This window comes from Phyllopteryx taeniolatus, chromosome 21 (assembly GCF_024500385.1).
Source record: "Phyllopteryx taeniolatus isolate TA_2022b chromosome 21, UOR_Ptae_1.2, whole genome shotgun sequence".
In the NCBI taxonomy this organism is placed as follows: domain Eukaryota; kingdom Metazoa; phylum Chordata; class Actinopteri; order Syngnathiformes; family Syngnathidae; genus Phyllopteryx; species Phyllopteryx taeniolatus.
The window spans coordinates 16,261,187-16,333,275 of NC_084522.1; the positions used below are offsets into that span (position 1 = coordinate 16,261,187).

Below are 72,089 nucleotides of genomic sequence, written 5' to 3' on the forward strand. Positions count from 1 at the left end.
ACTCTGGAGACACTGTGGTAGTTTTCATGGAAAAGGCATATTTTGCGATAGGGGGAAAAAATCCTGTGCATCCAAAAATGGAATTAGCATTTTGAACTTGATTTCAGACACCTAACGGTAAAGACATTTTGGCATAAAAATCTTCCTTGAGTACATTTCCTTTTCTTAGAAACAATTAGCTAGCAACTGCCAATAATTCAAATGCGTCCGTTTTCTACACCGCCTATGATAATTAGGGTCACGGGTGAACTGAGCTGGCTTTGGCGAGAGGCCAGGTACGCCCTATACAGTTCGCCAGCCAATCGCAGGCCCTCGAGTGATGCGGGGGAGCCCATATGAGTTTTTTGACAGGGTCCCAAATCCCTGGTGGCGCGCCAGCCAGGTCCCTTGCCCAAGATAGCCTGTGACTACATAGTACCATCTGGTGGACTACCTTATTCTTACAAATGATTTCAAAATGCAAACTTTGCTACGTTCCACAGTACAAGCCGAGTCACGTTTTAGTCCGTATTGGTGTTCAATAATATATTTTGAAGGTCCCAAAAATCAGGTGGTGAAGGCACACACCGTTGCATAGAAACCTCAAGAAGATGCCTTCTTTTTTCTTGAATTGTGAGGTATCGTTGCATTCAGAATGATAGCAGTTTCAACTGAAGCACGATAAATAGAATCAATCATAATGGCTTTTATTTCCATACACGCAAATGCCTTGGAAACGCCGCACATTCTAACCGAAATCCCAACATGGAGAAATCCCATTTAGTTGACCGCGATGGAAAGTAAGGACGTCAACCCAGAGAAGGCTTCGGCTCTTACGCAATTTATATTCAGTTGAGGCTTCTCTGTTTATTACAGTTATGTAAAGAATTTGGGTCATTTTCATATCATTGGATCAATAAGAGTTTTTTATGCCGCCTTGGTTTTATATGGTATGTATATGTCTCCCACGCTGAAACAGCCAGGCTTCAAGCCCTATTTTAGTCTTTAGGCACATTTTTTTTATTGTTTAATGAGGACGTGGTGGTGAGGATATAGTTTCTCTTTCTTTGTTACTTTGTATTTTGCTTTTAGGAGTTTATCTATTTTTTTAATCCTGCTGAACCGTGCCTTTTGCATTCCTTTTTTCTTTTTTTTTGTAATAATTAGATTTGATTTCCCCTTGAGCCCTTGTTATTGATGGGCAGGCGAAGCCCTATGAAACGGAGGCTTTCCAGCCCATTGCTTCAGCAAAGGGTTCACGGCCGAAGGCCTCGTGGAGAAAAAAAAAGTCAATAGTGCCACCTCGTGTTCAGATGGACAGACGAGAGGCGACGCCATATTTGATGAGACTGTTGAGAATGATTGTCATTGTGACCAACACGAAAATTGAAAACGAAATCGAGTTGAACGTATCACCAGAAGTGGAAACCCCACGCAGGCGCAGGGAGAACATTCGAACTCCACACAGCAGAGACCAGATTTGAACCCCGGCCCTCAGATGTGATGAGTCACTCACCGTGGCGCCAAGTTATCAAACATACCTTATAAAAATTCTTTCAACGCTCGCTCATGTGCAATTTCGGGAAATACGAAGCACATATCGGACGCACGAGTGAATCCGTATTCCACTATTTTGCAATGCAGCCCTTCGTCTGGGAAGAAGCAGAAACAACCACACATTAATACATAATTCATTCATTAACCATTCTTATATTGATATTCAACTACCAAACTAATTCACTTTTCTGAACATTTAGAACTATAGTTGTCAACTCTATTGTTACATACAAATATTAAATATCTAAATGTTAAATCTATATTTAAATGTTGAATGTAAATGTTAAATATATAGCCAAATGTTATATAAATACACGTTTAATGTACATCTAAATATTAAATATAAATGTTAAAGTTATAGAAAAATGATAAATATATATCTAAATATAAATGTTAAAGCTAAATGTTTCGGGCGGAACTAAATATCTAGCTAAAATGCAAATCCAAACTGCTGACAGGCTGAAGTACCAAAATAAAAGCTCAACGTCAGACTGTGTCTCTAGCCCCCCAAAAATAACATATAAAAAGCATCATATCTGGGGAAATTGAATCTTGGACAGAGATTATAGTTATAAGAACGCCATGAAATAACAAACACGTTTAGAGAAACTTTATTTGACGTGTAGTGTTTAGCCGTCACTTTTAAGAATGGCTGGAGGATTTAGGACCCGTGGGAGCCTTGCCCGTCCACTTCCACCAGGTGGCAGGTGCACGCCACTGTTGGCCAATAGCCATGCAGCTCATTCTGAAAACTTTTCGGGAAGAGGAGAGACAGGCTCTCGGTGGACAGGAGGAGCTTCCAGAAGACTGGACCACTGCAGCCAAGGTGATCAGAGAGGCAGGCAGCAGAGTGCTTGGTGTATCTTCTGTCAGGAAAGGAGAGGAGGAGACTTGGTGGTGGAACCTCAAAGTACAGGAAATCATGCAAGGAAAAGGGAGAGTCGAAAGGAATACATTGAGATGCGACACAGGGCAAAGGTAGAGTTGGCAAAGGCCAAACAAGAGGCATATGATGACATGTATGGCAGGTTGGACACTAAAGAAGGAGAAAAGGATCTACACAGGCTTGCCAGACAGAAGGATAGAGGTGGGAAGGATGAGCAGCAGGTTTAGGTGATTAAGGATAGAGATGGAAATATGTTGACTGGTGCCAGCAGTGTGCTAGCTAGATGGAAAGAATACTTCGAGGAGTTGATGAATGAGGAAAATGAGAGAGAAGGGAGAGTAGAAGAGGCAAGTGTGGTGGACCAGGAAGTGGCAATGATTAGTAAGGGGGAAGTTAGAAAGGCATTAAAGAGGATGAAAAATGGAAAGGCAGTTGGTCCTGATGACATTCCTGTGGAGGTATGGAAGCATCTAGGATCTAGGAGAGGTGGCTGTGGAGTTTTTGACCAGCTTGTTCAATAGAATTCTAGCGTGTGAGAAGATGCCTGAGGAATGGAGGAAAGGTATACTGGTGGCCATTTTTAAGAACAAGGGTCATGTGCAGAGCTGTCGGAACTATAGAGGAATAAAGTTGATGAACATGGACTTTCTGCTCGTGGATTCTACTCACAAATATCTGATGATGAACTTGATCGTGTTGTCAGGTCCATAAAAACAAGAATGCTCCATGCTGGGTATAGACTGGTAAAAGGTGAGCTGTTAGCCGGAGGCTACCGTATTTAGTGGCATAGGGTGAAGGCGACTATCCAGCGGGTGGATGGAGCAGGAGTTTTGGCAAGGATGGTACAACTTGGATTTGTAGCTCGCAGAACCTACTGTGTTCCTGCACCATTGTCCTTGGTTCATGTAGACACCAACCATAAGTTAATCAGGTGAGTGTTTCAATGTTCTGCTTACTCTGACATGCTCACCCATATTTTTATTCTTTGCCAATCACATCTGAAAATGTATATTATCTCCTGCTCAGATTTAATATTGTGATATTTGGTGGGATCGGCGGTTTCTCAAGAAGGGTGGGTGAAAGATTGGCGTTGAAAAAAAGATATACTCAAAATTGTGATGCCTTTATTTTTTTCCTCCCCCCTTTTCACCCAACGTGACGGTATTCATATCCAGACCGACCTTCTCTTTTTATTAGCCCTTGTTGAAACTTCATGATAGTGAAATCCATCTCCCCGTTCCTTCTACATAGATTCTATATCTTGATGCTGCCATCAACAACATTCTCCTCCTTCATGGATGGTGTCCACAAACATGGATGGCCCTCAAGGTAGGAAGTACATCAACGGATCATTATTCTTTGTTGTAAGCTGTCACTTGTAAGTACTATGATGTACTTCATACACTGGAAGAAAGGGGACCTTTGTTTGACCTCTCGGACGAGATGCGCCTCTATTGTGTGCATTGCGTCTTTCTCCCACGGCTCCAGTCTGATCTGAAGTGCTTTATGAGGAGTTGGAACTGAAGGAAACGTTTCTCCGGAACAGCTGTGGTACGTTGGAATTCTCCAAACACCTGTTGCTGGACCAGATATAGAAGGTACAGAGAAGTCCTGCCTCTAAAAATACTTTGCTCTCTCGAGGGACCACCAAAATGATCAATATTAAAATGAAGTAGTGTAGTAGTAAGTGTTCAACTAAAATGAGGCGGTTAGCATACAAGCTTAATGGTGATATTGTCTTTCCACTGCAAGGAAAGCCATCTAAATTGCTGGTGACTGGAAGTTGTGACATTTGCTGGTACCATATAGCAGCGGTGGAATGCCTAGCTCCCTTTCTTTTTTTTTGCTTTTATCTAACAGGTGGGAAAAAACAAAGGCTCTTATCTAAAACATTCTAAAATTTGTGCAACATCGGTACAAACTGACTGAAATTACAGACTCCATTTTTCGACCTCGTACTTCTATCCCCCATTTGAATTCATTTCAACCCTATGAAATCCATTTTATTGCTGTTATCATGTTGCCCTTGAACTCGTCATATTTTGTACAATGTGGTGTTGGAAACGTGACCGTTTGTGTGCATGCGCTTACAAGTGGATAACAAATTTTGTGATCCGGCATCCGCTCCAAACACGCATGATCAAAGAACACGCTGATCTTAACAGTGTGTCTGTGACTGTCTAGTTAACCGTTACATCACTCTTGGGACATTGAGTGCATCAATATCAACTGTGTATGTAACTTGGGTCAAATTATTTCAGAAGCGTGTATCACACTGGTAGTCCTTTGCATTAACCCAGTATCCCTCAGTTACAAAAAGGTTGGTGAACCCTGTTCGATACGAATATAAACCTAATTTTGAGATCAACCCTAAGATTACAGAAAGCAAAAGGTGTCCGCAATTTTATTTCGTACTACTTTTGCACCTCAGAAGTCATTTATTATATCTGGAATTATTTTTGGTGAACTCCTTGTCGATCTTGGAAGACAGGCGACTTTGAAAGCTCATGTCCCCAATGTGTCGTGTCACAGAGGAGCTCACACGCCTCTGGTGCAGGAGATCACGGGTGCTCACTTTATCAGTGTCGGCAGCCACAAAGAGGCCACGGCAAAGCTCTCTGTTCCTTTCCATCACATCTTTAGGCCATAAAGTTGAAGTTGTGTGAGCGTGACGCTTCGCCTTGAAGCAGAGTGCAGCACAATTGCTCTTCAAATGCAAATCGAAAAACAGATGTCAGGTACAAGGTTCCCACATGTACTTTATTTTTCAAGTATATCGGACAACATTTAGATCATTATTTGAAGTTGACAATTTGGAATGACTGAATTTCACGGGAATAGATTTGAATCTGTTTCTGCCTCGACTTTCAACGTCCGAAATCCTGAGCCGAGACCTGATCAGGCTCTATTTTTTCAGATGCACAAAAAAAACACAGCTTTTCAATTGCTGACAAAAAATATAAAATATGATAACACGGTAGGAGAACCGTTTCTCCACAGCTCTACGAGTCGAACTGAGCCTTTTTTCTTCCCACACTAACAATAATGAGATGCCCCCTACTGGACAAAATATGCAACAATATATATATATATATATATACATATATGAGACAGTTATTGAACACACTAAATGGGTATAGCATATTTATAGTACAGAAATTACACAAAACACATACCCAATTTCTTAACCCCTACATCGTAACTAAATCATAGTCAATTTGTGTGTGCATTTTCTACATTGCCAATTGGAAATTGTTTTTAATGAACTGATGGACATTAAAACGGTTTTTAAAAATACCATTCATGGATGAATCGAAAAAAATAATCGGCAGATTAATAGATGAATAAAATGATCGTTGGCTGCATCCCAGGTCACCAGGTCAAAGTACATGAGATTCTTCTTTTTTGAAAATGATCTTCAAGTGAACTGTCTGCAGTGCCGAAGCAAATGAATCAACAATATCCAATGAGACTGTCATTCCAAGGATCTAATTTGTTTTGCAACCTACCATCTTGATCAACGATGAGAACTCCAGGTCATGATCATCATCTTTGGCAATGTTTTCTCGGTTTCCAGTCAGAAGCTCTAGAATTATCTTTACTAATAAATATTTCAACAGTACGAGTAAGTGTGTGGATGCCGAGTCACGCAACCGAAAATTCAATTAATTTCTGCAACTCACTTGAACAAACCCTTATCAAGGTCATTTAAGGAGTATTTGGGCATTTTCCGCTGGCCATCCTCTCCATTAAACAGCCGAGTCTCCACGCCAGCAATCATCTCTGGTGAAATTATGGAACAAAACAAACAACAACACAGCATTCATGTTAATCAGATAACATCAGTCAGGAAAAAGATAAAGACCCTAACCTGTCAAAAAAAATTCTTTTGGCAAAGCACCAGTGTCGATCCCAGAATGGAAAGCTTCAGGCAGTGGAACGGGGAGCTTGTTCTTCTGGCCTTACCACAGCATTAGTCCACATTCCAGGAGGTTCATCCTCCGCACTCTTAATTACAATGCATTAGATAATTCAGGTAAGGAATTATTTTGCCCAAAAGAAAAACACAGAAACGTGCGCACGCACACACATACACGCAAGAACAAAAGGACAACAGAACAGCTATCACACTGCACGAGCGAGAATTAAAACAACCAAATCTTAAGTGGATGGCCGTGTTTGAACATGGCCTCAGCCAGGGGAACCTCGTGAATTGGGAAAGCTCCTTAATCTATCCAATTTGTGCCAAGTGTGCCGTTTCCAGAAAGCATCTCCTGGGAGATTTAGATGCTCTCTTCTCCCAGGTCGAAAGCAGAAAACCACCCAAGTACCCTGACATTTCCTCATTTTGCGGCTTGTGCAACCCAACAGGGCTGCAAACCAGACAGGAAGCAGGACTGCGGAAAGATAAAATTCCCCATTAATAGGAACGAAATATTTGCCATGACAGAGAAGTTCCAAATATATATATATATATATATATATATACGTTATTTTAACAAGTCCGATTTACATACACAGATATAAAAATCGAAATTATTATATATTGATGCTCAATTAATATGTGTATTAAAGAAACATGACATATTCAGATATCTATTAAAATACAGAACATGCAGGCCAATACAAGCCACCACATATAAATCACACATCGGTACAGTTGCTCTCCGATTAATAGCTGCACTAAACTGATACCAGACCTTTCCAAATGATTCTCCCAGCCCCCCGCAAACACGAGCACGTTGTACGAAATCCTCAGTTGGGTATTCCTCCTGGCAAATGGGGCCCTTTTCTTTTCTTGGCTAAAACAAAAAGTCATACAATTCATGGCAGAATATTGACAATTTTTCTTGAGCCCAGATGAGAGAAGCTACTTACTTTCTCCTCTGAAGATCCCACCGCTGTTATCGAAACATAAATATGGAAGTTGCATTTTGACGAAGTTACTGTCATCCCTGTTTCTCCAAAGACGTTAGCCATAATCGACTACTAATTGAGAACGTGAAGATGTTTGGCATTCTGTGTGGTTACATTGCTGTACACGTGGAGCAAGACGCTGCAAAGGCGACTCTTGCATTCAGCCTTTGGCAGGAGTCAAAATTCTGGGGCATCTCCCTGCAGAAGGGACAATGGAAAGGGTGTGCTTCCCTCCTCCAGTGGCTCTTCTGATCCTAGTCTCTGCTAGGATGAAGGGCAAAGTTTATAAGACATTGGTGAGGGCGGCCATGATGGACGGATTCGAGACAGTGGCACAGAAGAGACGACAGGAAGCAGAGCTGCCGGTGGCGGAAATGAAGATGTTGATGTCGACATTTTCCAGTCCTCGGTTGGTTGACTAGAGCAGAAGCTGCCCAAAATTGCCGAATGAACAGGAGGAGAAATTGATTTGGTGACGTACATTAAAAAAAAAAAAAAATATATATATATATATGTATTTTGGACATTGTGAGGATAGGCCGACCAACACCGTTGCTGGTTGTTTTGTTTTTACTCAGTAAAGGATTTCAGAGAGCACTACACAATGAGCTCGAGTATACAGCTAGTTTACAGGCCTAAGCAGAATATTGTTTACCTCTAAATTAGCATCTCTGGTGAGTACGATATACAGTTGGTACGTATTGCAGCCATTTGCTAAAATTCATTTTTTTTCTTCATTAATGTACACACAGCGCCCCATATTGACAGAAAAAAATGGAATTGTTGACATTTTTGCACATTTATTAAAATAGAATAACTGAAATGTCACACAGCCATAAGTATTCAGACCCTTTGCTGTGACACTCATATATTGAACTCGGGTGCTCTCCCATATATGGGGTGCTGTGTGTACAACAGCAATTCCAATGAAGACGGAACATTGCGTTAAACATAAATAAAAACGGAATACAATGATTTGCAAATCATGTTCAACCTATATTTAATTGAATACACTACAAAGACAAGATATGTCATGTTCAAACTGATCAACTTGATTGTTTTTAGCATATAATCATTAACTTAGAATTTTATGGCTGCAACACGTTGCAAAAAAGACTGCGAAAGTTGAGGAATGCTCATCCAACACCTGTTTGGAACATCCCACAAGTGAACAGGCTAATTGGGAACAGGTGGGTGCCATGATTGGCTAGAAAAGGAGCTTCCCTGTATTGCTCAGTCATTCACAAGCAAAGACGGGGCGAGGTTCACCTCTTTGTGAACAAGTGCGTGAGAAAATAGTCCAACGGTTTAAGGACAATGTTCCTCAACGTACAATTGCAAGGTATTGAGGGATTTCATCATCTACGGTCCATAATATCATCAAAAGGTTCGGAAAATCTGGAGAAATCACTGCATGTAAGCGCCAAGGCCGAAAACCAACATTGAATGCCCGTGACCTTCTAAGATGGACTGATGCAAAGTGGAAAAGTGTTCTGTGGTCCGACGAGTCCACATTTCAAATTGTTTTGGGAAATTGTGGACGTCGTGTCCTCCGGGCCAAAGAGGAAAAGAACCGTCCGGACTGTTATGGACGCAAAGTTCAAAAGCCAGCATCTGTGATGGTATGCAGCTGTGTTAGTGCCAATGGCATGGGTAACTTACACATCTGTGAAGGCCATTAATGCTGAAAGGTACATACAGGTTTAGGAGAAACATATGCTGCCATCCAAGCAACGTCTTTTTCATGGAACCCCCTGCTTATTTCAGCAAGACAATGCCAAACCACATTCTGCACGTGTTACAACAGCGTGACTTCAGAGTAAAAGAGTGCGGGTACGTGAATGGCCTGCCTGCAGTCCAGACCTGTCTCCCATTGAAAACGTGTGGCGCATTATGAAGGGTAAAATACGACAACGGAGACCCCGGACTGTTGAACAGCTGAAGCTGTACATCAAGCAAGAATGGGAAAGAATTCCACCGCCAAAGCTTCAACAATTAGTGTCCTCAGTTCCCAAACGTTTATTGAATGTTGTTAAAAGAAAAGGTGATGTAACACAGTGGTAAACATGACCCTGTCCCAGCTTTTTGGGAACGTGTTCCAGCCATAAAATTCATGATTATTTGCTAAAAACAATCAAGTTGATCAGTTTGAACATGAAATATCTTGTCTTTGTAGTGTATTCACTTAAATATAGGTTGAACACGATTTGCAAATCATTGTATTCTGTTTTTAATCATGTTTAAGACAACGTCCCAACTTTATTGGAATCGGGGTTGTACATTAATGAGGAAAAAAAGGAATTTAAATCATCTTAGCAAATGGCTGCAATATAACAAAGAGTGAAACCTTTAAGGGGGTCTGAATACTTTCCGTACCCACTGTACTTTATTTAAAGTTTTTGTCATGTTATGAGACAAATATAATATTGATTGTGAACTGCTCGGGCCGGCTATACTCTGGGGGAAGTCAAATCCGCTCCTTTTCCTCAATTCTCTCCTCAGCAGCCGCTTTGCGTCGGTGGCTGTCTGATCTCCTCTCGTTAGCCTTTAAGTGCTTTAAACTTGGCATTCATTTTGCATTTGCGTTTGTGCTGTGTTTGCTGCTTAAATATTGTCTTTACATCGTTTATAGCAATACAACAGAACAGAATGCCTTTTATTGTCACCATAAAAAGATTTGCTTTGTAAAGTGTACTTCTATTTAAAAAAAAAAACCACACAACTAAACATATACACGAAGAGAGGAATTGTATTCAAGGAGTCACACAAATTTTGAATTTGCAAGTATTTCCACAAGTGTTCATCTATGAAATGTTGGTGTCTTTAGCATTTTTTTGTTTGTTTGCTTCATCTTCTTCATTTGTGAATTATTTAGTGGTGGGCAAGTCAAGCCTCATGAAGCACTGAGGCTTTCCTAACTCTGGTGCCCAAAAAAGATTCCAAGCTCCAAGGCTTCAGTGACGGTGCCACCTGGTGGACAACTGAAGTCATAGCAACCTCTAAAGAGCACTGGCACTGTTTCATGACACAGCGTTTCGAATCGCGCCGCTTCAGGAAGAGTGACACAAGCTCCAAAGCCTCGCTATCATTTGCCCATCACGAGTATTATTGCCCATGTCTGCGTGGGTTTTCCACAGGTACTGCGGTTTTCTCCCACATTCCAAAAACATGCATGCTAGGTTGATTGAAGACTTGAAATTGCTCATAGGTGTGGCCGTTTGTTTATATGTGACCTGGGATTGGCTGGCGACCAGTTCAGGGTGTACCGCCCGAAGATAGCTGGGATTGGCTCTGGCACGCCCGCGACCCGCGTGAGGAGGAGGAGGATGGATGGATGTTATTTGAGCCGTCATGTGACTTGTGCACGGGTGGTAATGTCACAATGGTTGGTTGGAGGAGCAAAACTTGCATGCAGTTGCGAGAAGATAGCGTGTGCTTTAAAAACAATTAGCGACACAGAAGCAGACGTGTATAAGTGCCGTGTTAACAATAGCCAGCACCTGTGTTATTAGTTTCATTCAACATTAAACAGTGAAAGACGCCGTGTAGCAATTGCTAAGTTTGCAGCCAAATAAATAATGATAAATAATAAAATAAAATCTCGCTCTCTCTGTAATGCCACGTAATATTGCATTTTGGTATAGTTTGTAAAATTGTGACGTGATGGTGGTGGTATTAAGGGCTGAATTGGGTCACTTAAATCTCCACTGAGGGCCCGGGTCCCAAATGCACCGCCCCATACATTTTTCACCCTTTTTTATATTGCAGCCATTTGCTAAAATCATTGAAGTTTATTTGTTTTCCACATTAATGTACACAAAGCACCCCATATTGACAGAAAACAATTTAATTCTTGCAGATTTATTAAAAAAAGAAAAACTGAAATATCACACAGGCGACCGGTTCAGGGTGTACCCAGCCTCCCGCCCGAAGACAGCTGGGATAGGCTCCAGCAGCCCGAGACCCTAGTGAGGATAAGCGGTCAAGAAAATGGATGGATGGATGAAATATCACACAGCCATAAGTATTCAGACCCTCTGCTCAGTATTTAGTAGAAGGACCCTTTTGAGCTAAAACAGACATGAGTCTTTTTGGGAATGATGCGACACGTTTTTGATATCCGGATTTGGGGATCCTCTGCCATTCCTCCTTGCAGATCCTCTTCTGTTCTGTCAGGTTGGATGGTGAACGTTGGTGGACAGCCATTTTCAGCTCTCTCCAGAGATGCTCAATAGGGTTTAGGTCAGGGCTCTGGCTGGGCAGTTCAAGAACAGTCACGGAGTTGTTCTGAAGCCACTCCTTTGTTATTTTCGCTGTGTGCTTCGGGTCATTGTCTTGTTGGAAGGTGAACCTTCGGCCCAGTCTGAGGTCCTGAGCACTCTGGAGAAGGTTTTCGTCCAGGATATCCCTGTACTTGGCCGAATTAATCTTTTCCTTCGATTGCAACTAGTCGTCCAGTCCCTGCAGCTGAAAAACACCCCCACATCATGATGTTGCCACCACCATGCTTCACTGTTGGGACTGTATTGGACAGCTGATGAGCAGTGCATGGTGTTCTCCACACATACCGCTTAGAATTAAGGCCAAAAAGTTCTATCTTGTTCTCAACAGACCACAGAATCTTATTCCTCACCATCTTGGAGTCCTTCAGGTGTTTTTTAGCAAACTCATGCGGGCTTTCATGTCTTGCACTGAGGAGAGGCTTCCGTCGGGCCACTCTGCCATAAAGCCCCGACTGGTGGAGGGCTGCAGTGATGGTGGTTGACTTTCTAGAACTTTCTCCCACCTCCCGACTGCATCTCTGGAGCGCAGCCACAGTGATCTTTGGGTTCTTCTTTACCTCTCTCACAAAGGCTCTTCTCCCCCGATTGCTCAGTTTGGCCGGACGGCCAGCTCTAGGAAGGGTTCTGGTCGTCCCAAACATCTTCCATTCAAGGAGTATGGCGGCCACTGTGGTCTTAGGAACCTTAAGTGCAGCAGAATTTGTATTGTAACCTTGGCCAGATCTGTGCCTTGCCACAATTCTGTCTCTGAGCTCTTCAGGCAGTTCCTTTGACCTCACGATTCTCATTTGCTCTGACATGCACTGTGAGCTGTGAGGTCTTATATAGACAGGTGTGTGGCTTTCCTCATCAAGTCCAATCAGTATAATCAAACACAGCTGGACTCCAACGAATGTGTAGAACCATCTCAAGGATGATCAGAAGAAATGGACAGCACCCAAGTTAAATATGAGTGTCACAGCAAAGGGTCTGAATACTTATGGCTGTGTGATATTTCATTTTTTTTTTTTTTTTAATAAATCAGCAAAAATTTCAACAATTCCATTTTTTTCTGTCAATATGGGGGGCTGTGTGTACATTAATGAGGAACAAAATGAACTTAAATGATTTTAACAAATGGTTGCAATATAACAAAGAGTGAAAAATTTCAGGGGGTCTGAAAACTTTCTGTACCCACTGTACATACAGAACACACACAACCCTAACCCCCAAATTACAGGTTTTCGCTTTCAATGTGGGCCACAAGATCAACCAGCAAACACAAAAAAAAGAGCTCCTGTGGGCTACGGCGTTTGCGTTCTTCAGTGTGCGAGAAGAGGCAAGGGTTGTGGCAGCTGGGTGTGAGTTTCTTTCCCCCCCTGCCTCCCATCTCCTTCTTAAGCTCAAGGGGGTCATCAATGGAACCCGTTTTGAAGACATGGACGACATCAAGATAGCTGTGATGATGGAGCTGCGTAGGACCATGGAGGAATCCTTCCAGGAATGCGTAAAATGGCAGCGAAGGGTTTAAAGACTTACTTCAACGGGGGAAACTTTTAGTTTGGATATCAAATATATATCTACCAATCCTGGAAGATTTCTGACACACGTCATATATATATATATATATATATATATATATATACACACACAACCCCAATTCCAATGAAATTGTGGCGTTGTGTTAAACAAATAAAAACAGAATACAACGATTTGCAAATCGTGTTCAACTTATATTTAATTGAATACACTACAAAGGCAAGATATTTAATGTTCAAACTGAACAACTTGATTGTTTTTAGCAAATAATCATTAAATTAGAATTTTATGGCTGCAACACGTTCCAAGAAAAGCTGGGACAGGTGGCAAAAAAGACTGAGAAAGGTGAGGAATGCTCATCAAACACCTGTTTGGAACATCCCACAGGTGAACAGGCTCATTGGGAACAGGTGGGTGCCATGAATGTGTAAAGGATATCACCACATGGGCTCAGTAACACTTCAGAAAACCACTGTCAGTAAATACAGTTGGGCGCTACATTCGTAAGTGCAACTTGAAAGTCTATTGTGCAAAGCAAAAGCCATTTATCAACAACACCCGGAAACGCCGCCGGCTTCTCTGGGCCCGAGCTCATCTCAGATGGACCGATGCAAAGTGGAAAAGTGTTCTGTGGTCCGACGAGTCCACATTTCAAATTGTTTTTGGAAATGGTGGACGTCGTGTCCTCCAGGCCAAAGAGGAAAAGAACCATCCGAACTGTTTTGGACGCAAAGTTCAAAAGCCAGCATCTGTGATGGTATGGGGCTGTGTTAGTGCCAACGGCATGGGTAACTTACACATCTGTGAAGACACCATTAATGCTGAAAGCTACATACAGGTTTTGGAGAAACATATGCTGCCATCCAAGCAACGTCTTTTTCATGGACGCCCCTGCTTATTTCAGCAAGACAATGCTAAACCACATTCTGCACGTGTTACAACAGCGTGGCTTCGTAGTAAAAGAGTGCGGGTACTAGACTGGCCTGCCTGCAGTCCAGACCTGTCTCCCATTGAAAATGTGTGGCGCATTATGAAGCGTAAAATATGACAACGGAGACCCCGGACTGTTGAACAGCCGAAGCTGCACATCAAGCTAGAATGGGAAAGAATTCCACCTACAAAGCTTCAACAAACGTTTATTGAATGTCGTTAAAAGAAAAGGTGATGTAACACAGTGGTAAACATGACCCTGTCCCAGCTTTTATGGAATGTGTTGCAGCCATAACATTCTAAGTTAATGATTATTGCTAAAAACAATAGTTTATCAGTTTGAAGATTCAATATCTTGTCTCCGTAGTGTATTAAATTAAATATAGGTTGAACACGATTTGCAAATCATTGTGTTCTGTTTTTATGTTTAACACAACGTCCCATCTTCACTGGAATTGGGGTTGTATATATTTACACTCACATACACATGCATCTATTTAGAGAGCTTATTCATTGTGCAAATGTTTGAAACAATACAATACATAATTTAAGAACAAATATACTACCAGCTTAAAATGCATCTCCCTTCCATGGTGCTCCAACCTTCCCTATAATTCCTGCACATGATAAACTATTATTTTCCTTGCCAGAAGTAAGGGAATAATACAGGACAGAACATTGACGTGGCAGTCCTGGTGGTGAAAGTGGTTATTGGTGCTGGAGACAGTTTGTACATCATGCAGAAAGAGAACATGAGTTGGAGGGGTCAGCACAGAGATACCGATGCTCTCTTGGCAGAGCAGAAGGTGTTTTGGGAGAGTCACTGGTCATACTTCACAAAGGTAAAACCTAGAGCTAGAGACCAGCTCTGCTCAGGTCTAGCTGATGCCTGGACTGTCAGTCTGGTTATTTGGGGTCTCTGGGGGTAAGCTTGGCACCCCTGGAGGATCATCTGTGGCGCTGCTTGTAGAGGCTTGAGCAGAGACCCCATGGAATGTTGTCACCCCCTGAAGCTCCGTCTCGTCCTCATTCTCTTCGGACTGTACGGCTGACATGAGGTGTAAGGAGCCTGGGAGTTTAACGGGGCAGAATGCAGAGCCAGTCGGAATGAAGTTAACCTTGTTTTTGTCGGGACAGGAGAAAAGAGGAACTGATGCTGATGTGGACTGTCTGGAGCTGAAATACAGGAAGTGCAATGTCACTGGGGAACATATGCAGAGTTGAGATTCAACCATTTAGACAGTTTACCTAATCTCCTCAAAGGCTTTAATCTTCTCACAACCTTCGGGCGGCTCTCGCTTGAACATGTAGCTGTTGTTGGGTTTGGGTGAGGAGGCAAATTTGGGTAATGGCGAGCTACTCTCACTGTCTGTAAATATAAAGACACATTTAGACAGACTATCTGGACTACGAAAACACATTACATGCCGATTCAAATAGCTGAGCTCTTGAGTTGAATCAAATGTCATGTACAGTAGTATGATGGAGAATCCCTGCCTATTTGCGGTTCGCTAATCACGATTTTACCTCTTCAAATATAATAAAAATCATTTTTCCGTGGAACCTATCCCCAGATGTTTGCTGAAAATTCACCTATTCACAGTTTGTCTAAATGGTAAAGTAAAAATTGGTATAAAGGAAGGATGTTTAAGTTCTAAATCAAGCTATGTATATAAGCTAATTTTAGCCTGTGTTGTTCGTGAAAGTGATGAAGAGTCTTTACCACACGTGCATGTACTTGTACTTTTTTCTGAAATCAAGTCATCTGTAAGCCATTTGTTTTTAAGGGTAATTTTGTAAGCTGAGTCTGAAATGACAAACTGTTTTGGGTCATCAGTTTGTGGTGTGTGTGTGTGTGTACACATACAGTGGGGCAAAAAAGTATTTAGTCGGCCACCAATTGTGCAAGTTCTCCCACTTAAAAAGATAAGGGCCTGTCATTTTCATCATAGGTATACTTCACCTATGAGAGAAAAAATGAGGGAAATAAATAAATTGGGGAAAAAAAAAAAAAAATCCAGAAAAACACTGTCTGATTTTTAAAGAATTTATTAGCAAACTATGGTGGACAATAAGTGTTTGGTGAATAACAAAAGGTCATCTCAATACTTAGTTATATACCCTTTTGTAGGCAATGACAGAGGTCAAATGTTTTCTGCAAGTCTTCACAAGGTTTTCACACACAGTTGCTGGTATTTTGGCCCATTCCTCCATGCAGATCTCCTCTCGCGCAGTTCCGTTCTGGGGCTGTCGCTGTGCAACACAGACTTTCAACTCCCTGCAAAGATTTTCTATGGGCTTGAGATCTGGAGACTGGCTAGGCCACTCCAGGACCTAGAAATGCTTCTTACAAAGCCACTCCTTCGTTGCCCGGGCGGTGAGTTTGGGATCATTGTCATGCTGAAAGACCCAGCCACGTTTCATCTTCAATGCCCTTGCTGATGGAAGGAGGTTTTTTCACGATACATGGCCCCATTCATTCTGTCCTTTACACGGATCAGTCGTCCTGGTCCCTTTGCAGGATAAAAACAGCCCCAAAGCAGGATGGTTCCACCCCCATGCTTCACAGTAGCTATGGTGTTCTTTGGATGCAACTCAGCATTCTTTCTCCTCCAAACACAACAAGTTGAGTTTTTACCAAAAAGTTCTATTTTGCTTTCATCTGACCAGAAGACATTCTCCCAATCCTCTTCTGGTTCATCCAAATGCTCCCTAGCAAACTTCAAACGGGCCTGGAGATGTACTGGCTTAACAGGGGGACACGTCTGGCACTGCAGGACGGCGTGAGATCTTGCGTAGAGCCCCCGGTCGAGGGAGATTATCAGTGGTCTTGTATGTCTTCCATTTTCTAATAATTGCTCCCACAGTTGATTTCTTCACACCAAGTTGCTTACCTATTGCAGATTCAGTCTTCCCAGCCTGGTGCAGGTCTACAATTTTGTTTCTGGTGTCCTTTGATAGCTCTTTGGTCTTGGCCATAGTGGAGTTTGGAGTGGGACTGTTTGAGGTTGTAGACTGCTGTCTTTTCTACTGATAACGAATTCAAACAGGTGCCATTAACACAGGTAACGAGTGGAGGACAGAGGAGCCTGGACAGAAGAAGTTAGCGGTCTGTGTGAGCCAGAAATCTTTGTTGTTTGTAGGTGACCAAATACTTACTTTACACCTCAATTTACTTACAGGCCTCTCTCATCTTTTTAAGTGGGAGAACTAGCACAATTGGTGGCTATTCTCCTACGATGCTGACATCTGATCATTATTGGGCCGATATTGGAAAAAATGACATCACACTGCTAGGTCGGATATAAAAAACAGCATCTGCTGTTGCACTGGCTCTTGACAGTCATGCATTCTTAGATCAATAACTTTCACCTACGACACCAAACATTGTTAATATCCACAGTTAATTAGCATATGATCATCAGCACTTGCTGAAATTACGATCATCCAGTGACTTTGAGTTGGTAACTACAATGCTTGCGCCCGTTTACGTCCTTACGGAGGACAACTCCCGACAAGATCCAGCGGCCTACGATGTACTCGACGAAATATTTATAGAATAATGGCTTGAGTGAATGGTATACATACATTATTTCATTAGAATTTACACATACTATACATAAATGCATTTTTCAACTTTTTCTAAAAATTCAAACGAGTTTAAAACAAAATAAAAAGTATTATAAAGACAGTCATCAAGAATCTAGGCAGGCTGGTCCGAGGCAGACCAAACATGTAACAGACAAATTGACGCACACGACAGCATGCTGTCTGAGTCATGAAAGATGTTTTCAACCTTTATCAGGATCATCGAGTAAATCCTCTGTGGAATAAGGACTGCTGTCATGTGATCCTGATGGACAGGCGGGTGAGGGGCACGGTGACAGGCTGGAGCAACTGCTGGACCGCCCGGGAGCTGAGGGAATTTGGATGTCGGTGCCCCTGGAGCTGCTGCTGCGCTGCTGGGGAGGAAAAGGTGCCCGGCGGCCATCAGGAACCTCGAGGGACTGCATTTCATGTGAAGGATCAGACAGCAGAGACACAAATATTTGTTAAATCAAGTGATTTTTAACGTGTGACTTAGAACGTGACTTATAACGTGTGACCTATAACGTGTACAACTCAATTGAAAAAAAACCATATTTTAGCGAGGGGAAGTAAAAATACACAGCATCACTTGTTTCATATGTCAGGCTGGTCGATAATTGGTTTCAACACAAAGGATGCAAGCTAGGGGCAGCAACAACAAACCCAGTGACGGCATCCACTGATGATACTACACTACTCAGAAAAAGGTAGGGGATCTCAGCTTTCTGGTGAGATTTCAGGATGAACCGAAAATGTACTATAACCTTTACATCCATCCATCCATTTTCTTCCACTTATCCGAGGTCGGGTCGTGGGGGCGGTAGCTTTAGCAAGGAAGCCCAGACTTCCCTCTCTCCAGCCACCTCATCTAGCTCCTCTCGATGTGGAGGAGCAGCGGCTCGACTTTGAGCCCCCCTCCTGGATGACCGAGGGGTACCCGGACACCCTGCGGAGGATACTAATTTCGTCCGCTTGTATCAGGGATCTTGTTCTTTGGGTCACGACCCACAGCTCCTGACCATAGGTGAGGATAGAAACGTAGTTTGTCAGGTAAATCGAGAGCTTCACCTTTCGGCTTAGCTCCTTCTTTACCACAACGGATCGATACAAAGTCCGCATCACTGCAGACGCTGCACCGATCCGCCTGTCGATCTCCCGTTCCATTCTTCCCTCACTCGTGAACAAGACCCCAAGATACTTGAACTCCTCCACTCGGGGCAGGATCTCATCCCCGACCTGGAGAGGGCACGCCACCCTTTTCCGACTGAGGACCATGGTCTCAGATTTGGAGGTGCCGATTTTAATCCCAGCCGCTTCCCACTTGGCTGCGAACCGCTCCAGTGAGAGTTGGAATCACGGCTTGATGAAGCCAACAGAACCACATCATCTGCAATACTGAGGCCAACAAACTGGCGTCCAACCCTCAGACTAAGCATAGGGAAAACCTGAAATGTTGGGTCAACACTCTGAAAGAACCTCAACACTATACTAACAGCCTACTTGTAGTACTTAACTAGACAAATAACAGACAGATAACAGAGAAATGAAGGATAAGACTGAGCCTTACCTTTAACTCCTCCTTCTCTCCATTGTCTTTGATGAAGACCTTCTCTAGCTCATGGTTGATTCCCTCCATGCTGCTGGGGACCCGAGAGATTGAGGGCTTTGACACCGTTATGTTGGACAGTGGCATCTGGGCTGACTTAGACATGGAAATGCGCTGAAGCGCACAGAGACAGTGTCAGACTTTAAAACACCAGAATTAAATTACATTTATACCTACTTACTATTCTGTATTGACTAGGAATTTAGTGGATGAAAAGTTCAGAATTTTAAATTTGATAAGAGATGAGCAAATTCTGTGAAGAAGGCAAATGCCAATATTTTTTGTACTTACAGAAAGTATACAGTATATTATGTTACAAAAACCTGCACAACAGACTAAATTTGCAAAGTAGCAACCAATTAGTTGCTGTATAATTCAGAAAAATTGAAAAGTTTCATATACAGTATGCAATTCAATGGCTATTTGTGATACTTTAGAGAGGTGCACATGCGTAATGTGCCTGACAGTGGCCGCCTTGGCATTGTAGGCAGCACAAAGCATAACGGTGCTTGCTGCTGCTTTCTAGAATTCACTGCAGTGCTCTTTTTAACAACAGCTTGTAGAAAACCAAGCTTAATGTTGCTCTTGACTTGAATTTGTTCCATTCTTGTTGTTGTGAGTGTGTGCTTTAGCTATACTGTATGTCAGGCTAGGTTAGTATTTGTGCATTTATTTCATTTCACTCTCACTGTGGCTTGTGTGTTAAAACATTGGCATTCTGGTCACTTTCATTGCATTACTAAACAACTTAATGACTTACCAAATGTATGAGTTAAATTTGGTAGGTTATAAGGTTTCATTTCAGTAGGAGTCTTTGTCCTTATGTGAGTTACTGCTTCCGGACGGCTTCGAGGAAATTCTGGTCCACCATCCGGCTTCTCAGGAGGGGGAAGCAGTGCACCACCAACACGGTGTATAGCGGGGATGGGGCGCTGCTGACCTCGACTCGGGACGTTGTGAGCCGGTGGGGAGAATACTTCGAAGACCTCCTCAATTCCACCGACACGCCTTCCCATGAGGGAGCAGAGTCTGGGTTCTCTGAGGCGGGCTCTCCTATCTCTGGGGTTGAGGTCACAGAGTTGGGTAAAAAGCTCCTCGGTGGCAGGGCCCCGGGGGTGGATGAGATTCGCCCGGAGTTCCTCAAGGCTCTGGATGTTGTAGGGCTGTCCTGGTTGACACGCCTCTGCAACATTGCGTGGACATCGGGGACAGTGCCTCTGGATTGGCAGACTGGGGTGGTGGTTCCCCTTTTTAAGAAAGGGGACCAGAGGGTGTGTTCCAACTACAGGGGGATCACACTCCTCAGCCTCCCTGGTAAGGTCTATTCAGGGGTGCTGGAGAGGAGGGTCCGTCAGGAAGTCGAATCTCAGATTCAGGAGGAGCAGTGTGGTTTTCGTCCTGGCCGTGGAACAGTGGACCAGCTCTACACCCTCGGCAGGGTCCTCGAGGGTGCATGGGAGTTCGCTCAACCAGTCTACATGTGTTTTGTGGACTTGGAGAAGGCGTTCGACCGTGTCCCTCGGGGGGTTGACCGGAGTCAGAGTTTGGTCCGCATATCCGGCAGTAAGTCGGACTCGTTTCCGGTGAGGGTTGGACTCCGCCAAGGCTGCCCTTTGTCACCGATTCTGTTCATAACTTATATGGACAGAATTTCTCGGCACAGCCGAGGCATAGAGTGGGTCCGGTTTGGTGACCTCAGTATTGCATCTCTGCTTTTTGCAGATGATGTGGTTCTGTTGGCTTCATCAAGCCGTGACCTCCAACTCTCACTGGAGCAGTTTGCAGTTGACTGTGAAGCGGCTGGGATGAGAATCAGCACCTCCAAATCTGAGACCATGGTCCTCAGTCAGAAAAGGGTGGCGTGCCCTCTCCAGGTCGGGGATGAGATCCTGCCCCGAGTGGAGGAGTTCAAGTATCTTGGGGTCTTGTTCACGAGTGAGGGAAGAATGGAACGGGAGATCAACAGGCGGATCGGTGCAGCGTCTGTAGTGATGCAGACTTTGTATTGGTCCGTTGTGGTAAAGAAGGAGCTTCGCCGAAAGGCGAAGCTCTCGATTTACCGGTCGATCTACGTTCCTACCCTTACCTATGGTCACGAGCTGTGGGTGGTGACCGAAAGAACGAGATCCCGGATACAAGTGGCCGGAATGACTTTCCTCCGCGGGGGGTCCGGGCTCTCCCTTAGAGAGAGGGCGAGAAGCTCGGTCATCCGGGAGGAGACCCCGGGGACGACCCAGGACACGCTGGAGAGACTACATCCTTCGGCTGACCTGGGAACGCCTCGGGATCCCCCACGGAAGAGATGGATGAAGTGGCTGGGGAGAGGGAAGTCTGGGCGTCCCTGCTGAAGCCACTGCCCCCGCGACCCGACCTCGGATAATCGGTAGAAGATGGATGGACAATTCTGATGAATATGTGAATGCTTGTGTTTCAGTTGCCAAAATACAGTCACTTAACCCTAACCACTAGTACTAGATAACATCAATTAGAATATTTGTTGCTGTTTTTCAATTCCCTTGCAAGCCACATTTCGAGTTCAAATCATTTTTAAAGATGATTTCACAGAATTAAAGTGAACATACCTAATGTTTTTAAAGGAAAAATCAAAGAGGGGTTTCCATTCAGAATACTTAAGATTCAGTGACGTCAGTGTTTTATCAATTAAATATGCTTTCCCGTGATTATGACAGTAGGTTTATAAAGTCATAATTAACAGTGTGACAGTAAAACCAAAATGCTCAAACACTATTAACTTCAAAAGACCAAGTCAATTAATTACCTCGGTGTAGCTGGTTGTCGTGCAGAGTGTTATTCAGTGTGTTTTAAGTGATGTTAAGTGATGGTGTTGTTCCCTTCCACAGCTTTGCTTGCACTGGAGCTGTGTCCAGAGCTTTTCAGTCTTCTGGAATCACAGTCATCAGGGACGAATCCTGGAATTGAACTTCTGGGGTGCTGAGCCCCTATTCAGATGACTAATGAAAGAACACATTAAAGTTAGTTATATCTTTGACCACCACCCAAAGCAATCGTCATATTTATGGTTAAGCACACAAACATCCTTGGGTCCCTTGAAAGGCTCTCTATATATTTGTAATTGTGAAAAGCTTTCTCCTTCTATAATGGTGAAGCTCTTTATTGGAAACATTTTAAATGCAAAAATTACGATTGTTATCCATGCAATTTCAAATTAACTATTAAAAAAAACACCTTGAAAAAATAGGAAAACACATTATCATTTCTTGATTAATATGTCAAAATATAGATCATTACTTGCACTCCTGAAGAGGAAAAAAAAGGTTTCAGTTGTCAAATGTTGTGCTTAATTAATTTCTGATTTCCCAGAGAGACCCAGTGAGCTGGCTCAAATTTGAGTATAAAAAGGTGAATTCCTCATTCTTGTTCAAAATGTTACAATTTTAGCTCATTGATACTGAAGTTAAACAAGTTTTAGAAAAATTTCTAAAATATTGATGCACTCTCATTTTAAGACAGATGTTCAAATACATCTGTTTAACACATACAAGAAAAATCCAGTGATCACAGAAATCGAATCTGAAAAAAGTACAACCCCAATTCCAATGAAGTTGTTACGTTGTGTTAAACATAAATAAAAACAGAATACAATGATTTGCAAATCATGTTTAGCCTATATTTAATTGAATACACTACAAAGACAAGATATTTAATGTTCAAACTGATCAACTTTATTGTTTTCAGCAAATAATCATTAACTTGGAATTTTATGGCAGCAACATGTTCCAAAAAAGCTGGGACAGGTGGTAAAAAAGACTGAGAAAGTGGAGGAATGCTCATCAAACACCTGTTTGGAAGATCCCACAGGTGAACAGGCTCACTGGGAACAGGTGGGTGCCATGATTGGGTAGAAAAGGAGCTTCCCTGAATTGCTCAGTCATTCACAAGCAAAGATGGGGCGAGGTTCACCGCTTTGTGAACAAGTGCGTCAGAAAATAGTCCAACAGTTTAAGGACAATGTTCCTCAACGTACAATTGCAAGAAACTCAAGGATTTCATCATCTCCGGTCCATAATATCATCAAAAGGTTCAGAGAGCCTGGAGAAACAACTGCATGTAAGCGGCAAGGCCGAAAACCAACATTGAATGCCCGTGACCTTCGATGCCTCAGGCGGCACTGCATCAAAAACCGACATCAATGTGTAAAGGATATCACCGCATGGGCTCAGGAACACTTCAGAAAACCATTGTCAGTAAATACAGTTTGGCGCTACATCCGTAAGTGCAACTTGAAACTCTACTATGCAAAGCAAAAGCCATTTATCAACAACACCCAGAAACCCCGCCGGCTTCTCTGGGCCCGAGCTCATCTAAGATGGACCGATGCAAAGTGGAAAAGTGTTCTGTGGTCCGACGAGTTCCCATTTCAAATTGTTTTTTGGAAATTGTGGACGTCGTGTCCTCCAGGCCAAAGAGGAAAAGAACCGTCCGGACTGTTTTTGGACGCAAAGTTCAAAAGCCAGCATCTGTGATGGTATGGGGCTGTGTTAGTGCCAATGGCATGGGTAACTTACACATCTGTGAAGGCACCATTAATGCTGAAAGGTACATATAGGTTTTAGAGAAACATATGCTGCCATCCAAGCAATGTCTTTTTCATGGATGCCCCTGCTTATTTCAGCAAGACAATGCTAAACCACATTCTGCATGTGTTACAACAGCGTGGCTCGGTAGTAAAAGAGTGCGGGTACTAGACTGGCAGGCCTGCAGTCCAGACCTGTCGCCCATTGAAAATGTGTGGCGCATTATGAAGCGTAAAATACGACAACAGAGACCTCAGACTGTTGAACAGCTGAAGCTGTACATCAAGCAAGAATGTGAAAAAATTCCACCTACAAAGCTTCAACAATTAGTTTCCTCAGTTCCCAAACGTTTATTGAATGTCGTTAAAAGAAAAGGTGATGTAACACAGTGGTAAACATGACCCTGTCCCAGCTTATTAGGAACGTGTTGCAGCCATAAAAGTCTAAATTAATGATTATTTGCTAAAAACAATAAAGTTGATCAGTTTGAACATTAAATATCTCGTCTCTGTAGTGTATTCAATTAAATATAGTTTGAACAAACATGATTTGCAAATCATTGTGTTCTGTTTGCATTTATGTTTAACACAACGTCCCAACTTCATTGGAATTGGGGTTGTAAGAAGGTGAGGGAGGGTGTGTTCCAACGGGATCACACGCCTCAGCCTCCCTGGTAAGGTCTATTCAGGGTTGGTGGACAGGACGGTCCGTCGGGAAGTCGAATCTCATGTTCGGAAGGCGCAGTGTGCTTTTTGTCCTGGCCGTGGAACAATAGACCAGCTCTACACCCTCAACACGGTTTTGGAGGGTGCATGGAAGTTCACCCAACCAGTCTACATGTGCTTTGTGGACTTGGAGAAGGCTTTCGACCGTGTCCCTCGGAGAGTCCTGTGGGGGGTGCTCTGAGAGTTTGTGGTACCAGACCCCTTAATACAGGCCGTCCGTTCCCTGTACAACAGAACTCAGAGTTTGTTCCGCATTGCCTGCAATAAATTGTATTTGTTTCCAGGGAGTGTTGGACTCTGCCAAGACTGCCCTTTGTCAAAGATTCTGTTCATTACCTTTATCGACAGAATTTCCCGGCGCAGCGGAAGCATTGAGGCAGACCAGTTTGGTGACCTCAGTATTACATCTCTGCTTTTTTTGCAGATGATGTGGTTCTGATGGCTTCATCAAGCCGCATACTTCAACTTTCATTGGAGCGATTCACAGTTGAGTGTGATGCGGCTGGGATGAAAATCAACACCTCCAAATCTGAGGCCATGGTCCTCAGTCGGAAAAGGGTGGAATGTTCTCTCCGGGTCGAGGAAGAGGTCTTGCGCCAAGTGGAGGAGTTCAAGTATGTTGGGGTCTTGTTCAGGAGTGAGGGAAAAATAGAGCGGGAGATAGACAGGCAGATTAGTGCAGCACTTGCAGTCATGCAGACTCTGTATCAGTCTGTCGTGGTGAAGAAGGAGCTGAGCCGGAAGGCAAAGCGCTCAATTTACCGGTCGATCCTACCCTCACTTATGGTCATGAGCTAATCTCAGATACGAGTGGCCGAAATGAGTTTCCTCTGTAGGGTGTGCGGACTGTCCCTTAGAGATACGGTGAGAAGCTCGGTCATCTGAGAGGGCCTCAGAGGTGAGCCGCTACTCCTCCGCATAGAGGAGCCAGATGATGGCTCAGGCATCTTGTTAGTATGTCCCCTGGACGCCTCCCTGGTGAGATGTTCCGGGCACATTCCGCCGGGAGGGGGGCCAGAGGACGCCCTCAGACGCAACATTGATTACCTCCGTATGTGTGCAAGGGTCGAATTAAGCGGTCTTGCATCGCAGTTGGCGGGTCAAAATTAGCATTTTGCGCATCAAAAAAAAAAAACACACTGAAAAGCAAAACTGCAAATCAGGTTCACCGCGGAGACGGTCGACTTGTAGTAGTACAAAGTATATTTGTCTTATTCCGAGTCAGGTGGTCTAAGCTCATAAATGCACAGCCTTGAACCTAATGCATTAATATGCTAAAATGCTAGCTGTTTAAGTGAGGATGCACAAAGGCTGTTAATGCTTTAAAAAAAGAAAAATAATCCTTATCTTTTATGCACAATGTGAATTCAAAAAATAAAAACTGTTGGTTATATAAAAAAGGAAACCCATTAATCGTACCTTCTTACATGAAAGGTTTTATTTTCTCTTTTGTATTCAAAATTGCTCTTCTTCCAAGCAAAAATATACTTTGTCCAAATAATTGATGGTTTGATCGCATTTTCAGTAGGATACTCGAGTACTAAAATATTCATTAGTTGCAGCCCTACATTTAACTCCCCCAACATATTGTCATATTTGTATTGTTTCATAAAAGCCTTGCTTCGGGTCCCTGTGCAATTAAGCTGCAGAACATTGCTCCTCAAAATGAGAAAGTTGCTCCTCAAATGGAGAAATGATGAGCAAAACTGCTCCTTTAAGAAAAAAAATTATTTTGAGTCGTGTGTGTGTGTGTGTTGCTGAAGTGCTTCAGTGAATCATTATCCACTAAATGTACGAGTCCTATCTTGGTGCTAGCCAATCAGAAGAACAGTAGGGCGGGTTATCGTTTCATAACTACAATGGACAGGAGACTTTTTTTCCGGACCCGATAAATTTTCATTGTTGCGGTAACACCCGGTGCGCCGCTCACGATGCAGCGAGCCGCTGGCGGAGCGGCTTTGGCGCCGTAGATGCAAACAACTGAGACATTTTAGGGAAAGTTAGCTATTTATTACGTTCGCGAGCCTGCGAGTTAACTCGCTAGTGTGCTACGGAGCTAAATAGCTCATTCCCAATGGGAGCTCTTATTAAAAGTGCATATAATATGTGAAACGCCATTATGATCCAAAACAAAGGTTTTGAACAAACATATCCTCTCAAACGGTTAAGATTTGTTCAATTGAAATATGTAAAATTGTTTGAGACTTCACTGTTGTGTCACGATGCCAAACAGAAAAAGGGGAAACTCAAACTTTATTGAAGTGCAGCACTTTATTTGAACACGTGTAACTTTCTCTCTTTATTTACTTGCTCTTATTGTGAAATGCAGCCCTACTTTTATTTAGTAATCGAGAAAACATGACACAGATGTGCTCATATGTTTGATTACAAGGGCAGAATTTATATCATTATAGCGGTGGCATAAAAAAAGAACAATACTATCGTTTATCTTCAAAGTTTTTTGGAAAATATATTCTAAAAAAAAAAATTCTATCATGGCAGGCCTAAACATATATAATATATTGAGAGAGCGCAAGAGCAATGAATAACACAATATTGTACAACCCCAATTCCGGTGAAGTTGAGACGTTGTGTTAAACATAAATACAAACAGAATACAATGATTTGCAAATCATGCGCAACCTATATTTAATTAAATAGACTAAAAAGACAAGATATTTAATGTTCAAACCGATAAACTTTATTGTTTTTAGCAAATAATCATGAACTTAGACTTTTATGGCTGCAACTTGTTCCATAAAAGCTGGGACAGGGTCATGTTTACCACTGTGTTACATCACCTATTCTTTTAACAACATTCAATAAACGTTTGGGAACGGAGGACACTAATTGTTGAAGCTTTTGTAGGTGGAATTCTTTCCCATTCTTGCTTGATGTACAGCTTCAGCTGTTCAACAGTCCGGGGTCTCCGTTGTCGTATTTTACGCTTCATAATGCGCCACACATTTTTAATGGGAGACAGGTCTGGACTGCAGGCAGGCCAGTCCAGTACCCGCACTCTTTTACTACGAAGCCACGCTGTTGTAACACGTGCAGAATGTGGTTTGGCATTGACTTGCTGAAATAAGCAGGGGCGTGAAAAGACGTTGCTTGGATGGCAGCATATGTTTCTCCAAAACCTGTATGTGCCTTTCAGCATTAATGGTGCCTTCACAGATGTGTAAGTTACCCATGCCATTGGCACTAACACAGCCCCATACCATCACAGATGCTGGCTTTTGAACTTTGCGTCCAAAACAGTCCGGATGGTTCTTTTCCTCTTTGGCCCGGATCACACGATGTCCACAATTTCCAAAAACAATTTGAAATGTGGACTCGTCGACTTTTCCACTTTGCATCAGGCCATCTGAGATTAGCTCGGGCCCAGAGAAGCCGGCGGCGTTTCTGGGTGTTGTTGATAAATGGCTTTTGCATTGCATAGTAGAGTTTCAAGTTGCACTTACGGATGTAGCGCCGAACTGTATTTACTGACATTGGTTTTCTGAAGTCGGCACGGTGGACGACTGGTTAGAGCATCAGCCTCACAGTTCTGAGGACCCGGGTTCAATCCCCGGCCCCGCCTGTGTGGAGTTTGCATGTTCTCCCCGTGCCTGCGTGGGTTTTTTCCGGGCACTCTGGTTTCCTCCCACATCCCAAAAACATGCATTAATTGGAGACTCTAAATTGCCCGTAGGTGTGACTGTGAGTGCGAATGGTTGTTTGTTTGTATGTGCCCTGCGATTGGCTGGTAACCAGTTCAGGGTGTACCCAGTCTCCTGCCCGATGACAGCTGGGAGAGGCTCCAGCACGCCCGCGACCCTAGTGAGGAGAAGCTGCTCAGAAAATGGATGGATGGTTTTCTGAAGTGTTCCTGAGCCCATGCGGTGATATCCTTTACACATTGATGTCGGTTTTTGATGCAGTGCCGCCTGAGGGATCGAAGGTCACGGGCATTCAATGTTGGTTTTCGGCCTTGGCGCTTCCATGCAGTGATTTCTCCAGATTCTCGGAACCTTTTGATGATATTATGGACCGTAGATGATGAAATCCCTGAATTCCTTGCAATTGTACGTTGAGGAACATTGTCCTTAAACTGTTCGACTATCTTTGCTTGTGAATGACTGAGCAATTCGGGGAAGCTCCATTCATACTCAATCATGGCACCCACCTGTTCCCAATGAGCCTGTTCACCTGTGGGATGTTCCAAACAGGTGTTTGATGAGCATTCCTGAACTTTCTCCAACTTTTTTGCCACCTGTCCCAGCTTTTTTGGAACGTGGTGCAGCCATAAAATTCTAAGTTCATGATTATTTGCTAAAAACAATAAAGTTTATCAGTTTGGACATGAAATATCTTGTCTTTGTAGCGTATTCAATTAAATATAGGTTGAACACGATTTGCAAATCATTGTATTCTGTTTTTATTTATGTTTAACACAACGTCCCAACTTCATTGGAATTGGGGTTGTACAAACAGTACAAAAGATTAAAGAGTATCAACTGTAATAAAAATACGCAATATAGTGGGACCGTGAAGCAAGAACCGCGATGTAGCAGAGGATTACTGCTATTATCTGTATTCCGTGCTGATAAATTGCAGGGACTCCTTGTTCCACGGCTGAGACTCATTGTTTCCATGACATGTGCATCCAGGGACTCACATAGTCTCAAGTGTAAAATGATCCATTTGTTAGATAATGTAAAACGAGCTTTTAGATCACAGGTGTCAAACTGGTGGCCCGGGGGCAAGATCCGGCCTGCCACATCATTTAATGTGGCCCGCAAAAGCACATCAAAATTGCTCATTGTGTTCTGCTGTAATACCATTGACATATTTCCAAGCATCTTTTTGTTACCAATCCCCCTTTGAAAAGAAATGTAATAGTTAAAAACATGTTTTTATCGGCTTCTGATTTCAAAACTGGTTATTCAATGTGTTGTGTATACTCTATGTAATTAGAATATATGTGGTAATGTTTCATTTATATGGGTTCACAGTCGTAGCGGCCCTCCGAGGGAAGTCATAACTACGATGTGGCCCGTGACAAAAATGTGTTTGACACCCCTGTATTAGATAGACAGACCAGATTGGAGAGAGAATTACAAATGAGCTCATCAGAAGGACAGCCAAGGTTAGATGTTTTGGAGACAAAGTTCAAGAGAGCAGACCTCTGCCAGGACATTTCAATTTGCTCAAAGGAGGAGGGTCACGGATTAAGGGACAAAAGAGAGAGCTTATTAAATGTATAGGTAATATTGTACATTAATACAGATGTTGAGAAGACGATAAAAGTAAAATGTTCATTTCATTTCATAAACATACTTGCTAATCAAGTGTATATATTGTAATGTGTGTGCATTGTGCACAAAAGGGATATATTAGTAGAAAGTGGCGGGTGGTGCATTTGGGACCTGGGCCTTAAATGACCCAATCCAGCCCTTAATGCCACCACTGTCAACGTAGCAATTTTACAAAATATACAAAAATGCAATATAACAATGTGTGCCATTACAGAGAAAGAGAGAGATTTCATTTTAATATTATTATTATTATTATTATTATTATTTGGCCGCTAATTTAGCAATTGCTACATGGCATCTTTCACGATTTAATGTTGACTGAAACACTAATAACACACAGGTACTGGCTATTGCTAACAGGGCACTTATACATGCGTACTTCTGTGACACCACTTGTCATTAAAGCACACAGTTAAAAAAAAAACGCGATCCTGTACACAAACTATCTTCTAGCAACTGCACTGCAAGTTTCACCCCTCCAGCTACTGTGACATTACCACCCATACATACAGTAAATCACGTGACAGCTCAAATAACAGTAATACACAAATGAACATGAAACAAAAAAAATGCTTAAAATACCTCAATTTAGTAGCTCAACCCTTCACTCACGAAAGTACTTGCAAATTCCAAATTTGTGTGACTTCTTTACCTTTTTTTCCCTTGAATACAATTCCTGTCTCTTCGTGCATACGTTTAGTTGTGTGACTGTTATATTCTGTTCGAGTCTATCAAAACGATGTCAAGACAGCAACATTTAAGCCGCAAAAAAAACAGCACTTCCAGTTGACGCTCTTATTTTGAAACACAAAATTGCACTTCTGCTCAGTCGCGGACTCTAACTTGATGATCACCGGGCAGCTTCACTTTGTGCTCGAACGTCACATAGGCGCAAATCCCGTAAATTAAGACTCCTCGAACAACATTACACAAATGCATACAAAATGAATAAAAGTTTATCCTCAAAAGTATTCTATAGTCATGTCATGGATTCTAATCAGTCGGCTCAAATAAACATGACAACATGACAGAAATAAATGGTGACAGAACGCCGGCATGTTTACGTACAACCGTGAGTGCTAGCACGAGCTCGCTAGGCTACATAGCGTTTTGTTGCCTGCTTGCGAGCCGTATCGTATTAAAAGTAGGCGAACATACCGCAAGCAATCCTCGAATGAAAGTCCTCTCCCGAGCACAAGTGACCGCCACCACACGTTTTTCCCCATTTTGTTCTTACACTACACACGGCGCGATCCATTGTTGTTGTCGCCGCCATTGTAAAGAGTGTTTTCGGGGGTGCTTGATTTGACAAGATAAAGCCCAGCGTTCGTAAAAGACGGGATGTGGGGATATCGGAATACAAGATCGTGAAAGACAAAATTGCTCGTCGTCTGATCCATGCATTATGTGTTGTCCGTCTCAGACGTGTTTTGTTTCTTTTTTAATAACTTTATTGGCGGTCAGATATTTACAGTACTACGTCAAAAGACATGTGACAATGCTAAAATATATATATATTTTTTTTTTTTTCCATATCAGTCACCAAGTCAAATTCTCCCTGTTTCATCGGCCATTTTGGACAGCTCTGCTCTAATCAGCCAATCGAGAACGGGAAAATGCCGTCTAGGTAGCCCTGTTTATCGAATCTGAAATCTGATTGGTGGAAAAAATAAACAGCCATTACCATTGTGTGTATGTGGCGTGGGCCGGAAATAACGACGTTAAAGGTCCTGGGCAGATTGACCTGGCAACACACAAAAGCTGGAATCTGATTGGACCCTCCAAAAAGTTAACGCGACTGGAAACTGGGCAGCCAAGACACACTATGAAATGCAGACAAAATATATATATATATATATATATATATATATATATATATATATATTTAATTGAATTATATATGTATTTATATATAATAGATATAAACAATAATGAATAATGCAATCAGTAATCAATGTAGGTCAGTACTTTTGCTAGTTTTTAGCCAGCAAACAATTCGGGATGCTGTGCACAGCAGAAATCGAAACAAAATGCAATGATTTGCAAATCCCTTTCGACCTATATTCATTTGAACACAATCCAAAGGCAAGATATGTCATGCAACATTTTGTGGCTGCGTGCATGCGTGAATATGGTGGGCACATGTATACGTGTGAACAGTGTGTTATGCATTGAAATATACAAAAAGGTGGCTGTTCGGATGTAGGCTGGATGTGTGCGCGCATACATAAGTCGCAGAGTGCTAGCATGTGTTTAATTACACGCACGCACAATGCACAAGGCAATTAAGACAAGCTAGCCCGCATAACATATGAGCCAAAAAGCTTTTGTGAGTAAACAGGCCGGCTCCGACAACCGCCTCGTGTAAAACGTCAATTGTCGGTGCTCTTGTCTTCTTTACCAAGTCAAAAGGCGCGTCGTTAAAATTCGCGAACTTCAACCTCGCCGCGTATATTTGGCGTTACAAATCGGCGCACATCGAATTCCCCACAAATATTGGACCTACTTGCGTCCATCATTATTACCTTCGATGCTCCTCGCCAAAACAAAACGACACATTGGAGATTGGAATGAATTTACCGTTCGAATGCACTCGAAGGCTGCCATGCTCCATACGCGACAGGGTGTTGTTGTTTTCAAAGTGTCGTCCGCGGCGGCTTATGCTGCAATGACCTTATTTCCCCAATGGAGTCTTTCCGCTAGCTTCGCTCCGTTCGAGACTGAACGCGACTTAGCTTAGCACGATGACACGCGTGGCGAAACACGCCTCGACGTTACCTTCCAATTCCCCAAAATGCGTCACGTGCGTGCCGCCGCGATCACGATACTGTAGTCCACGGATGTGAAATGCATTTGAGTCGGGGGGGGGGCACATGTTAACGCCGGCAACAAAGGGGTGAAAATAATTCCGACAGCATTTGAAAAATAGGAATCATTATATATATTCTTACTCATCATATGAGCAATCTGCCATCAAGGCAAAAGCACTACACTCCTCGCGTGCCAATCACGAAAACATTTGAAGAAATATGTCCCAAGTAACAAACGTTCTTAACTGCACATTCGCACATGATATTGCTTATTGCTTAATATGGTGATACACGAGTCGTTTGTGCAAACGTAAAACGTTTCATGGATTCCAAGTGGTCTATGGTGCTTGTGTTAAATAAAAGCATGAGTTTCAAAATGAGCGTGAACTAAAACTTGCCCGACAGGCAGAACAATCCCCACGGGCCGGATCGGACCCCTCGATGGGCCCGTTCCGACCCACTGGCCGTACGGTTGACACCGTTGCTGTCGTCCTTTCTGATTGACTTTGGACCACTTCTGAAATGTTTTAAACGGAATGCTCATTGGCACACATGGCAAAGGTACTCACAATCACAGATACTACATTAAAAACCACTGATAAATATACAAGCACGGATTCAACTCCTATTCTTAAGTACCGACTCAAATGTACTGTAAATGTAAACATTATTTTTTACTGTGAATAGTTTTGTACCGCCATGTTGGAGATTGAAGCATTGGTTTGTCGTGATGGCTTATTGAGCGTTAGAACACATAATCCTCCTAATCTCGACGCCAGTGGGGTGGACAAACAAATACCAATCACTTGATCGGAAAAAAACCACTGCACACAAAATATTTCCTCTGTTTTATTAATTCACATCAGTGTTCATACCAAAAAAGACAACGTCACTTCATGTTTTAAGAGCCGTTCACGTTATAGCTTCGCTAACATTGTGAACGGAGTAACAGAGAAATGAAATCGGAAGTGAGTTGCAGCAGTTACTGCACTTGATTCCCAACTCCGAGGAGGGAGGTTTGACTAACAAGATTTTTTTTACAGCGGAGGCTGGCATCTCTGTCAACCCCAGTTGCCTTTAGCGCTCTCTATTTGCATCTTTTTTAGTACATACCAAGCTCAATGTGACAAAAGTAGAAGGGTAGAAAGTAAAGACATTTAACCGTAAATGCGGGGAGTAAATCCAAATCTGCAGTGGGTCGAGTACTTTATGGGGGTGCTTTTAACCTTTGAGAAAATAGGTAGAGTCACAATTATTTCATATCGTCAAAACTGCTAAGTTGTATTAGCCATTGCTGCTAAACGTCACTCACACAATGTGACCGAGAACCACATCAGCTGCACCTAATAAATCAGAGACGAGTTGGCCTCCAAATGACAATAAAATACAAGAATATATTAACTGTACGCACTAAGGCACGGTAGGTTAAGATGACATTGTTTCATTTGCAAAAATGCAGTACAAATGGTTGAGTTGGCAATTACCACACACTCGCTTTTGTAAGAGAGAATACCTGAAAACAAAAAGGACGGTGTGATAATATCACGGCGGCAATGGGTGGCGTGGGTTATTCATATTCTTAAGAGTAAAAACATACTGATGAGAAATGTAAATTACAGCTGCATGTTGTGCAGGATTCCTTATGGTAACCAAATCTTTTCATTTTCACTGCATGAAAAATGAAAATGTGGCACCAGTGTAAGAAAGCCAACCTAAGCTAGATGATTGATTCACATACATTTGTGGTGGAGAATAAAAGTTGTTAGGACAGAGCAATTTTTTTGATTTTTGTGCACCGTACTGTATGTGATTTCTAATGGGCTATGACTCTGCTTCATAAAAGTTGATTGTATTGCTTTGCAATTAAAGGTGAAACCAGAATCCACTGCTTGAATCCAGATACAATCGATTGATTACCTTTCAAAACGATTTTCAATCAATATATTTAAGTCCGGAAGGCTAACTTGCCGAGCACAGATCGATCGAGTTGGATCGTAGGAATATAAACCGATACATCGATATAATGAATGAATCGCTAGTGGCGGATGCAGTAAAGTCACAAAAATATTATTTTCAGTTGCTACGTTTAAAAAGTTTAAAAGTTATGTAGGACAGACTTTTCTAAAGTGAAGTCATATTGAAAATATGTTAGGTTAGAGTTCATGTCCATGGACAGCAATACATCAGGAATATAAGAGAACCCTCTCTGCATTGCCTGAACATGAGGTGCCAAAGTGAAGGGGATGTCACCAAGGAGATCAGGGCCAGGTGAGGCAGCCTCCACTATTGGGGACTTCTCTCCCAGGTTCGTGGGAGATGAAGATGTACATGAAGTTGTTTCCATTGGTCGAGCCGGAGCTTGACATGGTGACTGTAAAAAGCAGAAACAAGAATTCGTTTTAGTCAAATCCCCTTAAGTAGCGTGCATGTGCTGACGGAATCAGTTTCATTTATTTTTTTTAATCCCTGTGTCAGCATAGTCCACGCTTAATGTAAACAATCTTAACGTTTCTTAATATCACAAAACTGCGACCAATCGTCACCCACATTTTTGTGGACATCTCTGATTATACCCCTACCCTCTCTTAAAATTAGGAGTGTCCCGATCCAATCTTCGAGATGGGATATCGGTCCGATGTCAGCAAAAAAAAAAAAAAAAAAAAAGAAAAGATGGGGACTGGATCTGAAATCTCCGATTTTATAACTCTTATACAAGCAGCCCATTCCATGATCCGCTCCAGCACATCTATCCAACAGCGGCCCGACGGCATGCAGATCCCATGTTATCACAACAACCAGTTGCAAAGGGGTAAGAAAGTAGTTTATTGACACTCCAGTGGAGGTTCACTGTAAAACTAATCACACAAAGAATTACACCGATTATCACAGAATTTCTCGGTCTTCGTTTTTATTCACAAAAAGTCGTAGCTCAAAGCTAGCACACAATGAATGAAAAACACTATTGGCGACCTAACGAAAAGGAGCATCAAACCCGCGGCGGCACTTATATCTGTCAAAATAATGAACACTGGGACACAAACGCTGTATAAACATATAGAAACAGGCAATCTTAACAATGCTCCCAGGCATATATTGTTCAAACTTTGTGAAAAATGACTTACATTAACAACATTTGATCATGACTTATACTTCGTTACTACAAGTGTCTATCTCATTGCGAACAACACGCTGCCCCTCAGAGGTCAAGATGCGCACAGCAGGAAGAGCAAATCCCCCCGAAAGCACACACAAATGGGTAGTTCAAGGACCAAAAGCCTCACATGGTCCGACAGGAAGCCTTTTTAGGTGCTAGCCAAGCTGTGGTGGCCCAGTCAGAAACTGGACTGCCCCAGTACATTATTGGTACCATACATTTAGTTTTAGCGATTATGTCATCACTAGCATCTTTATACTGTACTATTTAAGCACCTTTAATAAATTATTAGTACAATTGTACTCATGGCTGCCACTGTGTACTAACCTCACTAAAATCAAGGCATCGCAAAAACAAAAGAAGCCAAAAAAACCATTTTGTATATTAGCTATTATATGTACATGTTGACAGGACCCCTTGAAATGAGATGATGCCTCCCAAGGGGCTAACCTTGAATGAAATACATAAATAATGCACAACAATTTTTCAGCGTTCCCTGACTTTTTAGTGCCTATGATTTACACACACCAGTAGTATGCCGTATTCCGTCAACTGCCGTAACGTCTCCTGGTGTTTTGGTCTTACTTCTATGACAAATAAAGTTCTTGTTAGCCTACAGTTGTTGTCGGCATATTATTGGACAACATAATCTTTGTCCGGGTCTTCCAGCTGATCATCAGAAAAAACATCAGCTAGCAGAGTGTTCTTTTATTGTGCTCCTTTCGTCTGGAATCAACTTCCGTCGAGTGTTAAAAATGCTTAAAACTAGACTCCAAATACATCTCTTCACAAAACATTGTGACTTCGAATTAGTGCTGGGCAATATGGCCTAAATTTGAATTCCAGATTCCCCCCCTAATGTTGATATTTGATATGTGGTGATATTTTTTGTATTAAAGTTTATAAATTTATAAAACCGGACCACACCAGTTTGATCAACATTATAAAGCAGAAGGTTTATTGAACAATTACAAACACCACAAATAAATACGTTACTTTTCCCTAAAGACATTTAAAAATATAATCATCTCAAAATTACCAATGCACCCGTGGTGCGGGTTTCCTTTGTGTTTTTGTGTATTTTCTCTTGGAAACGCAACTCCATATTGGGAAATGCTACACAGAGTCTTCAGGACCTTTTGAGTTTAGGAAAAGACTATTACGGCCAAAGCTGCACTCGCCGAGCACCGCGAGTCCCCCACCCACGTGTAACCTAACTCCATTTACTCCTCAATTATACAGTTTTAAAGTGATGATGATCTGTGTGAAATAAATAAGGATACATATGCAACTGTTAGTCTACCGCTTGTCCACCATTAATGAATATAAGACCTCATCAGCTCAGCGTCCTACTTCATACTGCCTGTAAACCTACAAGTTTACAAAAATTTGGGAAAGGTTCCAACAAAAGTATTTAGTTGTAATTTTATGTAAAGTACTGCATGTTTTGAAAACAACTACATTGTTACCGAGACTCAAGTTCTGCTCGTTTGTCAAATATTTTACATCCATCCATTTTCTGAGCCGCTTGTCCTCACTAGGGTCGCGGGCGTGCTGGAGCCTATCCCAGCTATCATCGGGCAGGAGGCGGGGTACACCCTCAACTGGTTGCCAGCCAATCGCAGGGCACATACAAACAAAGCATCTTTTCCTCCATGTTGGCAAAACTCTCTCAGAGAAGCGAAAAGTCTAGAAAATAAAATCGATGATCCCCTATTTCCATATCGAGCATTACTAAAATATGGAACAAATCGAGCTTCTCGATATATGGCCCAGCACTAGTTCGAAAGAGGGCCTCGGTAACTGGCCCAACCTCATTATCGCGGCTTCTGCCTTAAAGATCGTATTTTGGCTATTCAGACCTCCATAGTGACTCTCTAACATGGACTTACTATGAAAGTATACATTTCATTTTTTTTTAAAAACACCTTGGTTTTGTCATACAAGTTTCCAAAATAAAAACACCCTTCTGACAGCTATTTCTGTTTGACCCATTTTTTATTTTTTTGAGTCTATATTCGAATGACCTGATTTCAGGCCTCTCAGCAGCAAAACATATGGAACTCAGAAATGCGGACAATTTGAATTCATATTTCACGTTTACTGTGGAACCATAGAGTAGAGATATACAGTATTTTATATTTTTGTTGTTGTTGTTGTTGTTTTATTAAATCTGACGTGCCGCTATCAAGAAATGTATTTAAAACTGGGTTATTTCGGTTCAGATGCAGCCACGCCACTCCGTAACATTAGTTCCCTGGTCCGGCTCTAACCACGAGCAGGGATTTGAACCTGTTCTACCTACTGAGCCGAAGCCACCCAAAATAATCCCATTGGTATCGCAAGACAAGTCCAGATCTGTGTGACAGACCACCAAGGACTACACTAAAAGAGGTCTGATGAAGAGCTGATATTGTATTTCAAAATAAAAGTCTCTGAAAACTGCATATTTTGCTTTCATTACCCCTGACTGAAAACATCTGTTCAAAAAAATCTGAGACATCGCAGCACCGGTCCAGTACACCACCCCAGATCTCCAACAAGTGGTCCCACCCAAATCTGGTGTGGCATTTCAAAATAAAAGTCCCCTGAAATTGGTATATTTCACTGTCACTACCTCTGATTTAAAATAGGAATTTGAAAATCTAAGAAATATCGCGTGAAAGACAAAAACTCTAAATATCGCAACACCAGTCCAGTACTGGGGGGACACTACACAACCCCAGGTCTCCAACCAAAGAGGTCCCACCCAAATCTGATGTGGCATTTCAAAATAAAAGTCCCCTGAAATTGATATATTTCTCTGTCGTTACCATGGATTTCAAAAATTCATTTAAAACAAAAAAAAAAAAAAAAAAACTGAGATATCGCATCACCAGTCCAGTACTATGGTGGTGTACTGTCCCCCAGAACTGGTCTAATGTTGCAATATCTCATAGATTATTATTTTTTTAACAGATGTTTTCAGTCAGGGATATTGACAGCAAAATATGCAGTTTTCAGACTTTTATTTTGAAATAAAAAATTCAGACCTTCATCCAACCACAGATCTGGATTTGTCTCTCGATTATTTTGGGGTGGCTTCGGCTCAGTAGGTAGAACAGGTTCGAATCCCTGCTTACGACTGTCCGTCCGCATGTCGACGTGTCCTTGGGCAAGACACTGAACCCTAATTTGCTCCCATTGGGGCTGGCAGCGCCTCGCATGGCAGCAGTCACCCATTGGTTTACGAACGCATGTGTGAATGTGAGGCTTTATGTAGCTTTTGTCATATTAATCATTCATAATGTCGCAGCATACTTCTAAATGACAGGGTCTGTGTGTACTTGTTTTTAACATTGTTAAGTGCATTGGGATTACCAAATTTAACAGTGTGCATTATAATTCCACAAAAATGACTTTTTGATATGGCTTAAGGTTTCAAATGCATAAACGCTTACCTTAGATGGGAATACAATAACATTTGTTGAAGGTTGTGCAATGTTCATCAACTGCATCTTCCGCCTCTGCTCTTCAACCGTTTCTCCTGCAAAGAAACCAGCAATTTTTTCACATATTAAAGTAGAACCAAATGGGCCCAAAAAATGTCCTGTAAATTTGACTCACCACAGACAAATTTATAAAAAAAAAAAAAAAAAAGAATATAAAAAAAATAATAATAATCACCATGTTTTGTGGCTAAAATAAGTATTTAACATGTCACCATTTTTCTCACTAAATATACTTCCAAAGGTGCTATTGACCTGAAACTTTCACCAGATGTGGGGAACAACCAAAGTGATCCATACAGAGAAAGAAAAGAAAAAATAAGCTCAGAAATGTAGTTGTGCAAAAATATGAAATGACACAGGGACAAAGTATTGAACACATGAGGAAAGGGAGGTGCAAAAAGGCATGGAAAGCCAAGACGACACCAAAAATCTATCAATAATCAAACAGCAATCCAGCCCCTTGTCAGTGAAAAAAATCTATAGGCCCTCTCCAAAAAATTGGAACATCATGGAAAAGTGTATTTATTTCCATAATTCCATTCAAAAAGTTAAACAAATTGTGTAAAAATAAATACTTGAAATTGTTGAAATGGTGGGCCCAGAATCTATAATCTATGAAAGTTTAACTTTTTGAATGGAATTATGGAAATAAATACACTTTTCCATGATATTCTCATTTTTTGGAAAGGGTCTGTCTATGCGTGTCCTGAAAACTTGACATTTTGGAGGTGGAGGGATTTCGCCTTACAGCGACGATACATAGAATATGAGTACATACTGGCATTTTATAATACAGTGCATTCCTTTGTCCACACCAGCTATGCAGCTAATTTGGTCTCCAGTTCTGCTTTTGATGTCACATGGGGGTGTGTCGAATTTGGCAATGAAAAAGTTCCATTCCAAAGGCAATTAGATATTTCCTAATTGCTACAAAACCGATTGATATTATTGAAAATGACTGTAGTTTAATTTAAAGAGAACTTAGTTTGTGAAGTATAGGCCATATAGACGCTATAGGTCCTTTAAGGAGGGTTGTCAAACTCATCGCCACGGGCGACATCTTAGTTATGGTTTTCCCTTGAGGAGCCGTGGGTGGACTATGGCCCCCGGCCTTGAGTTTGAGACCTGTGGTTTAAGGGATACAACAATAGATTAGGTTTCTTACCAATGATCACAAAGCCTCCATCAGCTTCCCTCTCTGATGTTGACTTCTTTGAATCTTTACGTAAACCCAGGAAGGACAACATGGCCGCCCTGTGTATATATGTATATATGTATGTATGTATGTATGTATATATATATATATATATATATATATATATATATATATATATATATATATATATATATATTGATATATACATTTATAAAAAAAATAAAAAAAGTTAGGCATAAAATAGAGTATAACATAAACAGCAATGGTTAACTGTGTGAAATGGCATATGTTACACGGTCAAGGACGTACATTTGTAATTACTTTCAAACATCTACATGCTTTGTATTACTTAAAACATCTAGCGCTGTACAGCAAATACAATATATACTGTAACTTTGAAAGAACGGTCATATCAAACATTAGTCACAAACTTGTTTCACTGGCGCATTTTAATGACGTAAACTTGATAAATGGCTCTTCCCAACTAACATTTGGACACGCTGTTTTTCACAACAAAGACATAAAAAGAAAACATAAGCCAATACCCGATCAAATATCGCTTGCTTGCAATTGCCGTGTCGATGTGATCTCCGTCTGTTATCCGCGTCCGTGTAGAAACTGCATTTAACTATCACGGTTTCCCGTGATATATAATTAATAACCCAGTAAGGATAAGCGTTATGGAAAATGGAAGGACGGACTGTAACATAACAAGGAATGAATACACAATGGTAAAAAACAATTAAAAGAAATAAAAAATCAAATATTAACGTGAAGTCTCCCCCTTTTAAAAACGTTTAAATCGTTTAATAAATTTTTAAAGGGTTATCCTAGAATCTAATTTCAAAATGTTGCCCAAAATATTATTAGATCAATCCACGTCAACATAGTCATATTTCTATGAGCGTTACGTAACGTTCTTCTCAAAGCTTTCTTCCGGAACTACATATTAAACGGACAGCGGATATGTCGTATAGGAAATGTGGGTATGTTCCATTATATATGACATCGTTTGCCGTAGTGACAAGCCTGGTGAATTCTTTGATCAAATGTACGCTCGCCACCCGCGCGGCGAACTGTGTTTGCAAAAAGTAAGCTCCACCAATTTCGCGCCATACATGAGTTTGTTGTGCGTCCGTTCACATTGAGCTGCTAAGATGTCAACCATCCTGGATGTTCCGAGGCCTCGAATCAACTTTTCTATGCTGTCGCGGTATATTAGCAAACCCGTCTGTTTTGTCGGGCGTGTTGAGAAGGTGACAGATTCGGAACACTCGGCACAAGGTGCTCCTAAAGTAAGAGTTAACATGTGTTCTTCCTTTGTTGTTTGTTAGGTACACCCAACTGGGAAAACGTTCACTGTCGCGGATGGAGAGGGACAATGTGTGTGTGTTGAATTAAATGACCCTGTGAGTATATATTTTTTTTCTCTCGCCCGATCTCTAAAGTGCAACAGGCCATCGTCATTTAACGTCCCCGCCCCCTTGTTAGCTATTTTATTTATATATATATATATATATATATATACGTCAAGGACTGTATTGACACACGACACAAACTGTGTCGGCACTGTGTTGCTCACTCAATAGTGAGCCCTCCAGTAGTTCTAAAATCATTGTCGGTGAACAAAATAAAAAATAAGGTGAAAAGCTTACATGCAGCAAACCCAACATCAGCCTGTGAAATATTGAATCGCTAGTCCTTTACTTGAAATATGATCTCATCATTGTATAATTTCAGTTGCTGGATTTGTTTGCTGAGTTGTTTAGGAGAAGAGTTTAACATTTGCTTAAAAGCTTGTGTAAATGCTAAACTGAGTGGGCATGTAAAATGTAGCAAATTTGACTAATACATTTCTGTTAAAAATGTCAACTTATGGAATTTTATTAACAATTATTTATCAATTTCTCTCGCCACACCCAGCCCTGATACTGCAACACATGTTCTCAGTAGATCCAAAACTCCTCAAAAGATAGACATCATTTCCCTGGATTGGATCTGTCGAACCATGCTCTAATGTTCCGGCGTGTGTGAAGTAATGTAATTACACTAAAGTCATTTAATTACAGTAGGTTACTGGTGATACTGGCGAAATTTCAGAACTCAAACTGAAATATAAAGGCAGAATTCACGTGGATGACAGTATTTGTGTTACACTTGTGATGCTCATTAACAGCACTTTTGTGATGCCCTCAACTCCTGCAGTTTTCGTTGAAAGCACTCCACTAGTTTGTCTTAAATGTGTTTTTAGCTAGCCTGTTGTTGTGCAGTACATTATGCATGAAATAAGATGCTGCATAGAAGAGAAAAAAAACGCAATCGCTACAATTTTGACACTGTAGCGGTGTCAGTTTTAAAGCATTTAAACAAACATATCAGGAAGACAATTACATATATTACATATTACAAAACATATCCCCCAGCCTCCTTCACGTTATATTTCATTTCAGGCAACAAGAGCATGAAACAGCTAGCTGGCCGATTGTCTGCCAATTTCATTCCTCTACAATCATTGGACAAACGCGGAAATATAAGCAGCAGCCCGATTTAAATGTACATGTTAATGTGGAGTGGCTGTTGGAAGCTGACACTGGTCATCTGGAGACGCCATGGGATGTAAACTTGTCCATGTGCCCGTGATATGTGAATCATCTGGGGGGTCCAGTGCTACCCCGGCCTCCCCTCTGGCTCCGCCCCTGATTCCAAGACTGTGACAACAGCTCTATTTTCTAAAACAAAAAAATATCTAATAATACATAAATTAATAAAAAGATCAGTCCGTGTTTTTTATTTTTTATTTAAATTTTTTTGTTTGTTTTTTTTTTTATAAAGGTGCTTGGAAGCACAGCTACAATGTTTGTGTGAGAGCACACAGTATTATACCATGGTCTTGGTGAATACTGCACGAGCACACATAGCAACCTGACAGTCAGATTTTCAGATAAGTAAATGTGAATTACTCTCAGGACAGAAATGAGCAAAATTAAAACAACAAGTAAGGCTGGGCAATTAATCGGAATGTAATCGTGATTTCGATTTTGGCTTTTCACGATCATAAAAGCATAATCAAAGAAAAACGATGAATGTGCTGCGGCGTGGGTTGTGTATGCAAGTTCCTGCGTTGTAAACACACCATGAACGCACCCCGTTTTGCTTGTAGCAAGCATGTGACTCCCTGAGCGTGCTTTAAGCTGTTTACGGACACCCCAGTTGGAGTTTACTCTACAACTCAACCCACAACAAAAAGAATTGCACCTTTTGGATGTTTAATTACATGACACATCGTTTTAGACATGCCCAGCTGATGCTGTCAATGGAAAACCCTATTGACAGACTAGCTAACATTAGCATTATGTCACAAAAATGCTCCACATGCATACAGTAACAAATACAGACAATCGGGGTTCCTGCGCAAGTATGGAAAGCATGAAAAAGTATGGAATTGAGTTTCATGAATTTCCAGTTCTGGAAAAGTGTGGAAACTATTGTATGGAAAAAATATTCATTTTTCCAAGACAACAGCTTTATTTTCTGAAACAGAAAAATTATGAATATCTCAAAAATGAACATGGAGCATTCCGTGTTTTTGTTTTGTATTTGTGTTTTTTTTAAAGACGCTTCAAAATGCAGCTACGTTTGTGAGAGCAGAGTATTTTACCACGGTCTTGGTGAATACTTGATTCCGATTGGCTCAGGAAATTTCATCAGGGTACACCCTTCAAACATACTCTTAAGTCAAGTAGTTCCTGACTTGTTTGTTGGTTTTATTAAACCAAGGTTGAAAACAGAATTTGTAAAGGCAAATTAATCCATAGAGACATTTTTGATGAAGGCATGACAATCTCATATACTTTGATTCAGCCTGCAACTCCGTCCAATATTACAATGTCGATTCAATAAAAGCATTTAAATAAATATTGAACCCATAATGTAGTAACAATTTCAGAGTAATCCTGTTGTCCCATTGAACAGTATGCAGAATGATTTTCATCCTATACCATAATATGCTGTAATAACTGTCCCGTGATAATGTTCTTGACGAAAAAATTTCGAATTGAACCTCACTTGATTGTATCAGGTTAAGCGTGTTTTCCAACCTTATTGAAAATGTGTTAAGTTGATAAAAGCCAAGTTTGGTTTACATATTCCAATTCAATTTGTATGTTATCAATTACAGCGAACACCCTTTTTCCTTTTATCTTCCAGCTTGAAAATGAGCTGTCTGGAATCGTGGAAGTCATTGGAATGGTGTCCAACAAAGGAGCTATAATGGCCACCACGTTCAGCATGCTCCGAGATGAGAAAGCCAGTGTGTTTGGTTGGTCCTCTTTTCTAAACACGTCAGAAGAGTTCTGATTTGCGGTTTCTTGTAATGATATTCTGCCCATGTGCCCCACAGACCTGGAACTCTACAACGAAGCTGTAAAGGTCATCCATGATTTCCCCCAGCACTACCCTTTTGATGCAGCTGCAAGTGGATGAGCTTTTATTTATTTTTTTCATGATTTTTATTTTGTCTGGTTTTGTTATGAAAGGAAAGAAAATCGCCAATAATTATGTATGTCACGGGAAATATTGAAAAAGAAACCTTCAAAGATGCAATTTCGTCCTTAACATCTGTACTGAAGCACAAAACTGGAACTTCCTCATTTAAGCTTACCAAGTTTTCCTGGTCACATTTTTCTGAGGACTTACTGTATTTTCAGGCACACTTTGAATACATTAAAACACAAAAACAATGTCGTGCTGGGGAGATTTGATCAACCCGTCGTCTTGGGGAATGGTCCATTTATCCCCAACGCGCTACTTGCACCAAGTCCGTGTCGTCCAGTGGCACCAATATAATGGATATTATATAAAACAGACCGTGGTGACGGAACAATATATCCAGCAACTTGCAAAAGTGTTTCAATGAGAGGAGAATTAATAAAAAAAAAAAAAAACTGGATCTTTGTTCAATATTGCATTTCCTTGTGGGTTGATTCCACATTCCAATGAATTGGATTTCTTTGGTACACACGTGGGCGGCACGGTGGGCGACCGACTGCCTGACAGTTCCGAGGACACGGCTTCCAATTCGGCCTCGCCTGTGTGGAGTTTGCATGGTTTTGTGGTTTCCTCCCGCATCCCCAAAACATGCCCGGTATGTTAATTGAAGACTCTAAATCACCCGGAGGTGCAAGTGCGAATGCTTGTTTGTTTCTATGTACCCTGGCAACCAGTTCAGGGTGTACCCTTTTTGCGAAGCAATGATTTATTTTGAGGCCTTTCGGTCAGGATTTAGAATGCATCATAGTACTGAAACAGAACCGCAGGTGAACGTTTTGAGCGACCCTCTTGTTGCATCAGATGAAGGTCTTGTTTCTGTACTTTTAATGAATATAATCCAAACTTACATTTAATTCAAAGAACTACCTTCAAAAGATTTTAGTCCCGTTTGTCGGATTGCTTACAGTTTGTATCTATGGGTAATGAGAAATTTGCACGTGGAGAAGTTCCGCAAGGCGTAGCTTGCTCCCGTTAACACAGACGCATTGCCGAAGAAGTCGTGGTTGTGTGAGCGCAAATCTGACTGCAGAAAGTGAAAGTGACAACTACGAAAAGAACGCGGCGCCGACGGACCTCTCATTTGATCGGCGGCAATGACGTCTGCAATAATACTTTTCACATTCTTACGGTGTGAGTTTTCATTCACGTTATCTGCGTTACGTTAGTGTTTATTCAAATTTTGGACAATGATGAAAATGTTCCTAGTGGTTGTTACAGCGTAAATCTGACTGCAAAAAGTGTTTTCGGCATCCAAAATCACACGTTTCTAGGATTCAGACACAATAGAATACTATATGGCCGTGGTGCACTCATATTATTCTTGTAAATCTGACTATGCACTTGCTCTCAGTGTGTCCCGAAAAATGAGATAGCTCGAGCGCACCCCGCCACATTGTTCGCCTTTTAAAGGTAGCTAGATTAGTTAGTTCGGCGGCAACTGTGATAGTTACGAACGCCACATCGCCGGATGATCGCAATTTCAGCAAGTGCTAGCCATCATATGCTAAATTACTTTGGATATTGACTATTTTTGGTATTGTAGGCAAAATATTTTTGACAAAATCCCCAATAGCTTGTGCCGTAGCAGTTTGCTAATCTTCCTGTGGTCCACATATTGTAGAATCCACAGTACAAATAATAGATTAGTACAGCAATAGTAAACTGTGGGGCAAAAAAAGGTATTTTTATGTAAAGCCCCATACTCAACATCGAAGTACCCTGCCCCCACGGCTTTAACTGAAACTCCGGCACTGGGCGGTAGGTTGGTGTGTGCGGCAGTTGGAAAACCTAAAAATATGTATTGGATAAAAAGGTGGGGACTAGGTCCCCCTAAGTGTGTGAGACCTATATGTATCCTATATGTAAACCCCCATACCTAACAGTACTGTATGTATTGAATAGAAAGGTGGGGACTCGGTGGGGACTAAAGGTCCAAAAATTCCTCGAATCTCCACATATACAATGAGCAGCCTAAACGATAAACTTTCCCTGGAACAGCGGTACCATGCATTAACATTAGTGACAGCGTGAAATGTAGACCCTGCACTAAGGTCCTGTGTCAAAATATAGGGCCAGAGATGGATCCAGTTCCATTTCCGGGTCGTAGTACGCCACAGCCAATGCCGCCTGTTCCAGTCGGAGCTCAGATGGATCCTCCTCCAGATCTTCCAGGAGGCCCTTTTCCTCTCCGCCATTTGGTATGTCGGGGGCTTCTCGAGACGACCCACAGCTCGATCAATGCACCTTAATAAAGGGAATACAAGTACAACAACAGCCGCAAAACACAAAAACCCCAAGAAGAGTGCCAATTGAGATTATCAGACTACCAATTATCCTTTTCCATTTGCCAAACCATCTTTCCATTTGATCATTAAAAGGGTTAGTTATTCCTGATTGTTCTTTGAGTTTGTTGGATAAGGCTCTCAGGCCGTTAAGAGTTTTGGTGAGGCTCCCAGTTGGGACTGCATTATTGGAAATGATCGCGCAGCAGCTTTCGCCAAACATGGAGCGTGCATCTCCTCTTTCTACCAATAAGGAGTCGAGTGCCAGCCTGGTCTGATAGCCAACGAACAAGTTGGCAGCCAGTTGGGCATGCACCGCCTTGAAGGCATGATATGTAAAATTTTGTCAACCTTTGAAAAATCAATATTTTTGTTAGGGGTTATCCAAATGAAAACAGACTTGAAACCTGCTGCAACTCGGTCAACTCATACGGGACGGCTCACGGTAGCCCCCACGGCATCGATGTAGACTGGACTCCCAGCCATGGGGCCCAGAGCCCTTTTCCTCTTTGTCAAGGTGGGCAGCAGGATGGACAACTGTTCTGCAATGTCCCCAGGTCCGACACATTGTATATCTGTAAAGGAGAGAGAAGAGAGACCAAGGCACTTCTCCCAGCCCAATTTGAGGCCAGGAACCTATGCAAAACATGACCTTCTCAGAACCACCATACGTCGGCTTTTGCCATGGTCAATTGAGAACCAGAACTGCGGGTTGACAGATTAATGGTTTGGAAAGAGTTCTTTTCATTAATTTCGCCAACACTGAGCGGATTGGTAGATTTAGCTTTTTTTTCGAAATGCTAAATTTGGAGTAAGCCACTAGGGGCCATTTTTTTTCCTTCCTGCGATTTCCAAATTCCATCTATCTCTGATTTGGTTGTTCCTTTCTCTTTGTTGTTTTTCAGTTGGGGCAGCTGACTGTTGGAGTTTTTATTTCTGCTAATCCTCTTTATTTTCAAATTGTCCACCTTTTTACACACGAGTTGTAGCCTAGGTGTGGTTTGATAGTCAGCAGCCTGCTTGGCTACTAAGTTGGCACTGGCATTACCATGTGTTTCAAATATTCCAGCTTTGGGGGGGCGTGCCACTCTGATGAGCGAGACTGCTTCGGGTAATTCTACTAATTCCGCCAATTCCAGGAGCATCTTGTGGCGTTTCACTGGTGTGCCTGTGGTGGTCAGTAAACCAGTTCTTTGCCATCCAGCCATGTCTATGAGCAGCGCCCTTCAGACCGAGTCCGATTTTGTGTATACGTTGTTGGAATTAGGCAAATATATTCTAGGTAAAGAAATAATTATACAACCCCAATTCCAATGAAGTTGGGACGTTGTGTTAAACATAAATACAAACAGAATACAATGATTTGCAAATCATGTTTGTTCAACCTATATTTAATTGAATACACTACAAAGACAAGATATTTCATGTTCCAACTGATAAACGTCATTGTTATTAGCAAACAATCATTAACTTAGACTTTTATGGCTGCAACTTGTTCCATAAAAGCTGGCACAGGGTCATGTTTACCACTGCGTTACATCACCTTTTCTTTGAACAACATTCAATAAACGTTTGGGAACCGAGGACACTAATTGTTGAAGCTTTGTCGGTGGAATTCTTTCCCATTCTTGCTTGATGTACAGCTTCAGCTGTTCACCAGTCCGGGGTCTCCGTTGTCGTATTTTACGCTTCATAATGCGTCACACATTTTCAATGGGTCACAGGTCTGGACTGCAGGCAGGCCAGTCTAGTACCCGCACTCTTTTACTATGAAGCCACGCTGTTGTAACACAGGCAGAACGTGGTTTGGCATTGTCTTGCTGAAATAAGCAGGGGCGTCCATGAAAAAGATGTTGCTTGGATGGCAGCATATGTTTCTCTAAAACCTGTATGTACCTTTCAGCATTAATGGTGCCTTCACAGATGTGTAAGTTACCCATGCCATTGGCAAGAACACAGCCCCATACCATCACAGATGCTGGCTTTTGAACTTTGCGTCCATAACAGTCCGGATGATTCTTTTCCTCTTTGGCCCGGAGGACACGACGTCCACAATTGCAAAAAACAATTTGAAATGTGGACTCGTTTGACCACAGAACACTTTTCCACTTTGCATCAGTCCATCTTAGATGAGCCCGGGCCCAGAGAAGTCAGCGGCGTTTCTGGGTATTGTTGATAAATGGCTTTTGCTTTGCATAGTAGAGTTTCAAGTTGCACTTACGGATGTAGCGCCGAATTGTATTTACAGACATTGGTTTTCTCATCAACCTTCTTTTCCTCTTCGCTGTCCCCCTGCTGCACTTGCCTTTTTCTTTTCCTTGCTCAAACCCACTTGCCTCTGCTTTTCTGTTCAATGTATCTGTTAATCTTCCCTTTCCTGAATTTCCTCTTAATTTTCTTGCCTTCTAATCAATTATTTCTTCTTCTGTTTTGTTTTGCTCCTCTAATGCACACACTACAGCTGTAAAAATGGGGCACTCTCGCTATCTCTGGGTCATTGTAAGTTTCTAAAATCCACTCTTTGATGTGTAATACTGCCTGTTGATTGACTGCTGTTGCATTGTTTTCGGTTTGAGTCAGTAGCTGTCTGACAAGGGCATAAGGCTCAGGTTGGTACGGGGGAGGGTTGGTGCACCTTTCCCTTCTGTGGTGTTTCACACATCCTGAAAAGGATTTGTGGACTTTTATTCCAAAAGACGGGGGAGGGCCCTTCCTCCATTACTCGCAACTTCCTGAACAGGACTTGCGGGGTGTAGGAAACATCCCGTCCCTGCAAACACAGCCCTCATCAGGTCGGGGATGAGATCCTGACCCAAGTGGAGGAGTTCAAGTATCTTGGGGTCTTTTTCACGAGTGAGAGAAGAATGGAATGGGAGATCGACAGGCAGATCGGTGCAGCGTCTGCAGTGATGCAGACTTTGTATTGGTCCGTTGTGGTAAAGAAGAAGCTAAGCCGAAAGGCGAATGCTCTCAATTTACCGGTCGATCTACGTTCCTACTATCACCTATGGTCACGCGCTGTGGGTCGTGACAGAAAGAACAAGATCCCGGATACAAGCGGCCGAAATGAGTTTCCTCTGCAGGGTGTCTGGGCTCTCCCTTAGAGATAGGGTGAGAAGCTCTGCCGCTGCTCCTTCACATTGAGAGAAGCCAGATAAGGTGGCTTGGGCATCTGATTCGGATGACTCCAGGACGCCTCCCTGGTGCGGTGTTCCGGGCACATTCCCATCGGAAGGAGACCCCGGGGACGACCCAGGACATGCTGGAGAGACTATGTATCCAAGCTGGCCTCGGAACGCCTCGTGATCTCCCCCCCCCCCCCCCCCCCCCCGGAAGTTTGTGCCAGCACCAAACTAGACTGATGGATGAACACAGGACTGATTCGATGAATGCTGTGTAGAACTGTCTCAACAGCTCATGTGGTAGGTCGTGCTTCCTCAGAAGCCGCAGGACGTTTTTGGTCTCCCACTTCAGGTCCTGATAAACTGTAATTCCCAGGAACTTGAAGGCCTCCACGGTTAACACAAGGCAGTTGGACAGCGTGAGGGGCAGCTGTAGCGAAGGATGTTTGTTTATATGTGCCCTACGATTGGCTGGCAACCAGTTTAGGGTGTACCCCGCCTCTTGCCCGAAGATAGCTGGGATAGGCTCCAGCACACCCGCGACCCTCGTGAGGATAAAGCGGTATAGAAAATGGATGGTGGATGGATGGATGGATATTATTGTGCTCAAGTTAGTGTATCTGAGCTGTTGTAGTAGGAACTCTGTTCTTTTTGGTAATATACAAAGAAGTTGTTGTTTAGCATGACAAAGTTGGTTCCTAAGTAGGTCCGTCGGATTTATTGCATATTCTTCTGTAAGTTTAATTTTCATCTCCAATTCGCTTTCTAAGTTTTGTTCTTGTTTTTTCTTGTAGGAAGGCCATGTACAGATTTTGCCACTAATTACAGCGTTCCCTGTTTCCCAAAGTAAGGATGGAGATATAGTTGTGGAATCATTCATATCTAGAAAATCTTTCCATTTCTTCCTTACAAATATATCGAACTCTGTATCTTTCAGTAGAGAAGTATTCAAGCGTCAGGCTGGAGAAATGAAATTGTTACACGACACTAAAATCCATGAAATAGCCTCGTTTCACACTTTGTGATTGAGGTGATGTCAGTTTAGAAATGTCTCTCTGATTTGGATACATTTTGACACAACCAACGACAACAACATTCATAGGTGGTTGTCAGACCCGTGGCCAGACCTCAGTCTTAAGGGGGGGCACATAAAATGTATGAGGAGGGGGCACAATTACTGTATCATTATCCTACACTTTTTGATAATCCTATTTTCTTCTTTTCCTTTGGGCTTGTCCCTTTAGGGGTCGCCACAGCGCGTCATCCTTTTCCATGGAAGCCTATCTCCTGCATCCTCCTCTCGAACACCAACTGCCCTCATGTCTTCCGTCACTACATCCTATCAACCTTCTCTTTGGTCTTCCTCGAGCTCTCTTGCCTGGCAGCTCCATCCTCATCATCCTTCTACCAATAGACTCACTATTTTTCCTCTGGACGTGTCCAAACCATCGAAGTCTGCTCTCTCTAACTTTGTCTCCAAAACATCGAACCCTGGCTGTCCCTCTGATGAGCTCATTTCCAATTTTATCCAACCTGGTCACTCTGAGAGCGAACCTCAACATCTTCATTTCCGCCACCTCCAACTCTGCTTCCTGTTGTCTCTTCAGTGCCACTGTCTCTAATCCATACATCATGGCTGGCCTCACCACTGTTTTATAAACTTTGCCCTTCATCCTAGCAGAGACTCTTCTGTCACATAACACACCTGACACCTTCCTCCACCCGTTCCAACCTGCTTGGACCCGTTTCTTCACTTCCTGACCACACTCACCATTGCTCTGGACGGTTGACCCCAAGTATTTCAAGTCCTCCACCCTTGCTATCTCTTCTCCCTGTAGCCTCACTCTTCCCCCACCACCCCTCTCATTCATGCACATGTATTCTGTCTTACTTTGGCGAATCTTCATTCCTCTTCTTTCCAGTGCATGCCTCCATCTTTCTAACTGTTCCTCCAGCTGCTCCCTGCTTTCACTGCAGATCACAATGTCATCTGCAAACATCATGGTCCACGGGGATTCCAGTCTAACCTCATCTGTCAGCCTATCCATCACGATTACAAACAGGAAGGGGCTCAGGGCTGATCCCTGATGCAGTCCCACCTCCACCTTAAATTTGTCTGTCACACCTACAGCACACCTCACCGCTGTTCTGCTGCCCTCGTACATGTCCTGTATTATTCTAACATACTTCTCTGCCACTCCAGACTTCCGCATGCAGTACCGCAGTTCCTCTCTGGGTACTCTGTCATAGGCTTTCTCATTCTTTGAAGTCTCGGCGCCCTTTGCACCGGACTATTGCTATATTAGTCATACAAACTGCTCTAATTGCTAGAGGACTCTGCATCTCTTTGCACAATTGTCAAGAAATAAATAAATTGTACCAGCATTACCAGATTACGAGCAACCCTTTATTGCTCAGTGACTGTTTTTTTTTTGTCAATGTCTTTCTGTCTCCAAAGTGTTCTCTGTCAATTGACTGCCTGTTGTCGTACTAGAGCGGCTCCAACTACCGGAGACAAATTCCTTGTGTGTTTTTTTTTTTTTTTTTTGCACATACTTGGCAAAATAAAGATGATTTCTGTTTCTGATTCTGAAAAGTCAAGGTTTCAATTACCACAACACTGTCAATTACTGATAATTAGCTTTTTTGGGGGGCCGTCTGCAAGATGATTGGCTGCTTGCAAAGACGAGACTGTCACACGCTAAACAATCAGCCTCTTTGTTCCAAATGAGAGCCGAGCTGCCTTTTTTTCTCTCCTTCACGGCTAAGCAGAGAGGCAAGGAGGGTTACATGAGACGAACGCGCTTATCAATCTTTCCATCCATCTGGTTTATCATTGGTGGAATGAATGGCAGAATAAATAATGATTCACAAGACACAAATGTGTTTGTAATATATCAGCCATATCACATTTGTTGGGTGCATTGCCATCACTTTATCCGCACTCACGCATAATGTAACCTTGACTCCGCCCTTTGAGCTCATTGCAACTTGAAAGTGACTCTTAAATGGGTTGGTGAGGGAGGGAGAAGCAAGAAAGTGAAATGTGCTGCTTGATGACAGCTTGGTCTCAGTAGCAGTTAATGCGTCCCCAAACAAGAGAATGACACCAAATACGCAGCTAAAAATACCCTAGCATTGCTAAGAATAAAACAATGCATTTTTTTTGAAGCATTGATTTAAAAAAAAAATAAAATAAATAGGATTATGCAGTCTGGAGTAGGCACCCTTCAAAGCTGAGACGGCCCGGGCAGATTTCTCTCGGCTTAAAAAACTTTTGTCAAGGCCAGTTCTCTTTTTTTGTATAAGCATCTTGTTGGACCACAAAATTAAAGCAATAGGCCTACTATATATTTACAAGTTAATTTTCAGTAGATTTGTATGTATTACTTTTTTTCAATTCTTTCCGTGACCATTGTGTTTTTCTTTCTTTTTTAGAATTTTAATTTCGCCCACGTGTACATCGGAATGTTTGTTTGATGAAGAAAAGATGAACTTCAGTGGGTTTTTTTTCTTCATTACCACAACGGACCGATACAAAGTCCGCATCACTGCAGACGCTGCACCGATCCGCCTGTCGATCTCCCGTTCCATTCTTCCCTCACTCGTGAACAAGACCCCAAGATACTTGAATTCCTCCACTTGGGGCAGGATCTCATCCCCGACCTGGAGATGGCATGCCACCCTTTCCCGACTGAGGACCATGGTCTCAGATTTGGAGGTGCTGATTCTCATCCCAGCCGCTTCACACTCGGCTGCGAACTGCTCCAATGAGAGTTGGAGGTCACGGCTTGATGAAGCCAACAGAACCACATCATCTGCAAAAAGCAGAGATGCAATACTGAGGCCACCAAACCGGACCCCCTCTACGCCTCGGCTGCGCCTAGAAATTCTGTCCATAAAAGTTATGAACAGAATCGGCGACAAAGGGCAGCCTTGGCGGAGTCCAACCCTCACCGGGAACGAGTTCGACTTACTGCCGGATATGCGGACCAAACTCTGACTCCGGTCGTACAGGGACCAAACAGCCCGTATCAGGGGGTTCGGTACCCCATACTCCCGAAGCACTCTCCACAGGACTCCCCGAGGGACACGGTCGAACGCCTTCTCCAAGTCCACAAAACACATGTAGACTGGTTGGGCGAACTCCCATGCACCCTCGAGGACCCTGCCGAGGGTGTAGAGCTGGTCCACTGTTCCACGGCCAGGACGAAAACCACACTGCTCCTCCTGAATCTGAGATTCGACTTCCCGACGGACCCTCCTCTCCAGCACCCCTGAATAGACCTTACCAGGGAGGCTGAGCAGTGTGATCCCCCTGTAGTTGGAACACACCCTCCGGTCCCCCTTCTTAAAAAGGGGGACCACCACCCCAGTCTGCCAATCCAGAGGCACTGTCCCCGATGTCCACGCGATGTTGCAGAGGCGTGTCAACCAGGACAGCCCCACAACATCCAGAGCCTTTAGGAACTCCGGACGAATCTCATCCACCCCCGCGGCCCTGCCACCGAGGAGCTTTTTAACTACCTCGGTGACCTCAAACCCAGAGATAGGAGAGCCCGCCTCAGAGAACCCACACTCTGCTTCCCCATGGGAAGGCGTGTCGGTGGAATTGAGGAGGTCTTCAAAGTATTCTCCCCACCGACTCACAACGTCCCGAGTCGAGGTCAGCAGCGCCCCATCCCCACTATACACAGTGTTGGTGGTGCACTGCTTTCCTCTCCTGAGACGTCGGATGGTGGACCAGAATTTCCTCGAAGCCGTCCGGAAGTCTTTCTCCATGGCCTCACCGAACTCCCATGCCCGGGTTTTTGCTTCAGCGACCACCAGAGCTGCATTCCGCTTGGCCAGCCGGTACCCATCAGCTGCCTCAGGAGTCCCACAGGCCAAAAAGGCCCGATAGGACTCCTTCTTCAGCTTGACGGCATCCCTCACCGTTGGTGTCCACCAACGGGTTCGGGGATTGCCGCCACGACAGGCACCGACCACCTTACGGCCACAGCTCCGGTCGGCCGCCTCAGCAATGGAGGCGCGGAACATGGTCCACTCGGACTCGATGTCCCCCGCCTCCCCCGGAACATGAGCAAAGTTCTGTCGGAGGTGGGAGTTAAAACTCCTTCTGACAGGGGATTCTGCCAGACGTTCCCAGCAGACCCTCACAATACGTTTGGGCCTGCCACGTCGGACCGGCATCTTCCCCCACCATCGGAGCCAACTCACCACCAGGTGGTGATCAGTTGACAGCTCCGCCCCTCTCTTCACCCGAGTGTCCAAGACATGCGGCCGCAAGTCCGATGACACGACCACAAAGTCGATCATCGAACTGCGACCTAGGGTGTCCTGGTGCCAAGTGCACGTGTGGACACCCTTATGCTTGAACATGGTGTTCGTTATGGACAATCCGTGACGAGCACAGAAGTCCAATAACAGAACACCGCTCGGGTTCTGATCGGGGGGGGCCGTTCCTCCCAATCGCGCCCTTCCAGGTCTCACTGTCATTGCCCACGTGAGCATTGAATATTAAATACAGCAATGTGTATAATTTGACATTAGAGATTAGTTGTTTGAATTTACACCAAAGGTGAGACACCAGGGAGGAATTGCGCAAGGTGAGGGGCACAAGTAGGCGGAAAAGCTGGAAGAGACCTCGAGACTATCATTAAAACAAGACAACGAGAACATGACAAAGGACAGAACTAAACATAACTCTAAAACCACCTACTACTGTCAATAAAACAGACATATAATATATAAAGAGGTGGGGCTATTTTATTTTTTTTAAACAACAAATCTGTTTTGTAGTTTTACGTTGGCAAACTTATAGTTCATATACAAACAGGAAAAAAATACATTCCCCCTCCCCCCATGTCTAAAAAAAAAAAAGAATAATACAACAGCAAACATGAACACAGTCAGACAAGGAGCATTTGCCGAGCAGGTATGTCACAAGGAAGTTGCAACACAGGCAAAACCAGTGTCAAGATACACCATGGAAAGGGAAAGCCGTGTACAAATTTAGAAAGGTCAGGGTGAATTTGTCTGTGGCATTCAATATTTGGAATCTCAGTTTCTCTCAAGGTAAAAAAGAAAATACTTCTCTCGACCACCGCAGGTATGCCGGGGTGGATTTCCAATTGAAAAGTCTCCATGCCAGCAGAGAAACGAATGCCAAAACAGTTGCTTGCAGATTGGAGACTTTGCGGTGAGAACAAAAAAAATGGACCACAAATTTTGAGAACTACACCAAATATCTGTCTCCAATCTGACAACACTTTTGACCTAATTTGTTCCCCTTGGGTTTCTGTTAGGTTATTCTTGCGAACTGTTGTCTTTGTTGTACTGACATCAACTTGTTTCGCAGTATAATAAATATCACACACCCAAAATCTCACTCAGAGATGACGCAACCTTACTATGAAATTTCTTTGAGTGCCTCTCATTCTGTCTTCATGGAGTCATTCCTAAAAAAAAAAAGAAAAGACAGGGCAGAGGCCACAGAACCGGTCCAACAATTGATAAGAAATCTTTACAGGCAAAAGTAAGTATCCTGCCATGTAATCTATCTGCAAAATCTAACAATTTGTTTCGGTTTTGTCAATGTATCTCCCAGTTACTAAGCAAAGCAAAGCAAATGTATTTGAATGGTGCATTTCATACACAAGGTAACGCAATGTCATTGTCAATGTCAAAAGCATTTTAAAAAACAAAGAGAAAAATAAATAAAATAAAAGTACAATTAAAACAGCCTACAGTGCAATAAATATCATTTAAAAGTGGAAATGCTCGACAACGCGTGAGGAAAAAAGAAGAGTTTTTAACCTGGATTGAAAAACATGCACACTTGGGGATGACGTCATTTCTGTTGGCAACTTATTCCATTTGTGTCCAGCATAATAGCGAAATGCTGCTTCACCATCTTTGCTTTGGACTCCACTATTTGACCAGAATCTGTCGATCTCAGAGCCCGACTGGCTTTATATTCCATTTCTTTCATGTACAAGCCCAATTCCAATGAAGTTGGGACGTTGTGTTAAGCATACATAAAAACAGAATACAATGATTTGCAAATCATCTTCAACCTATATTGAATTGAATACACTACAAAGACAAGATATATCATGTTCAAACTGATACATTTGATTGTTTTTAGCAAATAATCATAAACTTAGAATTTTATGGCTGCAACACGTTCCAAAAAAAAAGCTGGGACAGGGTCATGTTTACCACTGTGTTACATCACCCTTTCTTTTAACAACATTCAATAAACCTTTGGGAACTGAGGACACTAATTGTTGAAGCTTTGTAGGTGGAATTCTTTCCCATTCTTGCTTGATGTACAGCTTATGCTGTTCAACAGTCCGGGGTCTCCGTTGTCATTTTCAATGGGAGACAGGTCTGGACTGCAGGCAGGCCAGTCTAGTACCCAAACTCTTTTACTACGAAGCCACGCTGTTGTAACACGTGCAGAATGTGGTTTGGCATTGTCTTGCTGAAATAAGCAGGGGTGTCCATGAAAAAGATGTTGCTGGGATGGCAGCATATGTTTCTCCAAAACCTGCATGTACCGTTCAGCATTAATGGTGCCTTCACAGTTGTGTAAGTGACCGATGCCATTGGCACTAACACAGCCCCATACCATCACAGATGCTGGCTTTTGAACTTTGCGTCCATAACAGTCCGAATGGTTCTTTTCCTCTTTGGCCCAGAGGACACGACGTCCACAATTTCCAAAAACAATTTGAAATGTGGAATCGTCGGACCACAGAACACGTTTCCACTTTGCAAACAGGTGTTTGATGAGCATTCCTCAACTTTCTCAGTCTTTTTTGACACCTGTCCCAGCTTTTTTGGAACGTGTTGCAGCCATAAAATTCTAAGTTCATGATTATTTGCTAAAAACAATCAAGTTTATCAGTTTGGACATGAAATATCTTGTCTTTGTAGTGTATTCAATTAAATATAGGTTGAACATGATTTGCAAATCGTTGTATTCTGTTTTTCCATTTTCTGAGCCGCTTCTCCTCACTAGGGTCGTGGGCGTGCTGGAGCCTATCCCAGCTGTCATCGGGCAGGAGGTACACCCTGAACTGGTTGGTATTCTGTTTTTATTTATGTTTAACACAACGGCCGAACTTAATTGGAATTGGGGTTGTATTTAGGACCTAAACCATTTAGTGATTTATAGACCAGTAGCAGAACTTTAAAATCTAAAGCTGACTGGGAAGCCAGTGAAAATACTTTAGAATTTAGAGTAATATGTTTTGACCTTGCCCTGCGATTGTCCGGCAACCAGTTCAGGGTGTACCCCGCCTCCTGCCCGATGACAGCTGGGATAGGCTCCAGCACGCCCGCGACCCTAGTGAGGAGAAGCGGCTCAGAAAATGGATGGTTGGATGGAGTTTTTGACCTGGCGGCACGATGGGCGACTGGTTAGAGCGTCAGCCTCACAGTTCTGAGGACCGAGGTTCAAATCCCGGCCCCGCCTGTGTGGATTTTGTATGTTCTCCCCGTGCCTGCGTGGGTTTTTTCCGGGCACTCTGGTTTCCTCCCATATCCCAAAAACATGCATGCTAGGTTAATTGGGGACTCTAAATTGCCCGTAGGTGTGAATGTGAGTGCGAATGGTTGTTTGTTTGTATGTGCCCTGCGATTGACTGGCAACCAGTTCAGGGTGTACCCCGCCTCCTGCCCGAAGATTGCTGGGATAGGCTCCAGCACTCCCATGACCCTTGTGAGGAGAAGCGGCTTGGAAAATGGATGACTGTTGGAAGTCAGGTCAGAATCGATCAGTACACCAAGGTTTCGGACTTGGTCTTTGGTTTTTAAAGGGAGTTACTCCAGGTATTTACTAACAGCAATCTTCTTTTCTTTATTGCCAAAAAGAATTATCTCAGTTTTGTTGTGGTTTAATTGAACAAATGTTTTGGCTCATCCAGTTATTTATCTGTTTTAGACAGTGACACAACATCGCAATTGAACTGTAGTCATCTGGAGACACTGCTAGATATAACTGTGCTATCTGCATAGTTATGATAGTCAAAAATAAAGTTCTGAAGAATTTGACCCAAGGGTAGCATATACAGGTTGAACAGGAGGTGTCCAAGAACAGACCCTTGAAGGACCCCATACGTCATTGCCATTGGATGAGACTGAACACTTCCAACGGTTACAAAATAACTCCTTTCCTCCAGGTAGGACCTGAAACAATTAAGGACTGTTCCATTTAGTCCTACCCACGTTTCCAACCTGCTCATATATAGTATATTATGATCTACCATATCAAAAGCCGCACTTAGATCCAACAAGACCAGAATTGACACCTTTCACGAGTCATATTCATCCGTATATCATTTAGCACTTTGATAAGAACAGATTATGTACTGTGATGAGTCCGAAAACCTGATTGGAATTTGTCAAAAAGTCCATTTAAGTTCAAGACATTGCTGAGTTGATTAAAAATAACTTTCTCAACAATCTTGATGGGTCTATAGCTTGCTAGCATGGAAACGTCCAGCGTTCTATTTTTTTAGAAGAGGCTTAATGGCAGCTACTTTAAGCGCTTTAGGAAACTCGCCTGACTGAAGTGAGCAATTGATTATTTGCTGCAAATCAGCTAGCACAGACTTCACAATAGCTTTGAAAAAACTCAGATCGTATTGAGTCTAGACAACTCGCTGATGGTTTCAGCTGCTCTCTACAGTTTTTTGGTCAACTTTATAAAATTCTGACATGGTAATAGAGTTTTTCCTGGGTGGCTTCAGATGTAGTATCAATTTATCATTTTGCTCATTTGATTGCTGATATTTAACCTGATGGATTTTATTTTTTCACTGAACAAAAACAAGCAAATTCATTGCATTTATCTCCTGTTAGGAGTTCTGGAGCTATCTTTTTTTTGGGAAGGGGGTGGTTTCGAGGTCTTTACCATCATTGTGCGCCTCCACGGTGTTCTCGGTCGCCTCAAGATTGTCTTCGTTTTAATAGGAGCGACAGCATTCATAACATTTGAGATATTCCAGGTGAAATTATCCAAAAGTTCATCAACCGTCTCAGCATTCACAGTTTGTGGCACAGCTATGGTCTCCATAAACCTCGTGGTGTTACTCCCATTTATGGACCTTTTCTTAATAGACACAGAGGATGAACTGAACTTTGAACTTTTGGAATAATCTGTAATTTAAAAAAAATACACAAAAATGGTCAGAAGTAGCCATATCCTTTATGTCAACTGATAGAATTTAAACACACACGAACGATAAGGATTAACGTCCTTATTACGGCAACAGTTCAGCATCGCTTGGCGCAATGCATGCTGGGAACCGCGCGGCTTCACTGTCGCGACAATACTTAACAAAAACATTTTCAACTCTGAATAAAGATGCTTGGTTGAAGCTTTCAAATAAAACTAAGTGGGGGTGTGGGCTTTTGTTAAGTTTTCAAAATATGTTCTATTTAAATATGAATAAATGTTAAGATAAAATCAATTCAGTGAAAGTTCATTAACAAGATTGCATTAATCAAAACATTTATCAGCTCTTAGGGTTAAGGGTAAATTGCTTTGCTAAATTACTAAATTACTGTTATTAATTTCTCATAAAGTACACGCAAAACTGGTCATCATTTGATGTTGAGGCAGTGTTGTCTGTATCTGCTGAATGTAACTTATAAAGTAAATTGTAATTTAACTTAGTTCTTCAACTTAATACAATTAATTCACTTTGAAAGTCAAATCATCAGAAAAGCAACAAAGTTACATTTTCAAGGTAACTGTGACAAATCCTGTGGGCGTGTCCACCGAATTCGCTGGCACCTGTGTTTTGGCAAATCAAGATAAGTAAGCAAGCAAACGTACGTAGATGTGCTTACCTCTCCTGGCATAGGGTTTGACCTCAGTGGTGGGTCCAAGCGACCGGCCATGTAATGTACACTATATTTGTTCAACCTGCCTTTTAGTCCCCTGACAGGATCACTTGTCACACATTAACATTCTGAACAGCTGGAAACCAGATCCCAGAGCCACACCTTCGGGCAATTGCCCTGCTATCGACATTGCTTCTTAGCATGTCCTGCATTTGTTTTGGTGAGAAAGTAACAGGTCAGACGTATTTGAATTGATAAGGCAATAAATTCATGCTGCATTAGCTTCAATAAGTCAATATTTCAAATAATATAGATGGAAATAAAACAGGTTGGCCTGGGTGCTGGTGATGGTTTCTGGTCATCATTGCCATTGTGAGTGGAGGGGGCCAGGCCAACCTTCCCCAGTGTGCTGCCTCAGCAACTCTGTACACCAGTTGACTAACATGCATGTGCTATGGTGTTCATTCACTGATAACTTCGATAGACACGCCTAATTGCTTGCGCTGCGCCCACTAATAACAACACGTGATATCCTAACATATCAACTCAAAGGTTCTTACAGGTGATGACACACTAAAATGAATCCCACCGCACCACTCGTCAGTAGCACTGCCTTGCTCATTTCCCACATCCTGTCCTGTCCTGCCCGTTTCTGTCCTCTCTCATCTCGGTCTCTTGGTTCATTATTGGCTGTCCTCACTAGTTGTCCTAACCCCACACAAATAAGAACACGATTTCACTGTTGCAACATTACTTGTGCTTGAATTTCTAGACTAACTAATGTTCTGCTGTGGTTCGCACCCTTATTCCCCTTGTCCACTCTGTCCACTCTGCCTGTCCCCGAAATCCTTTTCTGTCCGTCAGCATTTTCAATAAACATCAGAATAATAAAATAAGCAGAGGGAGTACTTGTAAGGGGCTCAGGGCTGATCCCTGATGCAGTCCCACGTCCACCTTAAATTCCTCTGTCACACCGACAGCACACCTCACCGCTGTTCTGCTGCCCTCGTACATGTCCTGTATTATTCTAACATACTTCTCTGCCACTCCAGACTTCCGCATGCAGTACCACAGTTCCTCTCTGGGTACTCTGTCATAGGCTTTCTCTAGATCTACAAAGACACAATGTAGCTCCTTCTGACCTTCTCTGTACTTTTCCATCAACATCCTCAAGGCAAATAATGCATCTGTGGTACTCTTTCTAGGCATGAAACCATACTGTTGCTCGCAAATACTCACTTCTGTCCTGAGTCTAGCCTCCACTACTCTTTCCCATAACTTCAAATTAAACTTTTTGCATATGCCGCTCACAAAATGAATTGCGTGGCAATTTATCCCGTTTGGCAGACGCAATCCTGCGCCCGATTAGTAGATCAGCTTTCACATCTGTTTGCATGCCCAATCAAACCACATTAGTTAATCTGCAGCATATTTGTGTTTGTTATTAGGCTACTTTTGTTTGTTAATTCAATAACCATTGTGTTCTTCTTTCTTTAATCGAAGGGGACCAACAATTTTGCCCGTGTGTGTAAATCCGATTGCTTATTTGATGAAGAAAAAGGTAGGCGTTGGTGTTTTCTTCAGTATTCAATACAGCACCGTGTTTAATTTTAGATTTTGTATCTTTACTTACACCTAAGGTGAGCAAAGGTGGGTAGTATTGTTACCTGGTTACATTAAGCTAAAATGCAACATACATTTCACTTTTACATCAGGAACACTTCAGAAAACCAATGTCAGTAAATACAGCTCGGCGCTACATCCGTAAGTGCAACTTGAAACTCTACTATGCAAAGCAAAAGCCATTTATCAACAACACCCAGAAACGCCGCCGAATTCTCTGGGCCCGAACTGATCTAAGATGGACCGATACAAAGTGGAAAAGTGCTCTGTGGTCCGATGAATCCACATTTCAAATTGTTTTTGGAAATTGTCGACGTCGTGTCCTCCGGGGTCAAAGAGGAAAAGAACCATCCGGACTGTTATGGACGCAAACTTCAAAAGCCAGCATCTGTGATGGTATGGGGCTGTGTTAGTGCCAATGGCATGGGTAACTTACACATCTGTGAAGGCACCATTAATGCTGAAAGGTACATACAGGTTTTGGAGAGACAAATGCTGCCATCCAAGCTACGTCTTTTTCATGGAAACCCCTGCTTATTTCAGCAAGACAATGCCAAACCACATTCTGCACGTGTTACAACAGCGTGGCTTCGTAGTAAAAGTGTGCAGGTACTAGACTGGCCTGCCTGCAGTCCAGACCTGTCTCCCATTGAAAATGTGTGGCGCATTATGAAGCGCAAAATACGACAACGGAGACCCCGGACTGGTGAACAGCTGAAGCTGTACATCAAGCAAGAATGGGAAAGAATTCCACCTACAAAGCTTCAGCAATTAGTGTCCTCGGTTCCCAAACGTTTATTGAATGTCGTTAAAAGAAAAGGTGATGTAACACAGTGGTAAACATGACCCTGTTCCAGCTTTTTTGGATCGTGTTGCAGCCATAAAATTTTAAGTCAATGATTATTTGCTAAAAACAATAAAGTTGATCAGTTTGAACATGAAATATCTTGTCTTTGTAGTGTATTCAATTAAATATAGGTTGAACATGATTTGCAAATCATTGTATTCTGTTTTTATTTATGTTTAACACAACGTCCCAACTTCATTGGAATTGGGGTTGTACGTTCATCTTGCCTGACTGAGAATGTCCCCATTTCACCCTACAAGAACTCCACTTTAAACTTTTGGTGTTGCTTTCACGAGTGTAAATGAATAAAAAATAAATAAAAATTCCCGCCATTTTTTGTGGCTGTATTTGCCTTCATTTAAGATATACAGTATTGTAAAGATATTATTTTTTTTTAATTGTTTCAGTTAAAGTGATATTGTTGGGCTGCGATTGGCTGGCAACCAGTTCAGGGTGTACCCCGCCTCCTGCCCGATGATAGCTGGGATAGGCTCCAGCACGCCCGCGACCCTAGTGAGGAGAAGCGGCTCAGAAAATGGATGGATATTGTTGGGCAACGTCTGAATTTAAACATTGCCAATTTCTATGGACACCCTGAACAGCGACCCTGTATAGGCGTTTGATGACGTGCATACAGTATATAGTACTTTTTCACATTTATTAAATCATAAAACCATAGATTTTGTAAGGAATTTCTTAACGAGGCCCAGGAGCTGCCCAGCCAGCCTCCAGAAGGCAAAAAAAGTCCTGGAAGGAATTCCTTCTACCTGTTTTAAAAAGGCTCTAAGCAGATATCTGTGTTTTGTTTCTACATACATTAAATATGTTTGAAGATAAGTGCTGAAAACAAACACATAACAATATAGTGTTAAATTGTTGAGATAAAGGTTAAGCATCTTTTTGACCATTTGAATTTTCCTGATTTTGCGGGCGGGGCTAAAACACAGCCTCGTGACATCATGGGCCTGGGGCGTATACTTTGTAGCGCGGGTTCCCTCCCCCACTATATAAGGACAAAGTGATGTCGTTTCGTTGTACTATGCTGTTCAGTTGTGAGTTAGCTGTGCTTAGCTTCCACAAACAAGGCCCATTTACCACTCCGGCATGTAATTAGCAAGATAACGATGGCTACACCCCGAAAATGCGTCTTTGCTGGATGCCTCAATTTACAGAACAGCTCGGTGACATTTTTTAAGCTCCCAAAAAATGAAGAAATAAAAAAGCCATGGATTGACTTTTTTGAAGAAACACACAAATGGTGATCTGAACAGCAACACTACCACCCAAAACTTTACAACGGATAGTTTTGTAAACTTTCACCAGAGACAACATGGCTTCGTGGGTAACTTGATACAAGTGAATGAAAAAAAAGCGAGGGATTGACTTTTTGAAGACACACGCAGATGACGAGCTGAACATCAACTTAACTCTAGTAACTTGATACTAGTGAATGTGGAAGTGCCGACTGTCTAACTACCCTGGCTTCCTCCTACCGTCCCGCTGTGACATTATGTCACCAACAACGAGGGTAAGTTGACTTGCGCGCTGACACAATAACCATTCCATTTTGAAGTTGAGTCTCCTAATGTGATATTACATCGTATAATCTATCACCCCCTCAGTATGTTTGATTCCGTTTGTCGCAACCGTTATAATTCAAGTTTTGAAGCCTGATTTTATATATTTAGCGATTTTTAAATTTTTTTAATTATTCATTCAAATTTGGGAGGCTTGTTAACATTTTTTGGGCCTGCTCAGTCCCAGTTTAATGTTTGGTTGGTGATCTTGTCCCCATATAAAACCCTGATAAAATAAACTTGTCTTTAAATATTTATAAAAACAAGAAGGAATTAGAAAATTTCAAAGCTATGGTTGAATAGAAGACAGCGTGCTGGATTGTCTTCCTCTCGTGGGAGCCGGAAGACGAGTGAGAGTTCATTTCAGAAAACTCTTTGGACAAGCCTCTCCTTATAAAAACGGTTCTTGCCTGTTCTTAGCCTGAATGTTATCAGCATGTTTGTAGTGCAAGTGTGTGTGTGTTCATAACATAGTGTGGTCAGTTTCAACAAAAAAAAGCTAGTGGGTTCTGTAAGCAGCAGCATGGAAATATAACATAACTAATCGTGAAGAAAGAAGCGAGTTGACATGGGCAACAATAAATGCGAGAGTGTGGATATTTGTTAAAGAGGCTCACTCGCTCCATTCATTTAAACCTTCCAACTCGGTGCATAACGCACGCGAACATTTTGGCCACAAGCAACCCCCGCTTTCTCATCCACACGCACATTATAAATTATAAATATAGTGAAGTAGTGTTGTAAAAAAAAAAAAAATATATATATATATATATTTTAAATGTGGGATGTCCCGATCCGATAATGTGATTTTCAGCTGATCGTGATGGGGTGAAAAAGATTGGTTTTATCCATTTTCTGACTTACTGAAGGTTGTTACAAAGGTACAAGGTACATGGTACAAAGATCTTGCCAAACGGAACAGTAATATCTTTGTTTTACATTACAGATTGCAACAATTTGGTTTGTTTGAATCCTAATCTTTCTTTTTTGGCGATGTTGTGGGTCCGTATGGGACTGCCTCTGGGTCCCAGAACCTTACAGCCTACATCGTGTCATGACTGGGTCAGAGCAAAAGGCCCCAGGCAGTCTTTTTCCTACTAGCCAAGGGCAATCATGCTGCTTCTAATGATACATTAACTGTGGGATGTCAGGGAACATTAGGCCTTTTAAAACACATCTCCACAGACACACGGAAACACACAAACATGCACACACAGACTCACGTGCACACACATATCTGCAGTTTCCTTCAAGGCCAAAATACTTTGTGTAACCTTTGGAAGAAGCTAACTTTGTTGATATGTTGTTCATTGTTCCATAAAATAACTGTGCTTTTTCTTGTGCTGCATGAACATCATTGGCTCCGTGGTTCAGGCCTCTTTGTTTTTTGCCTAAAATAACTGCCACGTTCCCACAACGGAACTCAAAAACTGCTCTGCATTGTGGGACGTGGTGGCCATTTAGGCTTCGCAGTAACCACACTGAAAATAATGAATACTGTACCCGAAAAGGTTCAGAAATTGCACAGTGATTTGCTCGCGAACCCACTGTTATTTCATCATCATAAATTGTGTTATCGCCCATTTCTTATTCCACAGTATTTATTTTTCACCACACAATGATCAAAATACGGTTAATATAAGATCTTTCTGTGGGTGGAATGGATAGCTTGCATTTCCATTCATTTCAATAGCAAACATTACCTCGGTTTGCGAACGTTTCGCTTTGAGAATGGGGTCACAAATTCATAACCCGAGGTTCCACTGTGATACTTATCCCTAAAAATTCATAGTCATTTGTTTGTACTACAGAGATAGATAACATACTCTTAAATGAAGCACTGCAAGGTTTTTACCGTGAGGAAATATGACACAGTGGCTTCCTTCAGCAATTGATCATCTTAAGTAGTTTTGAAAAATCCAAAGTTAAGAAAGTGAAATTGAAAGCAGTCGTAGCATACCAAGTTGATGACATACATTCAGGAGGAAATCCATACCACTCTCTTTCTCCTTGGATTTATTTCCTGTCTGGACCCTCTGAGATCAAATAAAAAACTGAAAATATGTTTAAGTGGGAGGAGGGGCTGCCCCCCGTTTCTCTGCACACTGTACAAATTTCGCATATTACGCACATTCACATCTCATTCAGGGTGCCCAGTGCCCATGGCACTCCCTTTGGAACCGGTCGGGGCGCTCCAGTTGAGCTGGTTGACCGTCCTGGGTCTTAGGGAGTGGGTGGCGTCCCCCTGGCTGGACTCGCTGACTTGGTCCTTCCACCCTTCCTCGATGTGCTGGCTTAGCAACTCCGTACACCAGTTGACTAACATGCATGTGATATGCTGTTCATTCACTAACAAGTTCCATAGACACGCTATCGGCTTTAATTGCTTATGCTGGGACAATTAACAATAACACAGGTTACAGTATATTTAGATATCAACTCACATGTTCTTACAGGTGTTTAGACACTACAGTATATAAGCATCCCACTGTGCCACTCATCAGTGGCAATGCCCTGCTCATTTCCCACATCCTGTCCTGTCCTGTCCTGTCCTTTTCTGTCCGCTCTCATCTTGTTCTTTTGTTTAGTTATTGCTTTTCCTCACCAGGTGTTCACCCCCATTCACAGATAAGAACACGATTTGAATGTTGTAACGTACTTGTGGTCAAATATCTAGACTGTCTAACTATTGTTACTGCTGTGGTTCGCACCCCTATTCCCCTTGTCCGTTCTATCCCTTTGTCTGTTCCCTAAAACCCTTTGTCTGTCTGGCTGCATTTTCATTAAACATCAGAATAATTAAAAAATAAAAAATAAGCAGAGGGAGTATTTCAAACTCCCCTGTTGCACAGCGAAACTGTTTCAGCACAAAAGGCATATGGATCCGCAATTTTGCATGGCCATGCAGCTGAACAGGACAGGTTTAAAAAAAAAAAAAAGGAAAAAAAAGAAAATATGTTTAAGTGATTTTGTGGGTTGGCTTTCTGTTGAAGTTCTTTGAAGAGTTCCTTTTCCATTGTCACGGTTACTTGATTTTGACTTCTCATTTCTGAATGTTCCTGAAAACTGCAGACAGAAAGTTTCATCCATCCATCCATCCATTATCTGAGCCGCTTAGCCCCACAAGGGTCACGGGAGTGCTGGAGCCTATCCCAGCTATCATCGGGCAGGAGGCGGGGTAGACCCTGAACTGGTTGCCAACCAATCACAGGGCACATATAAACAAACAACCATTCACACCTACGTGCAATTTAGAGTCGTCAATCAACCAAGCATGCATGTTTTTGGGATGTGGGAGGAAGTCGGAGTGCCCGGAGAAAACCCACGCAGGCACGGGGAGAACATGCAATCTCCACACAGGCGGGGCCGGGGATTGAACCCCGGAACTCTGAGGCAGGTAACCAGTCGTCCACAGAAAGTTTCAGACTTTTAATAATAAACCATCTAACATCAGGATATTTCCTGGATCCTTGCAATAAGTTCCATATTCGTGAATGTGAAAAGTATGTGAGCTGAACAAGGGAATTTGCAAAGCTCTTCACAGATAATGAATTGCACATTTTCCTGTGCCTTTAAAATGTTCCTGAATGTGGGGAGAGTCTGTTTAGATGATGCTTATTAGCTTATCAGATTCCCCCCCGCCTGTCAGAACCAGGAAACACAAATTACTGTAACATATTAAGTGACAGTTAATTCACCTTCATTTTAGCATTTTTCCTCTCTTACATTTTTAGTGAACAGAGATGATATTTTTCTAGTCCAAAACAGTAAAAAAAAAATATATAAAATTGTAATGAAATGAAATATAGTAACTAACTGCTTCCATGTATCTTATGCACTCATCCCTGAATAACAAGCATGACAGAGAATACGTTTTGTGTCACGTGTTTGTGTTCCGGTTTTTGTCTTCCCCCAGTTTCACACACACCTGCTCCTGAGAGCATCTTCACCACCTGTGCCTCATTCACCCTAATTACCCCTTGCATTTAACCTCGTGTCTCATTCTTTCTCGTCGCCAGTTCGTTGTACCTTGTCGTCGCGTTCTAACATTCCTTGTTTCCACGTCAAAGTCTCACAGTAAGACTAGACCCTGTTCCGATTATCGACCTCGCCTTTTTGCCTCATGTTTTTGGATACTGTTGCCTTGTTTGGATTGCCTGTCTGTGGACCGACCTATGCCCGTATATCAAACCTCTCTTTTTTGATACTGTCCATTTGTTTTGGAGTTGGGCATTTTTGGGTCCTATCCTCTGTTCCGTTCATGACAGAACGAACTTGCCATAACATGGACCCAGCAGACTCAGACCTGGTGCGCAAAGCCCTTCAAGCACAGGGTCAATGCCTCTCGAAGCAGGATGAGCAGCTGCCCTCCACCTTCATCTAGAGGGACTATCAGAACATCAGGACAATATGATGAGACAGGTGGCCTCACAGTTTGAAGTTCTTATGAACATGATTCTAAAGAAGGAACCCGTTGGGACAACACCCGATACCGCCACGGTACCAACATTTCTATGTGAAGCAGTCACCATGCAGCCACCTGCCAACCTCCGCTGCTGTCTGCCCACAGCTCTCTCGACCGGAGAGGTTCTCTGGAGATTCTGGGAACATTAAGCCGTTCATCACTTTGAGCTGCAGGCAGCTGCCTTCCCCACCGAGTGGGCAAAAATTGCTTTCGTTATTCCCCACCTGACTGGTCGTGCGGAGGTGTGGGCTACTGGTGTATGGAGCCGCAATTCCGCCGCGTGTCATTCGTGGGCTTTTTTCGTAAAGACTATGGAGTACATTTTTCAGTTTTCCACACCAGATCGTGAGGCAGCTCGCTCCCTTGTCACCTTACAACAAGGCAAGCCCAGGGTTTCATATTATGCCTTTGAGTTTCACATTCTAGCAGCTGAGAGTCAGTGGAATAATAGGGCACTGCTCGATGCCTTTTTTCAAGGACTATTCCCCACCGTCAAGGATCATTTGGTCCCGCTAGACCTGCCGACCGACTTGGATAGTCTCATCGCCCTCGCCATAAGGATCGACAAGAGGCTTTTGGATCGCGAGCCGGACGGAGTTCGGCGGAGGGCCGCGTCACCGCGCACTTGGATGACGAGCCTCGGTGACCAGCCAAACCAAGGCAGATCCCCTGTTTCCGGTCTCAACCCACTGGCTAGCGTCACCACGGATGAACCCATGCAACTGGGCTGGTTCCATCTGTCCCCTGAGGAACGTCAATGCCGGCTGAGGGAAGGGCGGTGCTTCTACTGCGGGCAGTTGGGTCATTCCGTTCGCAACTGTCACGTCAAAGTTGCCGGTGCCGGTACCAAGGGCACTGAGAGATGAGTCTGAATTTCATTAAGGAAGACCCTGCCCGGGTTCTTCCTAATATGACACTATGCTCTCCTGATCAAGAAATTTGTACACCTGTATTAATTGACTTTGGTTCTGATGCAAACTTACTCAACTCCTTCCTCGTTAGACGTATGCACCTTAGAACCTTTCAAATAAAACGCCACCGCAACACCTATGCTGCAGATGGCATTTTTATGTGCAAGATCACTCACCGGACCCAAACACTCACATTGACATTTCCTGATTCTCACTCGGACCGCATTAGTTTTCATGTTTTTGACGCCATGAATCATGACCTTATTTTAGGGTACCCGTGGTTGAAATTACATAACCCCCACATTGACTGGTCCTCTGGGCAGGTTATGTCATGGGGCATCAATTGCGCCCAGAACTGTTTCAAGCCACCATGTGATGTTCAGGGCTATGTTTCTAGTGACAATCCACAGACCCCATCTGGGGATCCTGATTTATCTCAAGTGCCCACCTGTTACAAGGATATTAAAGACGTTTTGTCAAAGTCCAAGGCCAAATCCCTTCCACCCCACGTATCTTATGACTGTGCTGTTGACTTGCTGCCTGGAACCACACCCCCACGAGGGAGGTTATTCTCTCTTTCAGGGCCGGAACACAAGGCTATGAAGGAATATGTGGATGAATCACTAGCAGCCAGGATTATTTGCCCATATTCATCCCCTGCGGGAGCCGGATTTTTCTTTGTGGACAAGACCCTGTATTGATTACCGGGGTCTCAACGACATAACGGTGAAAAACAGGTATCCTCTTCCTCTCATCTCCACTGCCTTTGAGTTCCTGGAGGGAGCCAAGATTTTCACCAAACTAGACTTAAGAAATGCATATCATTTAGTTAGGATAAGGGAGGGGGATGAATGGAAAACAGCATTCAACACACCAACGGGACATTACGAGTATCTGGTGATGCCTTTCGGACAAACTAACGCTCCAGCTGTGTTCAAGAACTTTGTCAATGATGTCCTGCGTGACGTGTTGAATGTGTATGTTTTTGTATATTTGGATGATATTTTGATATTCTCCCCAGATGAGGAGACTCACATCATTCATGTCCGCTCTGTGTTGCAGCAGTTACTGCAGAATGAACTATATGTCAAGGCTGAGAAATGTGAGTTCCACAAGGCGTCCGTTTCTTTTCTGGGGTTCGTACTGGCTCCAGGTGAAATCAAGATGGACCCTTGCATTTCTGTGGGGCCAATTATACATTAGTAGTAGTCTCACCACGCTGCACTATTTGCATATCTGTTGTTGACCAATACTGGCCACTCATGCCAGAGTAGCATCTGCTCCATTTGCACACTGATTGAGGATTTCACGTTATCCTACCGACCTGGTTCTAAAAATGCTAAGTCAGATGCTTTATCGCGCATTTTCTGCGCAGAGAATTCTTTGTCCGACCCTAAA

The 72,089-nt window shown here is 42.5% G+C and overlaps 3 protein-coding genes across 8 annotated transcripts; 1 reads left to right on the top strand and 2 right to left on the bottom strand.

Moving 5' to 3' along the window:
* Positions 1-10,068: 10,068 nt before the first annotated feature.
* glcci1a (glucocorticoid induced 1a) lies at positions 10,069-32,675 on the bottom strand. 5 transcript variants are annotated; one of them, XM_061759679.1, is made up of 6 exons: positions 32,426-32,675; positions 22,044-22,236; positions 19,226-19,295; positions 17,867-18,077; positions 15,319-15,439; positions 10,069-15,246 (listed from the first exon to the last, which is right to left on the bottom strand). In XM_061759679.1, the coding sequence occupies exons 3-6, from the start codon at positions 19,292-19,294 to the stop codon at positions 14,949-14,951; spliced, it is 699 nt and encodes a 232-aa protein (XP_061615663.1). In that variant the 5' UTR covers position 19,295; positions 22,044-22,236; positions 32,426-32,675; the 3' UTR covers positions 10,069-14,948. The 5 variants fall into 5 exon arrangements, with proteins under 5 accessions (XP_061615663.1, XP_061615659.1, XP_061615661.1 ...); XM_061759675.1 differs by having other exon boundaries at positions 19,226-19,378; positions 32,426-32,673; XM_061759677.1 differs by lacking the exon at positions 32,426-32,675 and adding an exon at positions 31,530-31,607 and having other exon boundaries at positions 19,226-19,378.
* An 816-nt stretch (positions 32,676-33,491) lies between these two features.
* umad1 (UBAP1-MVB12-associated (UMA) domain containing 1) lies at positions 33,492-41,409 on the bottom strand. The gene is made up of 4 exons (XM_061760215.1): positions 41,002-41,409; positions 40,466-40,554; positions 39,250-39,335; positions 33,492-35,026 (listed from the first exon to the last, which is right to left on the bottom strand). Exons 2-4 carry the CDS (start codon positions 40,545-40,547, stop codon positions 34,751-34,753), a joined length of 444 nt encoding a protein of 147 aa, XP_061616199.1. The 5' UTR covers positions 40,548-40,554; positions 41,002-41,409; the 3' UTR covers positions 33,492-34,750.
* Positions 41,410-41,431: 22 nt separating this feature from the next.
* rpa3 (replication protein A3) lies at positions 41,432-45,402 on the top strand. 2 transcript variants are annotated; one of them, XM_061760213.1, is made up of 4 exons: positions 41,432-41,547; positions 41,791-41,865; positions 44,663-44,774; positions 44,856-45,402. In XM_061760213.1, the coding sequence occupies exons 1-4, from the start codon at positions 41,437-41,439 to the stop codon at positions 44,936-44,938; spliced, it is 381 nt and encodes a 126-aa protein (XP_061616197.1). In that variant the 5' UTR covers positions 41,432-41,436; the 3' UTR covers positions 44,939-45,402. The 2 variants fall into 2 exon arrangements, with proteins under 2 accessions (XP_061616197.1, XP_061616198.1); XM_061760214.1 differs by lacking the exon at positions 41,432-41,547 and adding an exon at positions 41,555-41,712.
* Positions 45,403-72,089: the final 26,687 nt, after the last annotated feature.

Coding starts and splice junctions, on each gene's coding strand:
- glcci1a (XM_061759675.1), bottom strand. CDS start 19,369: ATGTCTAAGTCAGCCCAGATGCCACTGTCCAACATAACGGTGTCAAAG. Junction 15,440..17,866: donor ACTCGATGATCCTGATAAAG/GTTGAAAACATC, acceptor TTATATTTACAG/ACAGTGAGAGTAGCTCGCCA. Junction 15,247..15,318: donor AAAGCCTTTGAGGAGATTAG/GTAAACTGTCTA, acceptor CCTGTATTTCAG/CTCCAGACAGTCCACATCAG.
- umad1 (XM_061760215.1), bottom strand. CDS start 40,547: ATGTTGTCCTTCCTGGGTTTACGTAAAGATTCAAAGAAGTCAACATCA. Junction 39,336..40,465: donor TGGAGGCTTTGTGATCATTG/GTAAGAAACCTA, acceptor GTTTCTTTGCAG/GAGAAACGGTTGAAGAGCAG. Junction 35,027..39,249: donor TTATTGTATTCCCATCTAAG/GTAAGCGTTTAT, acceptor TGCTTTTTACAG/TCACCATGTCAAGCTCCGGC.
- rpa3 (XM_061760213.1), top strand. CDS start 41,437: ATGTGGGTATGTTCCATTATATATGACATCGTTTGCCGTAGTGACAAG. Junction 41,548..41,790: donor GCGAACTGTGTTTGCAAAAA/GTAAGCTCCACC, acceptor GTTGTTTGTTAG/GTACACCCAACTGGGAAAAC. Junction 44,775..44,855: donor TGAGAAAGCCAGTGTGTTTG/GTTGGTCCTCTT, acceptor TGTGCCCCACAG/ACCTGGAACTCTACAACGAA.